The sequence below is a fragment of the Hydra vulgaris genome, chromosome 02 (genome assembly GCF_038396675.1).
Source record: "Hydra vulgaris chromosome 02, alternate assembly HydraT2T_AEP".
NCBI classification, from domain to species: domain Eukaryota; kingdom Metazoa; phylum Cnidaria; class Hydrozoa; order Anthoathecata; family Hydridae; genus Hydra; species Hydra vulgaris.
The window spans coordinates 3,554,657-3,618,176 of NC_088921.1; the positions used below are offsets into that span (position 1 = coordinate 3,554,657).

Here is a 63,520-nt window from a genome sequence, read left to right on the forward strand (position 1 = left end):
AAAATAATAGAAATATAAATTTATTTTTTTTCTAAATTTATAACACAATAGGTTTGACCATGGTTAGGCAGTACCTAAATAATTTATAAAAAAAAGTAAGTAAAAATTATTAAATTTATTTTAACCAGATTAAAACATATTGCATAAACGTAGTAGATAAACACAAAAATAGCAAAGTTATTGCTGGTTACATACATTATTGCATTCCTAATTAATACGTGATGAAGTTGTACCACTCTAAATACCTGAAGGAGTTATTTTGTGAAACCCATAGAAACAATTTTTGTTCTGAGTCAGGCGAAGAGCTACTTTGCGTTTTGTACTACATGCCCGACTAGACTGCGATATATCCAGTCTTGCAGAATCGACACCTGCTTTTTGAATCTCTGTTTTTATTGGGGTGAGATAAAGAGATACCAACAAGTCAGCATATTAGCAAGTCAACTCCTCCCATAAACTTGTTATACTCCTTTATAACTTCAGGACAGGAAACATTAACATGTGATTTATTTTTTCGATTCAATTTTTTAACACTTGATAATGAAATAAGAGTTGAGAATGTAGAAACAAGTTGAACACATTTTTTCAAGTTGGTGTCAAACCATCTTACCAAAACCAATCCTGAATTGATAACTGTGAAATAGTAACTGCTCCCATGCCCTTTTTTTTAGTTCTTTCTTTGTTGAGAGTGGACATTTTTTTAACGATGTTAGATCTAATTGCTGCTGTGGTTAAAATTCCATCAGCTTTTGGCTTGAAGCACAGATCCAAAAATGTAAACCATTTGTCAAAAAATAGTTTTTGGTTAATCTTTTTTGGAAGTATTTTGCAAAGCTTTCTTACAACATATTCCAAATTTTATTTCATATTTCTATTGGCTTCAGAATACAAAAAAAAATCATACATGATACCAGATGCGCCAACTCTAACAAAATTTTCGAACTGCGTTTTTACTGACTCGTTTGCAATATACTGACGTATAACACTAAATTTGGTTTTAGCAAGAATTATTTGTTCCTGTTTACTCTGTTTTTCCTTTCCTTGTTTAATAGAAATGCAATTTTTTCTCACATCATCAGAACTGGTTGCTCCTAAAACAGTTTATTGTTATTACAAGCAACATCATCTTTCTTTGTATTGTCATTGGCATGGAAAAAGTGGCGTAGTTGTTTATATCGATTTCTTGACATAGCATAGACTATTAGGGGCATATCTTGTTTCTTTTGCCCGATACATGTGGCATGCTAGTAATAGTATAACTGATATCATCAGGTGCATACCAAGAAACTTTTCTATTTTATCTTTGCTTGTGTTCATAAATTTTACATTTTTCTGAACACTATAAAGGTTTGTTTGTTTGTTCTACAAGTGCATTACTTACAGAATTATTCCAAAATAACATGAAAAAAAGTCAATGGAGTCATTTCATCAAAATATTTGGGTGGTTGACTAAAAACAGCCCCAGAAAACTCAAAATTTGATTGATGAAGTTCTTTTTTTCTCCCTCGAAAGATATGTTTCAGCTGCATACAATTATCAGTTTCACTTTCTTATCAATTTCAACATTATTATCTCAATCACTATCAGTATTTGCTACTTTATCGTCATTCATCCTTTCGAGTGAAAAATCAGGTTTTTCGTTGTCATCATTCTCCAAATCAGATAGGTCAGAATCAGAGCAAAAAGATAATTTACAATGGAGAGCTTCTTCAACATTATATCTAGTTTTTCTCCATCTGAAATATATACAGTATTGGACAAAACGAGTGCAACCAAATAATGCTAATTTAGTTTCTTTATATAAAAGTGCTGCATTTTTTCAATTTAGAGAAATAACTATGTAACTGTTTAAAGACAAAGTTCTTCAAGTTTTATTCATCACAAAGTTCATTATTTGTACATGGAAATTAATAAATTAATCAAAAGTATTAAAAAAAGTTGATTTCCTTCTGGACAAAACAAGTGCAACTCCACAAAATGTTGACCAAGCTGTATTTCGCTATCAATATTTCGTGGCGAATCCTTTGTTGTTGATCACAGCCTTGCATCTTCGAGGCATAGATTCGATCAGGTGATCAATGAAACTTTGTGGAATCGCTGCCCAGGCCTTTTGGATTTGTTCAAACAGTTGATCCTTATTACGAACACCTTCACGATTAATTGTGCGGTTGACGATCTCCCACAGGTTCTCGATAGGGGTGAGATCCGGAGATTGAGGCAGCCAATCCATAACCGATAGGTGGTTATCTTGAAACCACTGCTTGACTACTTTTGCAGTGTGTTTCGGATCGTTGTCTTGCTGAAAAACCCATTTTATTGGCATATTCCATTCAGCATGAGGTAACATAACATCTTTCAGGATATTTTTATACATGAAACGGTCCATTATTCCATCGTTTCAATGTATTAAACCTAGACCGTTAGCAGAAAAACACCCCCAGACCATTACATTGCCTCCACCATGCTTCACGGTCTTATGGCAGTAACGTAAATCGAGGCGTTTTCCGGCCGGTCGACGTACACGGCAAATGCCATTGCTCCCAATGATGTTGAACTTCGGTTCATCACTGAACAGGACAGTTTGCCATTTCTGCACATTCCAGTCAATATGAGATGTAACAAACAGGAGTCTTTTCTTCTGGTTTTTTAGTGAAATCAGCGGTTTCTTTGCAGGGCGTCGAGAAAACAATCCGGCTTCAACAGCACGTCGTCTGATTGTTTGGTCCGATACAGGCAGCTCTAATTGCTTTTGTATCTCGACTGATGATATCCAGGGATCCTTCTTGACGGATCTGACGATCATAGAATCCTCTCTAGAAGTGGTGGAACGCGGTCTTCACCTTTGTTATCTGCTACCAACTTCCCTGTAGAACTATATTTGGAACATAGTCTTGATTCTGTCCATTTTTTCACGCGATATTTATCACAAATACTTTTTTGTAACATTCCACTTACGTTATCGCCAATAATTTTCTTTCTTAGTTCCAATCCAAGACTGTCGGGAGCTATTTTTGCACTTGAAGTCATAAAGATAGTAAGAATAAATAATCACGCTTCTCAAGGCTTACCGTGTTACATTTACCTTGTGATGATACAATAATGCTCTGTGGAACAAAACGTCTTGGTTGGATGTGGACTGTATTGATGTAATGAAACACTTGTTGTATTTCACTTCTTGTATTGAATTTCTTTAATAAAATACTTTGATAAAACTCACTTCAATAAACTGTCTTGATAATACTGACTGATTGACTTCCATATACTGACTGAATTACATGTCGATTTACATGTCTCTTATATAGTAAAATGAACCTGTGTGAACCTGTTCTGGAAGATTCTAGATGCTTCTTTTCGATGCTTCTGGAAGCTTCTGGATGCGTCTGGATGCTTCTGAATGTTTCTGGATATTTCTGGATGCTACTGGACGCTTTCAGATGCTTCTTCTGGAAACTTCTGGATGCTTCTGCATGCTTCTGGAAACTTCTGGATACTTCCTTTAATTATTAAAAAACTTCCGTGACGTTGACACGGACCAGACTTAAGAAAATGAAACAAACCAAAAAAGTTGCACTTGTTTTGTCTGCTGCAAAATGGCACTTGTCAACGAAGTTCTGCCTGTGTGCTGTCACCTGTCAGCTGATTGCTCATGTTTTTTTTTTTTTTTTTTTTTTTTCTTTAATATTTTGCCGTGTAAAACTATTACAATAACCAATTATATTTTACATTTTTTACATAAGTAACGACAGGACTTCTAGAAGATCATGTGGATCTTGTCATGAAGCCCTTTACAATATATGGTTAATTTTTGATAAAAATACAATGTCTTAAGTGAAATAATAATAATAATACAACTTTATGCAAAAACATGTAAAAACCAAGATAAAATTTTAAAAAGCCAAGATTAAAAAATAAATAAAATATACAAAATAGAACAACAACGAATAAACAAACAAACAATGTCATGTCATGTCATGGCATGCTATAACTCCAGACTCCTGAACTGTTTGCTGTGGTAGTATAGTTCGTTTCGTTTTTAAGACATGTAAAATTAGGAACACTTTTTAGCATTGTTCGATGTTGGTTGCAAATGTTTTGTCCAATACTGTATATCTCGAGCAGCACAACTATTTTATTTATTATTTTTATTTATTAAATTTTCCGTTTTTGTTACAATTAAATTCCGTAATATAATACAAGATACTCTTATTCTTTCAAAAATAATCCAGTTATAAATATAAAAAAAAATCAAAGACAAAATAATAAGAGATAGTTATACAAAAATATATAAAAACGCGGGAAACTTGCAGAAGACCATTAAGTCTTATCATCAAGAACCGTTGTACTAGTTATGTTTTTACAATATTAAATTCCTATAATATTGTTAAAAGCAAAACTTAATTAACTAAGGTAAATAGTGTTAACACCAAAAACATTCAATGTAAAAAGACAAGAACAAATAAAACAAACAGTCAAAGAAACAAAAACAAAACAAAGCAGTTTAAAAGAAATCATTAATAAGATTTTTACACTTTGAAATACTCTTTTTTATTAGTTTTTGAAAGCAATTTATATTGTTTACATCTTGTAAATTACTATATTTTGCTAAGATTTTATTCCAGATATGCGGAGCACGATACGTAATTTTAAATTGTTCTTGTTCAGTTTTGCACAATGGTTCAATTAAGCCTGTTGTGCGTAAAGTATACTTAATGTTAGGTTTTATTTCATAAAGATCATTAAAAATTGAGGGCATTGTTGAAATTTACTTTTGTACATGAGACATAAAATTTTATAAACGTTTATCTCGTATAACATAAAGATGTTCATAATTTCGAACAGTGGTTTTGCATGTTTGTTTTTATTTTTAAAATTTATTATTCTTAAGGCATGTTTTTGTTTTCGATAGAGTGCTTCAAGCTTGCTTTTAGATGTACTACACCACGCAATATTCGCGTAATTCAAGTAACTTTGTGTAAAACTGAAATAGATTTGTTCTAGATGATGCTTATTAAGTAAATACCGTGACTGATATAGAACGCCAATACTTTTTGATATTTTGCTTCCAATATAGGCAATATGTTTATTCCAGGTAATATTTTCGTCAATGAGAACACCAAGAAATTTTGTGACTCTTTCGCGACTAACTCCTGTGTTTTCAATAACTAGTTTTGGAAAAGAAATAGGAATTTTTTTTTTTTTTTTTAAAGGGTAGATAATGAGAACTTTGATTTACTTGAATTAATAGAAAGTTTATTTGCATTGAACCATAGTGAAATTTTATCTAACTCGTTCATTTGTACAAAGAGTTGAGGTATATCTTTTCCTGAAATAAAAAAGTTACTGTCGTCAGCAAACATTATTGTTGATATATTTGTCGCTCTCCAGAGATCATTCACGTATATTAGGAAAAGTAGAGGCCCAAGAATAGATCCTTGGGGCACTCCACAAGAAATTAAAGATGAATTTGTTAGTTTTTTATTTCCGTTATATATGGACTGTGTACGTTTACTCAGGTAATCTGCTATCCACCTGCAGGGTACGCCTCTTATGCCGTACATTATAAGCTTTTTTATCATTATTTTATGATCCACTGTGTCAAAGGCCTTGGAGAGGTCAATAAACACGCCTAAAGTAAATTCTCCGTTTGCAAAAGAGTTTTTTATTTCATTAATTAAGTAGGGACTTCAGTCACGTGACTTTTTCCGTGTCGCAAGTTCATCATGTAAATAAACGCGATTTTTTCGGCAACTTTTTAGGCTAACTATCAAATTTCAAACCAAATTGCCCGTTGTATGCCCTTGGCAAATTTTAAATAAAAATGTTGTTCTGTGAAGGTTATTCTTTGAAGTTCCTTAAAAAAGATGCCAGAAAATTTTTCAAGTTGTTTTCTTCATAGTTATGTTAATTTACACATTTTGACAAGTAAATATGCTGACTTACATTGCTTTTTTGGCATTCTAGCACCTCAAAAAAGAATATTAAGCTTATTAAATAATAGTATTTGATATTAGTTTTTATATTCATTTGCTTTTTATATCTGGACTTATCAATTTAAAAAATACACTTTTCCATCAGTTTTTCGATCTTTTCCTATACGCCATTATGGTATTCCGTTTAACCTACATAGTTATCTACATGGATATTTAGAAAGCGCTTATTAATGTGACTGATATATAATTAGTTTTTTATGTCTAGCTGTTTGAAATGCAAAATAGAGATCTGTATTTCTGGTATCAAAATTTAGAAGACAAAAGCTTAGCCAATGTGTGCACAGTTTTTAAACAACACTTTTTTTCCAATTTCCAAATTGCTAAAAATGACTTTGTTTTCGAAAATAAAAAGAGTGATTCAAAAAGTTAGGTTGCTCACTAAAAAAAAGGAAGAAGAACTTTTGCTTTTAAATTTTATATCACCATTTTCTGAAACAAATGTTCTACCATTTTTACAATCAACGTCATCTGAAAGAGAAAAAAATCTTATTAAAGACCTACATCTCAAAATCAAAATTAAAAACTCTAAAACGCAAAGTTAAAGTAATCAACAATTTTAAAAAAGTTTCTGAAAACTACTGTAACCAGTTGAATGGTCTTGAAAGTGAAAATAAAAAACTTAAATTAGCTGTAAAAACCAGCAATGTAGAGAAATTGGAATTTTTAAAACAAGCCATATAGTGTAAAGCACTATATACAGCAACAAACAAAAAGCCTGTTGAGTCTAGAAAAAAGTTTACCGCATTGAAACTAAAGAATAAAACAAACAAAATTCGAAATTTAAACAAGAAGATTGTTTATCAAGATTTAAAGTTGAAAAAAACAAGAAGAAGAAATTGATGTATTAAAAGCAAAATTTGAAAAACAATCTCAAACTTTAAAAATGGAATTCAATAACCTTAATCAAACTTTTGCATTACTAATTTCTAGCTAAATGCTAGAAAATAGTAATGCAAAAGTTGAAATGTTGTGTCAACAAAAAGGAAATCTCAAAAAGAAATTAAGCCGTGTGAAAAATAATTTAAGTAAAACAAAGGAAACAATTTCCTTCTTGTCAATTGAAAATCTCACTTTTTTAAAGTCAGAAGTTAAAGAACTTAGTGAAAAAGTTGAATCATTAAACAAAGAAAACATTTATTTAAATGGTCTTTTAGAATTGTTGGAAGATGAGAATATTGTAACATTTGAAAGAGGACATTATTCAAATGATATTCGAGAAGTTATCATGGAGCTGTTATCATTAAATGTCAGTATGAACAAGGTCAATGATGTTATTAAAATTGTTTTAAAAAAACTTGCAAAAAAAGGAATTACAAAACTTCCCTCAGTAGGTACAAGATCTAGATTTATGTCAGAAGCTTTAATTCTTGCACAGCTTCAAGTATCAGAAGAGATGTTACATAATATTGAAAAAGACACAGGAAACTGTTTACATGGAGATGGAACAACCAAATACTACAGGCATTATCAAAACTTTCAGTTGACTACCAAAAGCGGTAGAATGCTATCATTTGGACTATCAGAAATGGCCTCTGGAGATGCTGCATCAATTTTGAGTTCTTTAACAGAAATGTTATATGATATTTGTGATATTCTTGACACAAAGGACAGCGAAAAAAACTTTGCAAAGTTAATTTGTTCATTTAAAACAACTATGTCAGATTTAGGTTCTGTCAATCCACTATTTAACAGTAAGTTCAAAGAAATGAGGGAGCTATTGTTACCAAAAGTTATAGAACATTGGGATAGTTTAAAAATTGAACAGAAAAATGAATTTAAAGATATGTCAAACTTTTTTTGCAAGTTACATCTTTTTGCAAACTTTGCAACTGAGACAGATAAAGTTCTAGATTCATTTGAATAAATTGCTCTGAGTGATACTCATGAAAACACTTTTGCATTTAAAACTTTTGAATCTGGGGTTGCAAGACTGATACGCACTGCATGTAAAGCATTCCACAAACGAGGTAGTGATGAAGCTGGTGTAGCTGGATATTTCAATTCTTTTCTCATTGGAAAAGGTGAAGATGAGTGTATGTTTGCTTCTTTTTTAGGCAATAGATTTAACATTTTGTTTTACAATGGGGCTGCAGTGTATTATCATTCTAAATCTATTAAAGAATTTTTGTGTCAATGGCCAATCATAATTTTCTACTGAAGGCAGTTAAGAAAGATATATCAAATATATTATTTTTAGCTAAATCTCGTGCACTAGGTATTTTTGATAAGCTTATTACTGGTCCTCTTTGGAGACTTATTGAAGAAAAGAAAAACATTCTTAGCATGAATAAGTATTTATTTCGTTTAAAAATGAAATTATCAGATCTTTGCAAAGATGCTTCTCCAATGCTCAATGCAACACCTGTATTTGACCCAAGAGATGTTGAAATACATAAAGATAAACTTTATGAAAAACTATTTGAGGATAAAGGCAATATAGAATATGATGTCTTGGTGCAACAGTCATTAGAAATAATTTCCCATGCATTTCTAATAATACTTGAAAGACAAGCAATTGATCAGCTTCCAGGTGGTAAATATTGGAACTCAGATGATCAAATTCAAAAGGCTGCTGAGAATGTACCAACGACTAACAAAGCTTCAGAAAGTGATTTTGCAATTCTGGATCTACTTATTCGAACTAAACCAAATGCCAAAATTCAAACAATTCAAGCATATACTATGTGGTACCGAAACAAAACCTTAGCATGGCTGGATGCAAAATCAGAAGAAAAGCGTAACATTTTAATTGAAACAGCTTCTCATAGTGTTGAAAAAATGAAATTAAAGTATAAAGAGCGACAAGTAGAGTTAATTTCAAAGAAAATGTCAATGTTGAGAATAAAAAAGCAACTCAAAGCAGATGCAGAAAAGAAAGCATCACTAAAAAAAGCAAATATAGTAAATGTGCTTATTCAATTGAAGTCACAAATTTGGCTAACAGTAGAAGAAGCAGAAGATAAATCTTCAAAAATTGATAATAATACTTTAAGGAAGCAAGTTATTAGAAGTCAATTAGATTTTTATCGTTATGTAATGGGGGCAAAATATTCATTGAAGCTATTTTTTAAAACTAAAGTTTCTGGAAATAAACGTATTGACTTAAATTCAAGTGAGCTGATGGAGAACTTGGTAACTATCATTCGCACATGCAACTTGCCTCCGCCAGAGCAAAGGAACAATACACTAAAAGAAAAAATCCAACGCAATGACTTGATTAAGAAACAAAAAGAAGAGTTGTTTAGAAAGGATTCTAGAATGTCACATATTGCAAGACAAAAAAAGGTCCAGTTTTTACCGACTTTATTAGATGATCCAGGTAGTTTAGTTGGGCGAGTTGTTCTTCATAAAATAAAAGAAGTTGATGAAGAAGAGTATTTTTGGTGCAAAGCAGATGTTGTTAGAATAGCGGAAGTTGGGAAAAAAATCAAGCAAACATTATATGATGTTATTTATGAATCAGAAGCTGGAAGTATTTACACATTTCCACTGTTATCTAACTTTGATAAAGGAGATATGATCTTGTTATAAAAGGTATAATCATTGAAATTTTTTTTCAGTATTTATTAGTTTAAAATCTTGTGATTGTTATTTCAGATCCTACTATTTAAATGTAAACAAAGATAAATCTATTATATTTTTTTAATGATAATCGAATTTATTATTAACATTTTACTTTCAGGACCATATGAACTCTATGAAATGCTTTAAAGATTGAAAAAGCTCTTGTTTTCAACTAAAGTTGTTTTTTATGGTTTCCACAGAGATTTTATTGCTTATGACCCACTTACATATTTTCTTCACTTTCATAAGTGTATATGAGTATGTTCACTCTAATAATAAAAAAATAATAGAAAAAACTCTTGTTTTTTACAGCTTTCGCAGAAATTGTGTTTTGTTTGTCCCAATTCCCCCAAATGGGGAAACGAGCCCTAGGATTCTTAGACATTTATAGAATTTTCATAAATTTTTATGAATTTGTTCACTCTTATAGGATGAAAAGATATTATTTTTAAACAAAAGTTAATTTTTATACTTTTTAATTAGAAATTGTTACTTTTGACCCAAATTGAAATGCCCCAATGGCATTGTGGGGAAAAAAAGCCCTTGGATTCTTAGATATTTTTAGGATTTTCATAAATTTATGAATTTGTTCACACTTACAGTTTGAAAAGGCTCTTGTTTTTAGTTAAAGTTGATATTTATGCTTTTTACAGAGTTTTTGTTGCTCTTGGCCCATTTACCCCCAAATGGGGGAAACGAGCCCTGGGATTCCAATATATTTTCTAGTTTTTCATAAATTTGTATTAATTAGTTGACTCTGACAATTAAAAAAGCTCTTTTTCCTTAACTAAAGTTAATTTTTATTACTTTTACGGTGATTTTATAGCTCTTGACCCATATGCCCCAAAAGGGAAAAACAACCCCTGCTCCAACTATATCACAAAAAAAATTTGTATAATTGAATACATTGATTCCTTTAATTAAAAAAAAAAAATAGAATGAGTATACTTAATTAATTCTGCTCAACTGTTAGTCTTTTCGTCGATGTCAATTGAAAAGTAAATAAAATTTTTAATTTCGGTGCCATAAATCCTTAAGAAAAACTTCTCAAATTTCGACCCGAAACAGGCATTATTGGACAGTACATAAATCGTCATAACTCGGGAACCAATTATCCAAATTTAAAAAATGAACTCATTTTGAAATCGTCTATATTTTTCACATATTTTGGTAATAATTATAGCTAAAGATAATAAAGATATTAAAATCATGTGAAGTGCCTAAATTAAGTGAAGTATTGCATGTTCAGTTGAAGTGCTTTTCTGGAATCCAAACTGTTTTGAATAGAATAAGTCATTACTTTTTAAAAAATGCATATAACCTATTGAACATAATTCGCTCAAAAATCTTAGAAAAAATGGAAAGTATAGATATTGGTCTATAGTTTCCAATATCCGTTTTATCGCCTGATTTATATATAGGTTTAACTTTTGCTGATTTAAGTATATCAGGAAAGATACCTTCATTCAGAGAACGTTTACAAATTTTAAATAAAGGCACTTTTAACTCATTAAAACAGTCAATGACAATGTTGCTGTTTATACCATTAATTCCAGATGACTTATTACGTATCAAACTTTTAAATTCTTTAAAGGTTAAATTCTCATTTTTAAAATTGATTTTTATTGCACTGAAGGTATTCCTTAAATGATTTATTTACATTTGGAATTTTTGCCGCAAGTTAGGTCCTATATTCACAAAAAAATTGTTAAATTTATTTGCTATATTGTTTTCATTGTCAATAGTTTTATTTTTAATATGTAAGATTTTCGGAAAAGATTCATTGATTTTCGGTTTTCCAATTATTTCATTTAGTACTTGCCAAGTTTTCCTAGAACTTAGTTGACACTTTTCAAGTTGCTTTTTATAATAGTTTGATTTAGAACTTAGAAGACCCAACGTTAGCCCAACGTATTTGTGATTGTTGGCCCACCGAAGTGCTTTGGTTAGCCGTAGGTTGGCATTGTATCGGCATATGATCGGCTATCCATCGTCCGTACGTTGGCAGCGTATATTCTCAGCGTTGTTGGCAAAACGTCGGTCTACTCTTGGTTTTAAATTGTTGGCGCAACGTTGGCTTAAACAAACTGCTACAGTTGGCAACATATAGGCCTAATGCATTTTAAACTACGTTGACCTTAGATTGGTGCACCGTTGGTGTAAGTTTGTAGGGGCGATGTTGGCCTAACAAAATGTTTAGGTTGGTGTTGTGTTGGCATATAATCGGCAATACGTTGGCCCATTCCAACTGTTGTGCGCGTCGGTTATGTCGTCGCAGTTTTTTCATTCTGTAAAATACTCATTTAATACTCATAATACTCATATTATACTCAAAATACTCATATATATAGTATATTTGTCAATAATTTTCGTAACGAAAACTTCCGTTATTTACCGAGTTTGGGGTGCGCCGTTTTAAAATTCGCCCTACTTATGGTGTCTGACATGGTTTACGATCTTTAGCCAATGACGTATAATAAATGACTAGATGTGTAACTCCGGTGTAGTATGAGATTTTTACTCCTACTTTTTTTTACTCCCTAGTAAAAATCTGGTACGAAATTTTAACCGCGGAGTAAAAAACGTGTATGAGATTTTTACTCTCAAGTTATTTTTAGCAAAATTACAAATAAACAAGACATGCACGACAGATTTGCTGATATATTTAGTTATTTAAAATATAAAACGTACCCAAAAGAAGTTTTAAATAAAGGTAATAAAGTCTTTATTTAAAACTTCTTTTGGATACAATTTTAGAAGACAAACAAAGCCATTTATAGTTCATAATAATGAGTTATATTATTTAAATAAAGCTGCAGAGGTATTATATTATTTCAAAATGTTTTAAATAATTTTGTCATTTTTATCCTGTTACAACTAGAACCTAGTTACCAGATAAACACGAAAATTTACAACTAGATAAACACTGAAAAACTTTGTAGTTTTTATTCTCATTATATTTATGGCTTATAGCTTTTTTTAGAGAAAAGTTATTTGGAGCAGAGATGAACAACAAAGCATAATAAAGCTTGTTCATTAAGGAAATGATGTCTCTGTTGAGTCTAAAGCTTTATATAGTCATACAGGTATTAATAACACTACCCATCACATTCAAAGTAGATTTTTTTGGTATGCAATGACAAAAGAAATTATAACTTATGTTTCCAAATTTGACCAATGTCAAAAGTCTAAAAACAGGAAACTTCAGTCAAAACCATTGCTACAAAATATTTTAATTCCAAAAGGTAAAATGACGCAAATAGGAATTGATTTAACACAACTGCCAGACGTTATTGGTTACAAATATCTTGTTGTATTTGTCGACTACTTCAGTAAATAGGTTGAAGCAGTAGCACTTACTGATAAAACTGCGAGAACTGTGGCTTTGAACTGTGGCTTTGAACTGTGGCTTTTTTTTAAACAGATATGCCGACATGGTTGTTTTAAAATTAAAATAAATGACCAGGGTCTTGAGTTTGTAAATAAATTTCTGAAGAACTGTACTCAAAAACAAAACAATTCAAAGAATTACAAGTGCATATCATCCTCAAGCAAATGGATTAGTAGAGCGACAGAATCAAACAATTAAACGTACATTAGTAATGGTGCTGGATGAGGATGCTCTGGAATGGCCATACATTATTGATAGTATTTTGTTTTCATTGAGAGTTAAAAAACACAAGTCTACTGGGTTTTGAACATTTTCATTGCTTTACCAAAGGGAAACAGTTCTCCCTATTGATTTAGATTGCAATTTAATTGATTTTAATGATAATAATGCTCTTAGCAATGATGATTCCTCCAACAAAAATATTTCAGAAACCTTTCGTGCAATGAATAAAATGAAGAATAAACTTTTTGATGAAGTTTATCAAAATATAGAAAAATTTCTAAAAAGGCAAAAACTTGATTATGACAGGAGAATTGCTCAAAATTATGAAACTAGCATAAATAAAAAAGTGTTGCTTAGAAATAGTTGACGCGATGATAGAAAAGGCGGGAAACTTGTAAAGCCTTGGGCTGGACCATACTTTGTAACTTCCATTTCCAGTACAAATAACTGTAACTTGAAAAATATAAAGGTTCAAATTTTAAAAACAAAGTACAACTTGACAAAGTTATGTTTATATAATGAAAAAATAACTAATGGTGAACTAGAAATCACATTCAATGAAATGAATATGCATATTTTTATTGATATGATTGGAATATATGCAACTATTGAAATGAGAACTTTTATTTCTGAAAAATTTGGAATTGGTATTACCAAAAATATATTAACTGCAGATTTTAGTCTACTTTCATGTCCAAAACAACTACACAATACCATAAACGATGGTAATTGCTTTTTTAGGGCAATATCTTACATCATTACAGGCAGTGTAAGCAGTTATGAAATTATAAGAGAAAAAGTTGTAAGTACTATTATAAGAGAAATTATAAGAGAAAAAGTTGTAAGTACTAATATTAATGATAAAATGACTTCATATATGAATCAATCGGTCACAACATATCTAAATGAAAGTGGTATGAGTGACAACGCAACATGGGCAACTGATGAAAAAATAATTGGGTGTGCCTCATTCATTGGTATTGATATAAAGGCATGTAACAAATATGGTGTGGAATTAAAATGGGTGATTACCCATATAGTTTAACACTCAGTTTAGTGAACATGCTATATTCCTTGACAATTCAACTGCAACTCACTTTAATGTTGTACTGTTGTAAAAAAAAAATTTTTTGCAGAGAAATCATCCTCTCCATAACTTTTAGAGATTTGCATAAATATTTTTTATTTACTTATTTTTAAATAAATGTTATTTACTATTAAAGGTTTGCTGACTGCATTATATATTTTGACATAGCCAAAGTTCCTTGAATATTTTAAATTTATTTGCTTTAATTTTTAAGACCAAACAAATAAATTATCATAATTTCTTTGTTAGTATTTTATTTTTTTTTTTTTTTTTTTTTTTTTTCTTTAAATTTTCACAACTACATATTAATTACAAATTTTTTACACTGCAATATTATAAAGAAACTGTACTTCCTAAACAAAAAAAAAATACATTTTACAAAATACCGTTAAATATAGGAAGCAATAATTAGGTATGCTATGACTTGATAAGAAGAGTTTTGTTGTTGTAGGGAACTCGTAGAAAACTGAGATTAGTCTTATCATCGAGAACCTTGAGGTATTGCGTAAAGCACACATATAAACAATGTCATTCTCATTAAAGAAATGTTTTACATGTTGTTATTGCAAACTTTTTTTTCTTTTCTTTTTAATTGAACTATGTTTTGTGTTAGTGTTGAGGTTTATAATAATAATACTAGCTTTATTTGTTAAACAAAAATTTACATTTTCCATATGTATTTGATTGCTGATTATTTTAATTTGAGCGTAAATTTTGATTAACCATCAGAACTAGAACATTTCTAGGTAATTATCCATATTAAGAACATGATTTTTGAGTTTCGACTTTAAAGAAGTTATATTGCCTCGGAGAGAAATCGAGGTATAAATCGGAATTAATTTGTTGAATAAATATGGGCCACGATAAGAAACAGAAAATTGAGAACTTTTTTTTTTTTTTCAGGGGTACAATAAAGTTACCAGTTGCTCTTGTGTTAAATTTGTTGATATTAGGTTGAAAGAAGTTTCCTGTGAATCGGTTTGGAACTAATCCTAGCTTGTACTTAAGCATGAACAAAATGTTAGCGTAGATATTAATTTGGTAAATGTTTAGTGCTTTCATTTCTTTTAATAGGGGTTTAGCGTGGGTCACCGAAATATTGGGTCATTCCGTGGGTCATTCCGAAATATGTAACATAATGTAATGTCCAATATTCCTAGCATTTGTGCCCATATTTATGGTAAGGTATGGGTTTTTTCGCACTATTTTCCATAACAATTTAAATATCGTTTTTTCAATGCTGTCTTGGGAAAAAAAACTCGTTTTAAAACATAAGTTAAAATTTAAAATTTAAAACAAATTTATTTATGTTCGATAAGTTTAAAACAAATTTATCACTATCGGGAATAGAATATAAATTTTACAGAACGTGCGTACTTAATCCGTTTTAATTAAAATAATAAAACAATTTTTACTTCCATTATGATTTTAATTCCTTATATTGAAATGTAGGATATAAATTATTTTTAAAAAATTGTATGCTACTATATGTAATATAAAATGTTAGTTAACAAAATTATTATTAGAAGTTTATATAATAAAGTTTTATAAACATAACGGTAAAAACATTTAAAGAGAGTAAAAATCTCATAAAGCTAGTAAAAATCTCATATCGGATTTTTACTAGGGAGTAAAAAAAAAGTAGGAGTAAAACTTTCATACTACACCGGGTTTTTTTATAAGCTGCGAGTTAAGCTGTTTACAATCGGCCATTTACATCAGGCAAAACGGTCAATATATCATACAATAAAAACAGTTATATCCATAATTTCTGTTAATTTGCTTTAGTATTCATTTTAATTAGATATTTCTTTTAGTAACTTCATCATAAAATGGTTAATTCTTGTGCTGCGTATAGATGTTCTAGCAAATATGTAAAAGGCGGCATCATAAACTTCCTATTAAAAATTCAGAAATGTGTAAATGATGGATTGTTGTTTTGAAACGTAAAAATTTTATCCCAACTAAATATACTTGTATATGTAGCGACCATTTTTTAGAATCAGACTATAATTATTGTATATCAGATAAAAATATTTCAAGTGTTGATCATCATTATAAACCAATTTTATATATTTGAATGCTGTACCATCAGTTTTTCTATTTTCTGCAAATACACTAATGCCAAAAAGGATATTAGATATCGAAAAAGTTGGTCAAAATATGAAAACGTTGAATGATTTGCCTGAAATTTCATGGCAAATATGTTTTGAAGTTACTAATTAAGAATTCGCTGAAAAAAAAAAGGAAAAAAAAATGGCGGATCCAATATGGCGGACATTAAAAAATTGTTTAAATTGTTCATAAATGGGTTTTAAGGGTTCTTTCAGGCCATAAATTAAGAATTTGCCCAAAAACAAAAATAGGTGTATCTAATGTGTCCATAAATGCTAAAAAATGGATCAAATGATGGAAGATGGTGTTAAATATAGAAAAAAAACATTCTGTTTCAGTTTCAATCATTTTGGTTCTTTTTAATCTTTATCTGTCTCTTTGGTGAAATCGTCATTATATTCAAAGTCTGTTTCCTCGGCATCGGCCTCAGAGTCTTCATAATCTTCTGCTACAGGAACCAAGAGGGCAACAGCCTCTGGCAACAAAGTCCTCAATTTTTTTGATGTTGATTTTTGTTGAGATGAAATGTAGGGGTCTGTGGTTGCCAACAATCTCCTAAACACGTCTTCCATAGTCTTAGCTCTTGAAAACTTTTGAGACAAACCCAAACCATATTGCTTTATTAACTTATTGGTTGATTCTTGAGCATCCTCGGACAGTTGACCAATGGGTAAAATGGCTGAAGAAATAATGTCTGGTGCGTGGATCAGCAATCTATGTACCGATGTTGGCATGTTGTACCAGGGATATTCTTTGATAAAGTGTCTTGCAGTTGCTAAGGCGTAACCTCGAAACTTTTCAACGTCAACTTCATGTCCACTCAAAATTATTTGAAAACGGGGGATTAATTCTTCGGAAACACCAATTATCAAGGATGACGTTTGAGTGTTTTTAAAGAAACGCCGAGCGGTGTTTCCGTCGTTCGTGCTGCCCAACCCTTGCTTTGGCATGTCGACTAAAATTCATAGTTTTTTGAAAGCTTTTTGGATGCTAGCTTTCATTGTTGCTTTTTCCTGCTTCTTTATGCGCTTGCCATTTTTTCGTATTTTTTTAGAGTTGGCAGTCCGTACTGTAGATAATCAGTTGTTACCGGTCTTTTCTTATCTTCTATAAAAAAATCTATAAATCTCAAATCTAGCCTTGTATGGAATACTGTTGCCGTATCTGGGGCGGATTTTCAAATGATGCCCTTTTTTATTAGACAAGGTGCAAAAACGCATTGTCAACATAGTTGGACATGCTCTTGCAGCCAACCTAAACCATTATCACATCGTTGTAATGTTGCTTCTCCTTCTCTATTCTACAGATACTATTACGAGCACTGCTCTAAAGAGCTAGCGTCTCTTGTGCCATTTACTAAAATTCATTTTCGTGTTACTCGTCATTAAATTAAGCCATATCCTTTTTCTGTGACTGTTTTTAAGTGCTTCAAAAACCATGCCATGTAATAGAATAAACAAAATGTTACATATTTTACAAAAGTAAAATATGTATCACGTGATACATATTTTACTGTTGTAAAATATGTATCACGTGATATACGCTTCATTTCTAGCTTTCCATCATTCATGGTATAAAACAGTGATGTGAACGCATTTCTGGAAATTTTTTAGAATTAGAGTAGTGACTATCAAGCTTAGCATTTTCTATATGATTTGTTATATTAGTTTCAGAAATACTAATGAATTTAATACCTATTAGAGTTTCAGTACACCATTTAAACATTTTACTGACAGTTAATATTTGGTTATTTTGCAGGCTAGTCCTTGTTACAAGTTGTTTTACAGTCCCACCAATGCCATTACATGGATTTTTACCATGAATTGTTGCAAAAAAATGCCGCTCTGCATGTATTCCGTGGTCTTGAAAATGATGACATAGATTGGGAAGAGTTTTATAGTTTTATCACAACTATGAAGCATGGAGCTGCGATTTTCAATGTCACATGCTGTTTTTGATAAAAGTTCTTTATATTTAATGTTACTGGGCACTGCATAAGTAATCAACTTTGAATTTTGGTGTACTTGAAAGACACAAACTGTATGCACACCAGATGCACTGTCTACTGTTACACACCATTTTGAACGAAGCTGACAAAACTTTAAAAATCCTATTTTCTCTCCTGTTTTTAGAAATTTTAAATGTAGCTCTTTTAGATTTACAAGTAATAATCGCTTTTAGATATGTTGTTTTTGACCAACGATTTTAACTGAAAAAAATTCTATCTTACCAGGGAAAATCCGAGAATTATAATATTAAGTCCGTCAAATTTCAAATGACGGATTTTGAAAATCCGTCAAACGGATAAAAATTCTAGATATTTGTCTTATTTCAAGTAATTTTTCTCCCCTAAGTTACTTTTAGACGCCTTTAGTTTACGCACTTTTTTTACCAATTGACTTTGATACAGAAAAGTATTCTGTTGTTTGTTGGATTGTCCAAATATTTGGTGTTAATGTTGATAGGTTTATTTTTTCATTTCTGATTTTTCAAATATTGTTTATTGAGCAACTAATAGAAATTTCATTTTTAAAAATTCCCAAATAATTTGAAACTAATGTGTGGCAAGAATTTGAAACCTCTTTTATCTTTTTTTTCATAACTGGGTCTGTCTCGAATAGGCACTGATTTTAACGGAGAATAACCCAACATCCTGAATGTTTTATTTGCAATTTCAGAACCAGTCGGAATGTATGATGTATTTGTTTTATCAATATTTTCATCAGTCTCATCTTTCCTACGACTTTTTTCTTACCCGTTTCTGACCCGGGCATAAATTCATTCTTGATTGACCAAAGAGAATTTTATCAAAAATATAAAACCTTGTATTAACATAAAACTTAATAAACATGCCCATCACATTTTTTTTGTTATTAACATAAAGCAATGACAAAAAAATAACAAAATAAATTTCAACTTTAAAAATATTTGCAGAAAAATTTTTTTTGTAAGATTTTCAAGTATTACTTACTAAATGCTTTAGTTTTATAAACTTTATATGGGTCACAACAATACCTTTGTGTAGTTTCATAATTTGCAAGGAACATCTTTTCATGATGAAATATATAGAACTATAGTCATTAAAAGTTATATGACATCTCCATGCAAGCCTTTTTTTTCTTCTTTTGTGAAACTTTGATTAACTCTTTCGCCAACCATTTGAGTAAACAAAGTTTTTAAAATATTACATTTTTTGTTAACTCATTTTAACTCATAGTTTTAAAATACTTGTTATTATTTTATCTAGATATAAAAATATATATGTTATTTCATTTGTCAAAATTAATAAAATGTATTTGCATCATACATATTCGATCACTTAAAATAAAGATTGCATCATCATAAAATGAAGTAATACTTGGTTACTATTTTTTTTAATCCCACTTTAATTAAATAATAATTGACTTTTAAGTTACTTTTGAAATTTTTTTTCAAAGAAAAACGTGAAGATGGCTAATAGTTATAATGTTTTTTTGATGTTCAAGGAAAAAAACTGGATTAATGAAATTTTTTATAGCATGAAGGGACAGATACAGTAAATCGATGCAATTTGTTTAATAAGAAACAAGCAAGAATGAGTTTTTTCATCAATGAAAATGAAAGGCTCATCAATGAAAGAGTGGCTCAAGCTTGGCAGATAAAGCAGGTCTAATATATTATAATTATTTTTTTAATGCTAATTCACTTCCCAAAGGCTAAAAGCGCCACTACAGACAAGGAGGCTACCTAATTGTGGTTATAACCCTCTCTCAACTATATAACTCTAAAACACAAACCTTGACAGCCAAGGCCGCTGTGCAGAGAAGTTGAGTGGGGTACTATGAGGGACGCGGTGGGATCGAACTCTGTAACTCTCGCTTATGACGCAAGTGCTCTACCACTACACCACGACCGCATTACATTTACAATGTGTTTTTAGACTTTATCTGAAAGTAAGAGGGTTATAATTCATCAATATAGAAATACCAACATTATTGCAGTAAACAAGTAAGTTTAGTATTTTTTTGCAGTAAATAAATAAGTTTTGTTGTCTAACAAAACTTACAGACTTTAACACGTTCGTTGCCAACTACGAGTATATTCGTAGTGCTTATTTTTTGTCAGTTATATTCAGAATAAAAAATAATATAGAATTATTTTTGATTAAAAATATTTTATTTATTGAAATTTTGATATCTAGCCTTGGCAATGAGAATGAAAGCCTTGGCAAAAATTAATCGTTGCAGACTTTATAGCTCAGTAAAGGAATAAAGCATAATTTAAAATATCGCAGCAGCAAACGTGTAAAGTCCAGAATTTAAATATTTAAGCCACAGCAAGCCTTAGGCTGTTACAGAAGAGAGATCAGATTAAAAATCAGCTGCTTGTTCTAAGCAATCAAAAAGTGGAAATTTTTTTTTTCAAGACAAGTGTATAAAGTTTAAATGTTAAATTTTCATTAAGATTAAAATTGTAGATAAGAAACAATAAAAAGATTTAAGGGTACCACAAGATACCTTGTGGTACCCTTAAAGTTACTTAAAATAAAGAAGAGTGTAGGGCTTCAAGAATAATTTTGTTACTGCAGTTAGTAAGAAAAAAATGAATAATCTCAAAACATTTATATGAAGAAACTTATAACAGAATGAAGACTAATCGTAGGATAGTTGGAGAGGTCAAAGTTTTCTCTAGAGTTTTAAAAAATTGGAACCACTTATTCAGCACTTTTTAAAAATTAAACAATATTATATATTATGCAATTAATAAGATTAAATGATAGACTTACTTTAGTTCTATAATTTGGTTTATAACTTCTATAATTTTGAATCATACAAGATTTAATAAGCTAAGAATAACAGAACTTAACATCAGACAGGACCTTTTTGCATTGGCTTCTTGTAATAATAAAAAGACATTTGTTCTTAAGAGAGATGTTTTTGTAAAAAAGATGATGTAAATAATTAATAAAGTACCTGCTTAAGATGGTGAAAAAAATATGGAGTAAAATGAGGTTTGACTTAAAGAGTAGGAATAAAATTATATGCTGTAGTATTTGCCAAAAGAGAAGATGATAATGATGATGATGATGATGATGATGATGATGATGATGGTAATGATGGTAATAGTCATTATGATGATCATGTTGATCATAATGATGTTTATATATGCATATATATACAAAAAGTTTCAAGCTGTCGAAAACAACAATATTGAAAATTTATTTGATTCTTTAACAGTATCTAGTCCATTAGTTATGGGAAATGTTACCAATACACCTAACACACCGTCAAGAATGTCAAATCGTGAATTTTTGCTTAAAAGCTTTGCTACCTTGAATAATGCTGTTCAACAAGTGGGAAAAGATATAAACAAATCAGTGTTGAATATGCTTCCAGATCAATTGACACCAACTCTAAATAAAAGAGTTCAAAAAAGTGAGAGAATAAAGCGACCAGCTAATTATAATATGACTTCCGCGGATGCCATAGCCTACGATGAAGCTAAACAAGCATCAAAAAAACAAAAATTAGATGAACAAGCTGCAAAGAAATTTACTAGAGAACAAAAAAAGATTTCCACTGCTACTCAAAAAGCGAAAAATGCACAGAAAGATAAGAAAAAAAAAAGTTGAGACAAAGTCAGTCGTCTAAAATACCAGGTAAAAATGGTATAAAGACAAAGAATCAGTTAACAGACCCTCATTTTCCTCAAGCTTCAAATAACATTTTAGTATCTGATGATCTTCTATGTTATTCTTGCCAAATTAATTGGACAAATAACTTAGATAACCAATGGCTTGCGTGTGAGCAGTGTTCAAATTGGTCATGCATTGAATGTGTCTTTGATTATCGTCCAACCATGGAATTTATTTGTAACGAATGTGTATAAAATAATATATATTCTTTTTTTATTAGACGATTTCATTTTTTTAATGGATTAAAATAATTATTTTAATGTTAGTATTATTTGTGTTTGTGTTTTTCTCTATTTTATACGCATCCGGAATTAGGGACATAAACACCTAATTCCGGATGAAAACAATATTTTTTAAAAATAAAATAAAAGATAGATTTATATTGCAAAAATAATATTTTTTATATTGTTTGATTTGTCTTGTTATGAAGTTTATTTATTTAAAAAAATTATTTCAAAATTCTTTATATTGAGCTATTTATGACAATCTAAGTCCTAAACCATCCGGAAATAGGGGTTTTTACGGTATTGTAAATTTTTGTCAGGTAAAATGATATAAATATATGCAATTAGTTCAATTTTTTTAAAAATTTCTCTATTTTATGCCTAATAATTTGTGGTACGTAACTTAAGGGATGTTTTTAAACGGGGGGTCGCAACTAAAAACAAATTAAAAATCTTTAAAACATGGAGATTGTAGTATTGCGCATTTATCAAATATCGAGTTACTTAAATTTTATAGCGTGTTTAACTAATTAATTAGCTTAGTTTGCATTTGCAACACTTTTGAGGAAAAAATTCTTAAATATGCTAAATTCTTATATATATTAAAAGGAAAAAGTTCTTACACATGAAAAATCATTGTTTTAAATTTTAATATATTGGTAAAAGATCTTCATCAAAAACTTGATTACTCTTAATAAAAATAACTCTATTCTCCTGGCCACCATTAAGGCAAAAACGAGGAAGGGAGGTCCTTTATTAGTGCAAAATATTTACGAGAATTAAATTCCGAGTAACAAAAAGAATTTTTAGTAAATGGTAGCAAATTACCATTTACTAAAAACTATTGAAACAAAGAGGCCATACAAATAATATAAAAATGGTCTGTGTTGAACAGACTTAACAAGACCCGGGTGCGGTCAGCTTGGTTTACAAACATAAAATTATGTCACATTAAAAACTATGAGCGTAGCGTAACCTTTAAAAGCCAATTTAAAACATTTTTGGTAGCCAAATGCGATAACACATTGTAAAAATAAATGTGATAGTATAGTAAAAAAAACTATTTTAAGAGTTTTTGGCTCATAAAATGGAGTTAAGACTTAATTGATTGCGGTTAAGCCGCAATAAATAACGATTAGAAGGCTATATGGCCCAGACGAAATATGCAACATAAATATCAAATTTGTATTTTACTCATTCACAAAAAATGGAGTTCAGATAAATCAGCTCTTATGTTCAGATATGTTTACAGCACACATTAATAAATAAACTCAAACTTTAAATTGGGGAAAACAGTCACTATAAATTAAGTAACAGACCGATCCAAACCCGTATTACGGGTTGCTTTCTGCTAGTTACAATAAATACTTCATTTTTTGCAATAAAATGCAATATTGAGAAAATGTAAGGTTTTCTCAGATATTAAGTTTATCTCAAGAAAATAAATGCTATAAAAATAAAGTCATTCTACAACAAATGTAAAGGCCAAATAATTAAATAATATTTTTTTTCTTAAAAGTGTTTTATTTTTGAGAAGAAACAAAGTTAATAAAATAATTCTTATTGTGTTATAAAACTCTAATCCCCTACCGTGACTACGCGCCAGAAAATAAGAATTTAGTAGTTTATAAGTATTAATAACTTTTATTTTTAACGGTTCCATATCTAAAATAATCTTTTTTTTTTCGTAACTTATTTCGTCACTATATAAACATTTTACATGCAAATAACTTTAATACATTTATAAATACAAATATATTTATATGTATACATGTATAAATAAGATAAAAATTAAGATAATGGCAGGAGCAAGTAGGAGACTGCAGTCTTGTCATCAAGCCTCTTTCATTCGCAACTTTACAATCAGTTACAATAAGTATAAGTACCAGGTGGGCAAAACGACGGCTAAAAACGTCGGATAAACATCATAGTTGGCGTTGGATTGACATTGGCTAACATTGGATATTGTTTTCGTACCGAAATTCATCGAATTTTCAAGCTTTTGCTTTTATAGTGTAATTGAAAAAGGACAACTCTTCTTTTATATTTTGTTTTAAGTGCGTTTTTTTTCGCACAGATTAAAACCACACAATGTTGCAAGGTTAGCTAACCCATTTTTGCGTTTAACAAAAACTTCAGGTGAAACATGAAATTGTAAATCAATACTTGAATCAATTACATCTAAAAATGAAAACAAATCATATATTGTCGAAATGTAATCTATTTTTTAACAACGTTGAAAATGTAAAAAAAGTAAAATTTATGTATAAATTTAAAAACAAATAATGTTTTTTAACAAACATAAATTTTAGGTTTATAACTAACCACTTCTCGAATAATTTTGTTCATTATGAAAAAAAATGTTTGTATGCGTTGATCTTTAAGGTTATTGTCGGAGTGCTGACTTTGAAAATTTTTTCATAAGTTTGCTTTCTGCTTCTTGATATTCTTTTTCTGTAAGACACTTGTTTGTTGTCGGATCAAAGAAACATGCTAGCAAACTTTGCAGATTTTGTTTCGTAGACATTTTTTCAACAAAGTATACATTGCTAGCTAGCGTCTCTTGTGCCATCTACTAAAATTCATTCTCGTGTTACTCGTCATTCAATTAAGTGTCATCCTTTTTCTGTGACTGTTCCTAAGTGCTCCAAAAACGGTTATTCGTCTAGTTTTTTTCCTCGAACATCAGCTCTTTGGAATTCGCTTCCTTCATCATGCTTTCCTGATTCGTATAATTTGCAATCTTTTAAATCGTCCGTCAATCGTTATCTTGCTCTACAATCTTCATCTTTTCTCTCACAGTAACTTCCAACTTTAATCAGTGGCTGCTTGCAGCCTTGTTGGAAGCGAAGATGTTTAAAAAAAAAAAAAAAAAAAAAAAAAAAAAAACCTTCATGAATTTGAGAAGACTAGCTCCTAACATGTTCTCTCTTTCCACCGTAGGCGATGGTTGAAAGAGAAAACATTTAGCTTAAGATTTATAATCAAGAAAGTTCATTAACGTATTTTGGAGAAATTTTGCCGAAGAAAGTGTTGGAAAATTTTTAGTAGAGAGAAGTTTAGTTGCTTCTAAAAATGGAGCAAGATTATAATGTAAAATGTCTTGGAACTTCCAGTCGTCTGATAACAAAGTTAGTTTCTTGAGTTTATTAATCTATTTTTCTGTTAACTCATCGATAGTGCCAGGATCTATGGTAATTTTATTATAAACATATTTCGCTTTTATTACCTTACTAATCATCAAAAACGTTGAGTTCCAACGTACCTAAAAATCTGACGATAAATTTTTTAATTCCAGTCCCTGCTTTTTAATCTCACTAAAAACAAATGATTGTAAAACAGAAGTTCGTTTAACAAGTGCTATCGTTTTTCTTAACTTGAATAATATGCTGGAGGAAAAAATAAATAACTGATCAACAGTTTCATCGATTGACGCCTCCTCCTCCTCGCTACATTTTTCATCATCTGAGCTAACGTCTTCTTTGCCATAAGTGCATGCAATTTCTTCTTGATCGTCAGAAGAAATATATCCATTAGATTTAATATCGCTTTCATTATAATTATTTTAATATATAAGATCTTCATCTACATCTGCTGTGCTATCTAATAAGTTATGTGATAGCTTAGTCCACAATTTGATTCCATGATTCAAAACAAGATTTAATTAAATTATGAAAAATACATAAAAGTCGTAAAGCAATAGATCCCATCGCCTTTTTAATATCTTCAGCGTTGTCAGCTGTAATTGAAATAATTTTAGATTCAATTTCAAGTTTATTAATTTCTTTTTGTACAAATGCTGTGAGTCTATAACTTTATTGACCTCCGTAATACCTAAGAAAGCAAACTACTTTTGAATTATATTTAAACTTTTTTGTTAGATAATGCGCTGTTATGCAAAGCCATTACAATCCAACTCAATTTTTACACAAATCTGTTGCTATTGCTATGTTGATAACTGATTTAAGCTTAGCATTAAGATCATTCTTGTATTGATAGTACCGCTTTCTCAATCAATTGTCTTTCGATGAGGCGGCTTGTAATGCGGAGCAAAAGTGATTAAAAGTTGCATACCAGATTTATGAAAATCATTGAAAGGGTGGCTATCTTGAATAATGCAATTTATTGTGGCTTCATCTATTTCATCTCTGTTCTTGGTTCCGAGGAATCGATCTTGAGCAATTTTTTTTTCTTTTTGAGAATCGTAAAGGTACTCTGGTTTTTTATGAACATGAAAAATATGTTTTTGCAGATTTGGCTCAGGCCCATGTATGTGGATACAAGCCTTCCATTTTCTGGACACTTCAAGCAAGTATACTTATTAGCTTCGGAAACAAATGAAAATAGTGACTTAATGGGAAATGCCTTCATTTTACAGACTGGTTTTATAAATTGATCATCGCCAGTATCAGAGTTCGAACATATAGTATAAAAAACCTTGTTAGAATATATTTCACGTACTAACTAAATTTTAAGACCGATTTCAAACACATAACTGTACAAGAGTATTTTTACCGGTTATAATTTTTTAATATTATTATTACTACTCTCTCGGTTTTCATTAGCTAGACATGTTCGTATTTTATTATACAAAATATGTTTGCGAATATACCTGAATATGTAATACTGCCGCCAGGTTGACCTCTAGATTCTTCAATTTCTATGTTTCTCTGAGATAAAGACAAACGTTTTTGACGATGTATGTTGATAAAGGCTTGCGTTCCAAATAAAGATCTTTTAGATAATCTTCTGTCTTTATATTTTTTTCCAGCCATATCTGTCAAAATACAAATTAAGCGGTACTGGTGCTTTGATCTTGTTTACATTATTTAAAGAAATTCAATAATGAAATGAAAATAGAAGAAAAAAATATATATACCACATATTTTCACTAGAATAATATACTTTTATATATATATAAATGGAAATAGGAAAAATATTAAAGTTTACTACCTAAAAGTATAAAAATGTCGCGGCTATCTGATTTCTGACATTTAACAGTAGTTAGTAGAAGTAAAACTCTAATTTTTTGAGCTTTTTTAACAGTTTTGCTAACAAAAAAAAAAAGAATTACTCAATACTGCTCTTTTTTTTTTAATTTGGTTTCCTCTTTTATTATTTTGTAACTAATAATGTAATTTATTGCTAGAAAAAACTCTCAATATCATGATTTTACTTTAAGTTTTTAAAAACATTGTTGTGTATTCCGCTGAGAAACTCTTGTATCTGTTCAGGATATTTTATTTTTATGATTTTTATTTGATGATATGTCAGAACATAGTTTCTGTTTCTCAGAATGTTCAATTTCTTTCCAAAAAAATATAGCTTAACACTTAAGATAAAGCCAAAATATTTGTTACGATTGTATTACTAAATACTTATATATATTATATATATATATATATATATATATATATATATATATATATATATATATATATATATATATATATAAAGTTATCATAACACTCGTATTAATTTATTTTTTATGTAAAAATAACTATTTACGTCATGTTTCTGTTCTGTGTTATATTTCAGTGAACGTGATAAAGGTGTTAACTACCGTAATAAAACAACTACTGTGATAAAAAAGCAATTAAATATACCATTAGTTCCGTATTATCGGCACACCCAGCACCGGGTGTGCAATTTTATTATGGGGCCCCTTATGTTTGGCTGCCCTACAGACATTAATTTATATTTATAGAATTTTGAAATATAAAAAATATTCTTGACTTAAAAAATGTTATTTCCCAAAATATACAAAGTGTTTGATTTTTTGTTATAAATCTTATTTTAGATCAACAGCAAAACGTAGCAATATACACTTTCTCTTGCTTTTTAAAATAAAATCTTATTTAGAGCGTGTGTAACTCGCAGAAGGTATCGTAAAAATATTTTGAGTTTTAACATTTCACTTCCAACCGCAGATTGTCGTGCGTTATTTACTGAATGAAAATATATAGACATTTTTTATTTTTTTAATGAAACTATTTTTACTTATACTATATTATTATTAACTTTTATATTTGTAACTAAATATAAAACTACAAATATAAACAAAATAATGTCAGCAAAAGATGTCCATAAAATAATGATATTTTTTAAACGAAATCAATCTCAAAACACGTCATGTTTAATAAAGACTCTTCCCGCCTTGTAGGGACTATCTTATTCGTGTAACCAATCTATTAAGATCACAATATTTTTAGTGTTATTAATTTTTTAAACGATAATAAATTTTATTTAACATCTATCTAATTTAAACTAATAAGAATAGAAGAATTAAATCATCATCACTTACGTAAAGAAAATTATTATCGTGAGAGTTTACAAATGTATCATATACCGTTTTAAACATTCTATACTATAATTCCTATGGGAATCAAATTCTTTGGTTCACCTTTTAAATATACTTTTAACAACGATAAATATATATATATATATATATATATCGCATATATATATATATATATATATATATATATATATATATATATATATATATATATATATATATATATATATATATATATATATATATATATCGCAATAACAAAATTTTTGCTTTTAAATACTTTAGACATTTATAAATTAACTAAACCAATTTAAGTACTTTAATTATTGGAGTAAATAACTAAAATTAGTAAAAATCATAAATTAGTTTCATTTTTTAATTTATAATCAATAATAAATACAATTTATAACATGTAAATAAATGATAAAGTAAATGAGCTTTCGTTTTATTTAAAAAAAACGCACTATACGAATGATAACAAAAACTAAGAAAATTTTTATAAGAATTAAGAACGGAGTTTGAAGAAAAAATGTTTGTAAATTATAAGTTAAGTATAACACTTTACATATATTAAAACTAAAATAATAATCAAATAATTAAACAACTTGTTTGCTGTTTTTCTTTATTATTCAAACAGATTGCGATATTATTTTTTGTTCTCATTGTATTTGGATGGTTGATACCTAAAATTTCAGTTTGTATTTTATCAACAGAATAATAAATTTCTAAAGCTTCGTTATATTTTCCCATTTTGTACAAACAGTTTGCGATATTATTTTTTGTTGACATTGTATGTGGATGGTTGATACCTAAAATTTCAGTTCGTATTTTATCAACAGAATAATAAATTTCTAAAGCTTCGTTATATTTTCCCATAGCGTACAAACAGCTTGCGATATTATTTTTTGTTGACATTGTATCTGGATGGTTGATACCTAAAATTTCAGTTTGTATTTTATCAACAGAATAATAAATTTCTAAAGCTTCGTTATATTTTCCCATATTTTTCAAACAGATTGCGATATTATTTTTTGTTGACATTGTAACTGGATGGTTGATACCTAAAATTTCAGTTCGTATTTTATCAACATAATAATAAATTTCTAAAGCTTCGTTATATTTTCCCATTTTGTACAAACAGTTTGCGATATTATTTTTTGTTGACATTGTATCTGGATGGTTGATACCTAAAATTTCAGTTCGTATTTTATCAACAGAATAATAAATTTCTAAAGCTTCGTTATATTTTCCCATAGCGTACAAACAGCTTGCGATATTATTTTTTGTTGACATTGTATCTGGATGGTTGATACCTAAAATTTCAGTTTGTATTTTATCAACAGAATAATAAATTTCTAAAGCTTCGTTATATTTTCTCATATTTTTCAAACAGATTGCGATATTATTTTTTGTTGACATTGTAACTGGATGGTTGATACCTAAAATTTCAGTTTGTATTTTATCAACAGAATAATAAATTTCTAAAGCTTCGTTATATTTTCCCATTTTGTACAAACAGTTTGCGATATTATTTTTTGTTGACATTGTATGTGGATGGTTGATACCTAAAATTTCAGTTCGTATTTTATCAACAGAATAATAAATTTCTAAAGCTTCGTTATATTTTCCCATAGCGTACAAACAGCTTGCGATATTATTTTTTGTTGACATTGTATCTGGATGGTTGATACCTAAAATTTCAGTTTGTATTTTATCAACAGAATAATAAATTTCTAAAGCTTCGTTATATTTTCCCATATTTTTCAAACAGATTGCGATATTATTTTTTGTTGACATTGTAACTGGATGGTTGATACCTAAAATTTCAGTTCGTATTTTATCAACATAATAATAAATTTCTAAAGCTTCGTTATATTTTCCCATATCGTCCAAACAGCTTGCGATATTATTTTTTGTTAACATTGTATCTGGATGGTTGATACCTAAAATTTCAGTTTGTATTTTATCAACAGAATAATGAATTTCTAAAGCTTCGTTATATTTTCCCATAGCGTACAAACAGTTTGCGATATTATTTTTTGTTAACATTGTATCTGGATGGTTGATACCTAAAATTTCAGTTTGTATTTTATCAACAGAATAATAAATTTCTAAAGCTTCGTTATATTTTCCCATTTTGTACAAACAGTTTGCGATATTATTTTTTGTTGACATTGTAACTGGATGGTTGATACCTAAAATTTCAGTTCGTATTTTATCAACATAATAATAAATTTCTAAAGCTTCGTTATATTTTCCCATAGCGTACAAACAGTCTGCGATATTATTTTTTGTTGACATTGTATCTGGATGGTTGATACCTAAAATTTCAGTTTGTATTTTATCAACAGAATAATGAATTTCTAAAGCTTCGTTATATTTTCCCATAGCGTACAAACAGTTTGCGATATTATTTTTTGTTAACATTGTATCTGGATGGTTGATACCTAAAATTTCAGTTTGTATTTTATCAACAGAATAATAAATTTCTAAAGCTTCGTTATATTTTCCCATAGCGTACAAACAGTTTGCGATATTATGTTTTGTTCTCATTGTATCTGGATGGTTGATACCTAAAATTTCAGTTTGTATTTTATCAACAGAATAATAAATTTCTGAAGCTTCGTTATATTTTCCCATATTGTACAAACAGTTTGCGATATTATTTTTTGTTAACATTGTATCTGGATGGTTGATACCTAAAATTTCAGTTTGTATTTTATCAACAGAATAATGAATTTCTAAAGCTTCGTTATATTTTCCCATAGCGTTCAAACAGGTTGCGATATTATGTTTTGTATCAAGCGTAAATTCATTATTTTCACCATAAGTTTCTGTATTAAAACTTTGAATACTTTTTAATACTTCGATTGCTTCTTCAAATAAACCTTTACATACTAATAATTTATATATAGATGTCGTCATATTATGGAATGTTTTTGAAATTTTTATTCTATTAGTGCGAAACATACAGATAAAATGGAAAACAAAATAGTTTCCGTAATCCATGTGATCTTTTACTTCATTCAGTTCAAATATAAATAATTTTTCAATTAAACTAAGATACGTATTTGTAGTTGAATTTCTATTTTGAAAACATCTACACGTCAGCTGTGTCAGTTCGTGCATTGAATATTTTTTATCATCAAAGTTTAGTAAAGAATAACTCATTAGTAACCCAACGGCTTCATCTATTACATATTCTTCGTTTATTTCCATTTGTTTTGAAATTTGAATTATAAACTGTTTACTTATGTTTTGATAGTCGCAATGAGATAAACAGTGTAATATTTTAAATGGAAAAGGTTTACTTTTTTCTAATTTTATTAAAACTAAGTTAATTGCTTTTATTGCAGACTTTGGTTCTTCTTCGGTTGGAAAGTTATTGTCTAATATTTCTGGTTTCGATCTATATCGATCTACGTATTTTTCTATCGAAATTCTATGAATATTTATATATTTTATTGCCTGAGTAATAGCGAACGGATGATAACCAAGTTCTTTAGTTAGGTTTCTTATATTTTCATCGGCATTTTCTTTAATATTATTTTTTACATAAGCGAATGCTTCTTCTGAAGTAAAAACATCAACTAGCATTTTGTTTACGTTGTTTGACCACGCTCTCCATTGGGAGGTAATCAACGTAAATGAATTCGGTTTTCTTGAAATATACATGGTCAGGTTTTTAACACTTTCATCGTCGACATTGTCAAAAATATACAATGTTTTTTCATTTTTATAATGGTTGTGAATTTTTTCAACAATCACTTCTATATTTAAATAATCACCTCTCGAGTCATGAATTTCGAATCCTAATATTTGACATTGGTTTCTCATTGAGGTTTGTAACTTTCCAAATGCTGCGTCTATCCAAACAAAGTTTTTGTAGAAGTTATAATAAATTTCGCAATACTTTCTTGCAATTTGAGTCTTCCCAACACCGGACATTCCATATAATATTAAAGTTGACTTGTTTGCTTCATGTAAAAAACGTCGAATTTCACGAAGTAGTTTTTCGCGTGAAAATAAATTTTCTGAAAACGGTTGAACTTCTAAAAATAAACGCATGGTTAGTTTATAAAAACTTATTCTCTCAATTAAAATAAATTTAATATCATTTATTTTAGTTAAAATTTTTTCAAACGTGAAGCGTTATTTATTAGCGTATTAAGTCCAGTTTTAAAAAGTTTTAATATAAAAAAATTTAAAATTATACTACTTTTAAAAACGTTTTTGAATAAAGTATCTTGTTACAGTATTTTATATATATTAAGAGAACGTTTTTGTGAACAAAACTTTGTAAACTTAACAATTTGAATAACATCAAGTAATTACTCTAGAGAATTCAACCAAAAGAACGATGTTTTTTTTTAATTCAAATTTTACTAAATTTAAGTTTTAACTGAGTTTTGGAGTTTCAAATTCATAAAAAAACCCACATTTTTTAAAGCTTGTTCTCTACCGTAATGCAAATGTTTGTACTTTCATAAAATTTCTATTTTTATTTTGTTTGCTTGTTTATTTCATTTTCGAGTTCTAAAATTTTGTACAAATTAGTTAATTAATAAATGTAATATTTATTTTTGAATTAAATTAAGAAAAAATAACCAAAGTAGTGGTAGATTTAATTATCAGGTTAAAAGATTGCTTGCGCAGATTATGATAAATAACCTAAAAGCTATAGTCAATATTTCTATAAAACTGCAGGTATAATACCCAAAAAAGGTTTCTCGATTTACTTTCTGATCATTGTTTATAATCATTTGGAAAATGAAGTACAGATAGCTGATGCATTAGAATGATATCTATTAGTTTCTTCTTTGAGACTCTAAATAAAGAACTTCGCAAATCAAAGTTGAATTATATATCCAACATATCTAGATAAATTTTTTTTGATGAACCTATTTCTTATAGTCATAAGTGTTCACATACCCAACAAGCATTTTCCGTTTTTTCAATGTTAAAATTAGGTCAATATTTTGAAGCCATTTTTTGTAAAGTTCTACGTATTTTTCACGTCAAACCTCAGATGTTGATTAATTAACCTGATTTCAACCCAGGGCCGTGCACAGGATTTAGGGGCCCCGAGTATCCTTCAAATTGGTCCCCCCTTCTTTTCAAAAAAAAAAAAGAAAAAAAAAGCCTGCTCAAATATTTTGATTATACTGCTGGTATATAAGTATAACTAAGTAGTTCAGCTTTTGTGTCTTACAATGTTATTTTTCTTGCTTATTTTTAACAAACTCTTTAATCACATCATGAAGTCAATATTTTGAACTAATTGAAACCTATTACTTAAAATAGCAAGATCATTGGTTCGTTCTTGCGCAAAAAGATCTTGAAGAGCTTTAATTTATTGAATTAAAGAAACGCAGTCCAATCTCTACATTTTTTGAAAAGTCACCCCAGCCTTATTTCAGAAATTTCGTTTAAAAAGCCAAATGAGACAAGCGGTTTCTCTCCAAAGTTTGCCGAATGAATTTGTTTCATATGAAGCAATTCTCAAGTCAGTTCATTTTCAGTCTCGTCACATGAATATTTATGCAAAAAAATGGGAGCAGGCACTCTTGATTTCTGGTTCAAACAGTTTTTAATATTCCCACAAAAAAAAAGAATTTACCAAAAACTTCTTGAATGGCTACGAGCAGTGAGTCCACCAATCACAGAATCAAAAATGTGATATAAAACTAATCGTCAAAATGTTGCCTCCTCTCCTCATTCTGTCTCTGTTGATTCCGTAACAGGTTTATCAATTCAATTAGCTCCCCGACAAAACCTTTGCGCTTTACTCTTTGTTGAACATTTGAAGAAGCTCATTTATTTATAACCACATAATCACTGTTGCTCGAGTAAATTGCTTGGGGCCGGGGCACCAAGCAATTTGAAAACATTGATAAAAAAAAATTGTCGTTAATTTTATCACTAGTTTTACACTCTAAAAACAATTCGTTAGAACAACGGATTGCTTTTTTCTGTTAAATTAACGAAGTAATTCGTAACCAAAAATCACAAAACCAACGGGGTAAAATTAACTATTAACGGATTCTTCAAATTTCGTTAATTCATCGGATCAAATATTCAAACCCGTTGAAAAACAACTAAACTTTTTATTAAAAAGGGTTTCCATAAAAAATTATAAAGTGCTGCTTCTTTAGATTATATTTTTAAACCTTGTTTGTTTGTTTTAGATTTGTCAATATATTTGTTCTTTATTTATAAACGATATAGTTTTTAAGGGTTATCATTATTTAGGTTAGTTGCAGCTATGTTTACATAGAGCTAGATTTAGATATTAATTTTAGACACGTGGCATGCAATATCACACTATAAGTTTCATCAGTTGTAAAATAAATCAGTTGTAAAATGTCTACTTAAATTTTTTTTGTGGGTACTTATTTATGCTAGTTAGAGCAAAGTTTATATATTGATTATTATAATTTGTATATTTAAGTTTTATAATTTGCTATTTTAGACACGTTTTTTTTTTTTTTTTTTTTTTTGAAATTATTTATTTTGCCGTTTAAAAATGTTTACATTGCAAATACATTTATATAAACTATTGGCTGGAGCGAGAAGAAGGCGTATTCAGCCTTATCGCCGAGCCCCATTTAAAAAAAATAATAGCAATAAATTCTACATTACCGTAACGTAAAAAAAAATATAAAATAACAAATAGAAATGAAAACCGAAAAAAACTAATATGATTAGAAATAAAAAAAAGATATATATTTTAAAAAAAGTGTTGAAAACAAATGCTAAAATGTTTAACAAATATATTAATAAAAAATAAAAAAGTCAAAAAAATAAAATTACTTGAGGATAAGAGACAACAAGAAATGAAATTTCATAATTAATATAATCACTAGATAAATTATTAACATATATATATTTTTTTTATTTTAAATATTTTGTATTAATTTATATTAATCACTGATACAATCAAATCTATTTTTTATGTGATTATTTTTAGTTTAAAATAAACATTTAAAGTTGGATATATCCATGAATAATAATAATCGTTTTGATTCGTCCTTAAATTGCTCTAATGTAGTCTGTTTATTGTTAACAATATCTGGAAACTTTTTCCACAGATTAGGTCCGCGGTATTTAATTGAATTGGAAGGAATAGTTAATTTTAATTTATAATGTGGAGCAATAAAAATGTTATCTGAAAACTTTGTTGGGTATTTATGGTTAATTTTATTAAAATAAGATTGAAATATTTTTGGAGATAATCCATTTTGTTGTTATGAACATAAATAATAAAACTTGGTGTAAATTAAGTTTATAGAAGTGGTTCACAAGGAACACTTCCGTCGGCTACAAATACGATTCTGCACGCATGCTTTTGTTTGTTGTAGAATTTCTTTAGCTTTGTATGGTTAGTACTGCCCCACACAACATTACAATAAGACAAATAACTATGGATAAAGGCAATACAATTTTTTCACGGATGATATATTTAGAAAAGGTTTAGCCCTAAACATCATTGCAATATTTTTTGAGATTTTTTTTTCAATACTATTTATATGTGAATACTACTGTAAATTTTCATCCAATTTTACTCCAAAAAAAAATTATGAATGATTCTCTTTTAATAAAAGTGTTATTAATTATAAGATCTGGTAATTTAAGAGGAATATTTTCAGATTTACTTACTTTATGAAAAAGTATATATTTTGTTTTATCCGCATTTAGTGAAAGTTTATTACTTTCAAACCGCTTACAAACTTTACATAGCTGTTCGTTAACTATTTTAAAAAGTAATTTAACATCTCTGTGAGAAAAAAAAAAGATTAGGATCATCAGCAAACAAAATTAGGGCTAAAAGATTCGTTGATAAGTATAAGTTGTTTATGTACAACAGGAATAAAAGGGGTCCTACGATAGAACCCTGAGGAACCTCGCAAGTTATGGAGTATGGAATATTATTTGTTTGATCATAGTATAAAAATTGCCTTCTGTTTGTCAGATAATCTTTGAACTTAAGTAAGTTTTTATTTTTCACTCCGTAGTTTTCGAGTTTTTTTATTAGAATATAGTGATTTACGGTATCAAAAGCTTTGGACAGATCAATGAAAACTCCTTATGTAAAACAGTCATTATCTAAGGCGCTAGATGTTTATTTGGAAATTTCAACTACTGCGTGTTCAGTAGAATGTTTTTTTTTAAAGTCAAATTGTTTGCAATACAACATATCATTCTTAGTTAGATGATTATTAAGTCTGTGATACATTATTCTCTCAAGCAATTTTGAGAAACATTGTAATATTGATATAGGCCTGTAATTTAAAATATTTGACTTATCTCCAGATTTAAAAATTGGTGTAATACGGGCAATTTTTAACTTATCAGGAACAATATCTGACTTTAATGAGAGATTGAAAATGTAAAATAAAGAAGGTTCAATGACGTCAAATACTGATTTTACAATACCGACACTAATTTTATCAAAACCTTCACTTTTTTTTACTTTTGACTCATTTTTTGACTCTTTTGAATCAACTCACTCAGTTTTAAATCAGTTTCATCCGTAAATTTATCATAAGTTTTTAAGTATGAATCGAATGGAATGGAATTATTAAGAGTTTTAGAGGCCAAATTTGGGCCAATATTAACAAAGTAGTTGTTTAGTTCTTTAGCTATAATTGATTTTTCATAAACTAACTTTCCATTAATTAAAAGATTTTTGGCAGCGTGCTTTTGTTGAAATTATTTTTTAATCCTTAATTACATTCCACATATTTTTTGTTTTTTTCAAATATATTTTTATAATTTTTTTTTGAGGGTTTTAGTAATTTTTTAGACATCCAGGGAGTCTGGAGCGACTTATTATTTATACTTTTTTTTATTTCTGGAAAAGCTATTTCATATTGTTTGCAAAATTGATTAAGAAACAATTTATATGCATTATTAGCATCATTTGATTGCAGTACTAGATCCCAATCGACGCAATTTTGTAAACAGTTTTTAAATTTTTTTAAGGAGTTTTATTGATCTGATGCCGAATTAAGGTGGATTTTGTGGAAATAATGTTTATTAAAAGGTTGTTTGTAGCTAAAAGCTTAGGAAAATGATCCGAAATATCGGTCTGTATTACACCTGTGTAAAGAGGGTTATTTTGAAAGTTGTTAGTTATGATGTTATCAAGAAGAATAGAAGACCTATTTGTTATTCTTGTAGATTTGTTTATTGTTGGGATAAGGTTATTTTGTAGAAGAGTGTTTATAAAATTCTTAGCATTAATATTTGAGGCCTAGTTAATCAGGTTGATGTTAAAATCTTCGACCATATAAATATGTTTTTTTTATTTATAATTTTGTTTAGAAATGTTTTAAGATGAGTTTTAAATTTTTTTAAGTTTCCAGATGGCGGTCTATAAGTAGTATTTATAATTGTGTTTCTTCCTGCATTATTCACTAATTCAATGCACTAAGACTCACCATCTGTTTCATTGATGCAGAGATCGTTACGTAAGACAAAATTTATTGAATTGTGGATATAAATACAAACGCCCCCACCTGCATTTACTTCACGTGCTTTATGAATTGATGTGTAATTAATTAGTTCAAACTCATAATTTGTTTCACCGCATTTACACCAAGTTTTCTGTCAGACAAATAATTTTAAAATCGTGTTTAATTGTATCCAATAATATATTTAAATTTTCAAAGTTTTTATTTAAACTTCGAATATTGATATTTTAAATTGAAAAAGTGTTTTTAGTTTTTCTTAGATATTGTGATGATTCAGAAACTGAATAGTATTGACTTTCTAGTGTTTTGTGACTAAAATAATTTAAATCAATGCCGTTATCATAAATTATTTTTTTGTTATTTGAAGATTTAAATATGTTTAAAAAAATTAAACAGTTTTTAATAAAACAGTTTAAATTAAATATGCATATTAATAATGAAAATAAAATTGCGTTAATTAATGACAAATATTATAAAACTTATTGCTTTTTTTTTGCATCTCAATTGCGAATTATCAATTGATCGTAAGATAAATTGGCAAGTATCGTAAGATAAATTGGCAATTTATCGTAAGATCAATTGGCAAGATGAGAAGGCAAACTTACCAGCCGCTCTTTCGATTTTCATTTTTTTCCTTAAATCTTTACGGAATTGTGTCGTTTCGAAACAGAAGTCTTCGCTTATATAAACATTTTCCCCTGTTAGCTTACTCGACTTCCTCAAAATTTCGACTTTATCTTTATAATCTAAAGGTTTTATTACTATTGTTCTTGGCTTTTTAAATTCTTTGCTGCCAGTTCTATGGGCCCGTTCAATTTGACATTATTAACAGATCATATATCTTCAAAAACTTTTTTACCTTTATTTCGCTTTCCTCCCAGCTTTCACCTTCATATTCATCAATTCCATCTACTCTTAAATTATTACGTCTCGACCGATCTTCTATCTCCCTTAATTTTTTTTGTATGAGTATACTTTCTGAATTGTTTTCTTTACTGCAAACTTTTGCTTTCATAACTTTTTCATCAATTAGTTGTTCTTGAAAATTCAAACTAAGTTTTAAATCGTCGATGTCTTTTTCTACTTTTTCTAATCTGTCGTTAAATATTTTTAAGTTTCCACTAATAATACAAATAAAAACTTTTTCTTGTTGCTTTAACATCAGTTCAAAATCTTTTTTGTAATCTTCAAACAGTTTTGTTATTTCTAATAATGTAACTGCCATATTATATAAAAAATTATTTATTTTCTTTAGAAAAATAAACATAAACAAATTTAGCTTTAACAAAGTCGTTTGAAAAAAAAAAACGTCCGCTCGCGATGATAATAAAACGGTAAATGGTAATAAAACAGTAAATGACACGTGCCATGCTATATCACACTGTAAGTTTAAATTAGTTTTTACTATTTTTTTTTTATTTGCAATTTTTTTATGTTAGTTACAAATAAGTTTATATATTTCTTGTTTATATTTGTATCCTCGCTGTCGGAAAGTTACGTGGTTGAGCAAAATAACAATAGCGCAAGTTGTTACCATCTTGGATGGGGGAAAACAAATGATTAATTGAGATAATAAAGCAGGAGAATTCGTACAAAAAAGTGGTTTAAAGAGTTTAAAAAAAGAAATATCGGTTTGTAAATACTTTGAAAGATTAGAATTTAACGCCGCAGAAAGGTATATAAATAAACTTTCAATACTTGGAATCAACCGGTTTATATACAAGTTCCTTGCAAATACTTGGAAAGATGATCAAACTGAATGTCATGAGTTCAATACCATGATGTTTATAACTATTTAATAAAAAGTTCTCGAATATATTCTCTTGAGGCTATAGATAACTAAAAAGCATTAGATGTTTATAAATATTTTGTCTTTGGCTAGATGTAGGAAGTTTTTCACGCGACATTAAGCTCTGGTTTTTTTGTTTTGAAAACACAAGTTGTCTGACTTGTGTGTTTAAAACAAGAGAACCATCTTAGTCACCAGAGTTGGCTCAAAACAACAAAACCAACTTACAAAACATATATATATATATATATATATATATATATATATATATATATATATATATATATATATATATATATATATATATATATTATTATTATATATATATTACTAGTCGTTTCGCTCGGTTGAGAGAATTTTTTATTTTATAATCAACTGTAGGGTGTAAAACAGCAAAAATTATTTAAAATCTTTTTCTTTTAATACGAGGTGGCCCTAGGTAAACCCATTTTTATTGTATGTATAGCTCAGGTCTGGATTAATAAAGTGGCCAACGGGTATAAACATTGTATAATTATTCTAATTATCTTTTGTTATTCAATACAATTTTTGACATTTGTTTTAATTTCAATAAACGCGCACATGCCTCTAACTCAAAATCAAACAACCACATTTCGCAAAGCTCTGTGTATTCTAAGCCTGTATATATACAGGCTCAGAATAGACAGAACTTTGCGCAATGTGATATGTGTGGTAAATTGTGTGTTTTATTTGCACAATCAAAACAAAAGAATTTTTAAATGCTATATTATGTTATAATATGTATGATAACGGATTGCACCTCATTGATTTTTAGGCTTCACCTTCATCTTAAAGGTGATCAGTTTACTTTGCTTATAACTGTGACACTAGGGTGTTTCATTTCCGACAAATTTTCGAAAATGATTACGTTACATGCATAACGGGGTAAATAATGTGCCAAAAAAAAGTCTGAAAAATTTTCAAAATTTTAAAATGTCATCTTGAGGTCGCCATCTTGAAAAAACAGCGTTTTTTACACTTTTTTCAACTTTAAACTTGAAAAACTTAAAAAATAATTAAATTTATGTTACGTTACTGGGTGTATATATTAAAGGTTATTATATGAACATTTGGTGAAATTTTCAGAAAAATTGGTAAATGTCTAGAGGTCGCCGTATTAAAATATAAAGCTAAAAAACTTGTTATTTTTTTAAATCTTAAAAAAAATTTAACTGGGCTATTTTTAGGCTTCAGCTTTTCTAAGAATAATAATTAATAAAGAAGATATTAGTAACATACAAAATACTATAAAGTATTAATTAGTTTTGATTTCGAATCGGATGGATTTTGCTTTCTGTGTTGTTCGACAACTTGCAAAATAAATTGTCGTTGTTCTTCATTTTGTGCACACTCGCGGAAATCACTAATAAGTTTTTTTCCTCTTTCGGCGCAATCATTTGTTACCTCTAATTGTTTAACAAAATCGTCTGCAGTTCAATAATCTTGGAAGAATTTCCACTCTTGTGGATTCATCTGGAGCCATTCCTGGTTGTTTATTAGTCCTAATAAATCAAAAAGAAGCCACGACCGTGGTCCAATTAAAAAATAAATAGCTGTTGAAGAACTTAATGTCGGAAATTTTGGTTTCCCAATTAAAAATGTTTTTGGTCTTGGGGTAGAAAAATGTTTCTTTGCCATTATTGTTCTGGTAAATTCTGACAATTTTTCATTAAATAAAGATAAAATAACAAGCTCTTCTGTTAAATACCAAAGGTGACGGTTAATCGACGAAATCACAGCGGTTGCGATATCTGAATCTTCTTCTTGATACCAGTTCATTCCAAAAAAAAATTTGAAGTCATCAACTGGAGCAAATACGGAAATCCTCGAGCGGAGAAATTGCATCGAATAAAAAAGACTAATAAACTTAGCCATGCGGTGGATCATAATTTGCTCATTATTGGACATAATAAATTTATTAGATAAGAGTTCCATTTTTAAAATATATATGGAATATGACATAAATCTGGCATTGTGAATTGCACCAGGTTTGTGAATTTTGAATATTCTTTCCATTGATAGTTTCCCCCCAAGATAGATAATAGTTAATTCAATTAACTCAAGATAATCTTCTCGCGGAAATATTTTCTCTTCGAGGCATTGGTAAGCCCATTTCAGAACTAAACTTGCTTGATTAAATATTTCTGATTTAATATCAGTAGGCCATTTAAAAAAATTCAGGTTTGAGTAATCAATATCAATTCTAGAAAATTCGGCTCGGAAACGTTGAAAAATAGGTTCATCTGGACTTTTGCTACCTCCTCTTAATGCGGTAAATGCATGCTTAATGTGTAGCTCATTATGATGATGGCGACATGCGAGCCATAGAAGAGGTCTCTTTAACTCAATTTCAATTAAAGTTGCTGCTCCTTTTTTATTACCTGTGTTGCTTGCTGTTGTATCAAAGCATATACCAACAATGTTTTCCAAAATGTTCCAATCTTGCGCAAGTTTCACGACCTCGTCACATTGAGTTTTACCTGTCGAATCTTTAATCAAAGGTACACCAATAAGTTTCGGCCTGCAAATAAAACTTAAGTTAGTTTCTTTGAATACAAAAATAAAAAATATACATAGGGTTTATATAAATAAATAAATAAGTACCCGTTAAGAGATCCGCTAATAAGAACTGCTACATGTTCTTCATTATGAGCTATGTCTAAATGAAAAAGCTTCGAATCCCAGTGCAAAATGGCCTTTTTAGGTTTTTTTATCTCCCAGTCAGCTTTAATTGACAGAACAATATTCTTTCGCGCATTTTGTCTTTGACGATGCACAGTTGATACTGACATAGAAATTTCATTAAGTTTGCCTCCGCTTTTGCAGATGATAGTGGATTGAAATAGAAGTTGTTGGCGAACTGATAAACAACATCGATCAGCCACAGATGCCGTTACTTCTGAGAGCTTCTTTGATGATATCTCTAGTGAATTTGTTAAAGGCACCTTTCTTTTCTTTAGTGGTAAAGGAGTAAACTCTGTATCTTTTTGATCTTCTTCGTCAGCACTTTCAACTATTTCACTGACATCAAAGGCACTCGATTTTTGATCTTCGGTTGAACTTCTCCGAAAATCTATGCTTAGTCTATCTTCTCGACGTTCTAAAAATTTTGAAACACCTAGATCAATGCTACCTGTCATATGATACTTTCTGCTACTCTTTTGATCTTCATAAAATGCCCAATCTTCTTTCCATTTTGGTCTTCGTGATACTAATAACTGTTCATATGCATTTACTGCTGAAATGTCGCAAAGTTTCTCAAGTTCATTACAAAATGTGACAATTTTTTCTTTTCCAGCTTTAACATCTCGACTTGCGTGATCAATTTTTTTTATTTTCACCATTTCCACAAACAATTTGGTAAGCAATGAAAGACAAGAGTTATCTGAACGAACTGGTACTCCAGCTTTTTCCCAAACTTCCTTAAGCTCACCAAGAACAAGTTTAAAAATATCTCTTGCAGAAGTGTCGCCTTTTGAATAAAAATGTAAATGAGAGTATCTACCCAAAACATATTTTTTTGTTGGTAGACGACTGAAACTTGATAATTTATTGGATTCAGGGTAACCAATTAACCAATCTTGATTATTTTTTCTTAGGTTCATCGTTAAAATAAAATATTCGCTTTTCCAACTAGTTTTAAAATTGTTTTAATATTTCAATTTTGCTAATTGAAATAAGAACGAATTTTTTAAAATAAATTTATGAAATTTATATACATACGTCCAGATGTTTATTTTGCAAACTATTTAATCACGCAACAACTTTTAGTGGTCAATTATGCTCAAAACATAAATTATGCATTTTATTTAAGGTGAAAGCATTTAAGCAATTATTCAGCTAAAAAATTTGTTGAAAAAATAAAACTTTATAATTCGGCGACCTCTAGACATTTACCAATTTTTCTGAAAATTTCACCAAATTTTCATATAAATAACCTTTAATATATACACCCAGTAACGTAACATAAATTTAATTATTTTTAAAGTTTTTCAAGTTTACAGTTGAAAAAAGTGTAAAAAACGCTGTTTTTTCAAGATGGCGACCTCTAGATGACATTTTAAAATTTTGAAAATTTTTCAGACTTTTTTTTGGCACATTATTTACCCCGTTATGCATGTAACGTAATCATTTTCGAAAATTTGTCGGAAATGAAACACCCTACTGTGACACACAGTAAAAAAATCTTTTGAGAACTCCTTCGTGCGGAATTTATCCCTAAGAAAGTCATAGTTGCGATTGTGCAAATAAAACATACAAAACATTAATAGCTGTTCAAAAGTAACTGTTTTGTACAATTCATTACTATCATAAAAGTAATACTTTTTAAAAATAAATTTCTTAGTAATTGAAAAATAAAATAAATATATTTCCAAAAAAGTAAATTTAATTTAAAAAAATATTATAGTTATTTAACTATTATGCTTTAATTTTTTCCCTAAATAATATAAAATTCTGTACTCAAATAGAGTACTGAATGTTCTAAAAGAACAGAGAAAATAATAATTTGGTAAAAACACTTATCAAGATATCTTCTACGGTCTGTTTCCTTTCAACAGGTTTAGCAGCTTCTTGATGAACAGCTAATGGGGAAACCGACTGTTGAGATGTTTAGATAAATGTTTTTACTTATCTAAGTATTAGGATCTGAAAGACAATTATAAGATCTTGAGCTTTATAAATATAAAAATCCGAACCTTATAAAGTATAAGTAAACGAAATATAGAGAAGTATAGTATATTAAAAAATAAATTACTAAAACCCTAGTTGTATAACAACTTTCATAATACTAGAAGTATCTGAGTTTATATCGAATTAAAGAATTCTTTTTTTTAAGGTTGAGTTTTAAAACGTGAAAGGTATTTAGATCAAAGTTCCGCAAAACAGTATTATTTCATAAATGGGGTCCACTTTAAGCATTGAATAATTGAATAATATTTATTTGACTAAATGGCTCAAAATGGCAAAAAGTAATGTTTCTAATATCGTATTTGTTGTAATGTTTCAGGTATTATAAAAAAATGATAGGGGAAAGTTTTTTTTTCTGTATATATATATATACAACACACCATGAAAATCTAGGACTTAATGCTGAAAAAATATCCCATCAAAATCCTTTTAACTAATGATTGTGTATGTTATAAGGTTCTCATAACCACAAAAATTGAATTTTAATTTGAATATTTCGTACAGAAAGTTAAACTTGACCGTTATTTAATGATAGATACACCTCTTAAAAATGCATTTTACAAGTTTTTAATTATCAAATTGATAATTAATCACACTAAATTTTGTATAGGTAGTTATAAAAAGCTTATCAAGAATTTCAATTGATTTTTTTGAGCTTAGAGAATCCACTCAGCACATCCCTATTATATACAAACTTATTGTTTAGGTCAATGCAAAAAATATATTTTTTTCGTGCGCCAAAATTTTTTTTTCCATCATGCTTAATTTTGCTAAATACCATAAACACTGCAGAAAATCTGTTTGTTTAATTTATATAAAAAAAGCAGACAGGCACCCTGAAAATTTGAGAACCTAACGCTGATGGAAAATTCCCCCAAAATTCTTTGAAGTGGTGATACTGTATACCATAAAGTATCCATAATAAAATTTCAAAAATTTGTATTAAAATCCAATAGAGTTATTAACGTTTTTCTACAACTGATATTTATCTAAAGTTATAACAACTTACAACTTCTCCAAAAAAAAGTTATTTCACTCAAAAAAGTCTAAATATTAAATAGAAATACACAGAATTTCTGAATTATTTTATTATTCTTTTTTCTTATTAACAAACATTTTCGCAAAAAAAACAAACACTTCTCAATAAAGCATTCTAACAACCCAACGCACAGTGGGCCAGAATGCACTTTTACTGGACAAAATTCATAACTAATTTAATATTAGAGCTATATTCACTAAAATTAGTATGAGTACTAATATGATGTCTGCGCTTTTTATGAAGGTAATATTTTTTTATTTCGTTGCTATGGATACCTTTATTTTGCTTAGCAACAACCTACTTTTGTTATCTGCAGATATTTTATAAGTGCTATATTCACTAAATTTGGCATGAGTACCAATATGAGATCACACTTCTTACAAAAGTGATAATTTTTTAAATTTAGTTGTTATGGATACTTATATTGCTTAGTTACCGGATACTTTCCTTAGTTACAAAGTGGTAAATTGATATTTGAATATCTTATCGGATTTTTGACCCACCTATATTGAATAAAAATTGAGTATTTAGGTAAATAATGTTTTAGGAATAATAAAAGCAAAAAATAGTGCAAGAAAACGTTATCAATTTTAAATTACATCAAAAAATTATAAAACAATAATATCGTTTGAAGATTGTTTAAGTAATTGTAAAACATCTGAAGGAAATGCTTTATAATTTGTTTGGTGTAATGTTGATTTACGCAATGATGAAATAACAGGATCACTGGAAACTAGGAGTCTATTGATAAGATCAGTATTTGTTGCTTTTCTGGATGTTTTTCGGCTGAAATTTTCGCGATAAGATTTAAAGTCTTTATTTCTAGCCTCTTGAGCTTCCTCTGACATAAGTCCGATGGGTAATGTAAGGCTTTTAATTATGTCATGTCCATGTATCAATACTTTGTGAACTGATTGAGCCATGTAATACCATGGATAAAGGGACACATATAGTGTAAAAGTGTCAAAACAATAATCCTTGAACTTTAAGCAGTCTATTTCATATCCTGAAGAGAGCATTACCAAGATAATGTAAAATCTGAATATAAGGTTTTGGTCAATACCCAGAATTTCAGCTGTTTGTTCATATGCTGCAAAAGCACGCCTTGAGGTATTGCCATCATTACTTGTTCCAGAACCACCACTTTTAGGGAAATCAACAACAAGTCCCATTTTGTTCATAAAATCAGTCTGAATCTTTTGTTTAGCTACAGATGCCTTTTCTTTGTGTTCTTTAGATCTTGCTTGCCACTTTCTTGTTTCTTTTTTATATGCAATGTGCAATAACATCTCAAAAAATCGAATCCATGCATGAAGACTGGAAAGACCATATTTGAACTCTCTGTTAGTACATCTATATTAAGGATATCAAGACTATTCATATTTTTTGGAGAGACACCACACACTGAACAGCATTGGTATGAGTTATTTTTTTCAGATAATATTGTTTGAACCTTTCCATCAATCATTGTAAGTTCAATAATACAATTCACTTCAATAGAAGATCCGCAAACCTCTAATAAAATCATACCCAAGCTTTCTATCTCACTTTTAATGTACTGATCTTCTTCAATCACAGATTCCTTGGATTCCATTTTGTATGCAAATCTTATGGGTCTACAATAGGCTGTGGAGGACGACTTTTGATTTCTCCAAATAGGCACCTTTTCGTTGCTGTTGTTAAATCCAGTCAAATCCAATGGGACAAGACAAGTAATAAATAATGATTCTTCACGCTTTAAATCTCTGTTAATGTCGGGTTCTGATAAAACTTGTTTATAAATGCTTTGGCCAGTAGCACCATCAAAACCAGCCTTACACGTTAGTGTCATTGTTTTTATTGCTTTGTCGTTCAATATCAAGTGCCTTAGCACAGGTTCCTGAACTGCACAGATTCTTTGCAAAGTATGAGTCATTAAATCTTTTAAAGGAACTGAAGCTGAATAGTCCTCCACTGTTATGTTTGCAGGATAACATTTCAATTTTGCATCTCTGACATCATTGTAAGCGGGGTAGATGTTATATTCTTTCTCCAAGGCTCCGCTTCTAATCAATTGATAGGAAGCTTTTGTCAGACTTGCATCAATTATTAAAGCCAGTGCTTCGTCTGCTGAATATTTAGTTGCTTTATCTGTATTTGATATATTTAAAACATTCTTGGCAGCAATAACAACAGATTCATCTCTAAATTTTTTATTAGCAGCAAAAAATAATTCATTGGATGAATGAGATTCAATTAAACAAGATACACGCCGTTTTTTAGTTTTATTAGAACTATTATCAAATGCAACTGGTTTTCGACCACGTCTACTTGCAGTTGGTTCATTGTCTTTTTTTCTGACAATTAAATATTCATTAAGCCAGTTCACAAACTTCTTTTCAAAATTTTTCACAGTATAGTTTGCAGATTTCCACTTTTTTTTATACAAGTAAACAAATCGTTGAACAGCATGCCTAAAATCAACGTCTTTAAAATCAGCAAATATTGGCTGAATAAATTTTAATATATCTTCAGTAATATTTTGTTTTGAAATACTAAGATTGTTTTTTTGGAGAAAATTATGAATGTCTAAGTTTAACAAAACCATATCTAAATAATTATTGTAACAAGTATTTTGTATTTAAAAGTAAAATGTTATAATATATATGCCGCCTGGACTACTAATACTTGTTAGTAATTAAGTTACTACAAGTGTTAGTAATTAAAATTAAAAGTAATTAAATTACTGTCAGTGTTAGTAATTAAATTACTAACAACTACCGAAAATGTTATGCTATGTTATGCAAAGTAAGGTATCCATAGTAACCAAAAAAAGTTAACCTCATAAGAATTCTGAATCTCATTTTAATACATACCCCCAATATTGTGTATTTAGCGCAAGTAAAATACTGTTAAAACAACGTTAATGTAAAAATGAGTTGTTGCTATGCAAAATTTAGTACCATAGCAACCAAGTTAAAACATACATAAAATCTGAACGGGGATTTAAGGGGACGAGCAATCAATTAAAACTCGATTGAAGCATCATATAGCTCAAATATATATAAGACAACACATGGCAAATTGTGGTATTTATTAGTTATTGTGCGGCAAAAAATAAGTTTCTTAAAAAATTTTTTTTTTTAATCTGTGATTTTCAAAGTATAACTGAGATAACATGCTATGACAAATTTATTTCACACATTGGTTTTTCTTATCTCTAAATACTCTAGAATAACATGTACTAATTTTTTGTTTCAAAAACGTAGATGTAATTGAAATATAACACAACGTTGATGTCACCGTTAATTACTTACTTATAATTTTTTTATTTTATCTCAATATTCAAATGCTTAGAGTCCTGGTAACTAAGGGATTTAATATAAATAAATTATCAATAGATTTCTCCTAATATATGAAGATACTAAAATTAAATAGGTTTTCAAGATTAGACAACTAAAATTTTTCCCATTTTGTCCACCTACTGGCCCACTGTGCAACGTTTGTCAGAATATTCTTATCTGAATTTTTTACATCTTGCTGCAGTTCCGCGCAGTTGGTTCATACTTTTTTACTATTATACATTTATATATATATACAACAACACAGTTTAAGAACTGATGAGAGTAATTGGGATGAGAAGCATCTCTTTTGTATCTTTTCCAATTAATTTGGAAAAAGAATATAAATCTTTTGTGGCTTTTTACTATACAGTCCCAGGGTAATTTTTTTCACCTTGATAAATTGTTGAACATGATGAAAAACAGCATAATCCTTTGGAGTGATAGAAATTTGAAGCTTCAGAAAACTGGGTTTGAAACCTTTGATTTTCAAAACATAATCAAATGAAAGAGAACGAAAAACAACGAGCTTTGATAGCAATAACCAAGGCGTTGAGAGAACAATTGATTTGGAAAAAGTAAGATTTTTCCACACCAACTGGCTATCTTCTGAGTTATCCTTACTAGGCTAATCTAGTTGAGAGCAAATCCAATTTTCCTCATTCCGGTATTTGAAAGCCCCATGTTCTCTTGGATTGAAATCATATTTTGAACACTCAAAGGACCAAAAAAAAGTTACTGGGAAGCTGATGACCCTAAAAATTACATTATAAGTTAAAATTATCTTATTTACATTTTAATCCGAACTGTTTCTCTTGGTGATGCATCTTTGCCTGAAACCACAGTTTATGAAATCTGCTCGGCAACTATTGGATCTGCCAACACAAGTTCTCTGAGGTTTACATGACGATTTCTTTGTTTACAATGATAAGGATGTCCACGAGTAAACACAGATAAGCATTTGTGCTTATCTGTGCTTGTTTGTGATTAAAAAGTAAATCATATCTGGGGCTTGGATCAGATTTATTTTTTGAACTAAACCCAGCTATTTTATTTTCTAAACATCAAATTACGTAATTACAGCCATAAAGTTTTTTGCAATAAAAATTTATTATTTTTAAATTTAATAAATGTTTATAAAAACATTTTATTGTTTTTCTTATGTTTATGTACTATCTCCATAAATAATGGTTTGGAGCAAATCAATCTGTAAAATTATTCAAACGGTTTGCATGTTTCTGACTGCGGTAATAGTAAATTTACGTTAAGTTTTTTCAGTGCTTTCCAAAAATATACTTTAATAGTTTATATAACTGCTAATAAATAAGAAATATAGTTGAGTTAAGGATTTTTTATTAAGATATGATATGGATTTGTGTAAGACTCCGTTATAATTATATTTTTTTGAGCAAATATTGTCAATGTATGGTTTCCATTTATTGTTCTTGTCGAGAAACCACTCCTAAATGCTTTGTTACAACATCTCTTTTTATTTCAATTTCATCAATAAAAAATTTAGCTGAATTTTGGGGTAAATAGCGTATTTAAGAGACCAAACGGATATAGATCCATTTGCTTTTATTAATGTCAAGAGTTTAAATCTATAAAAGTTAATATTATTAATATCTTCCATGTAAAACAAAATTGATCCCTAAAATAAAGTAGGTAGACAGCTGCACGCTTTTAGAGTTGTTTAAAATCTAAATTTGATTAAAAATGAATTTCCAAGCTCCAAAATACTGCTACATTTACTGATATATCCACATAAATGTTTGTATTAATATTACTACTAACTTTTTTTAAGTGATTTGTAAAGTTTTATGAATGTACTACTACTACTACTACTACTACTACTACTACTACTACTACTACTACTACTACTACTACTACTACTACTACTACTACTACTACTACTACTACTACTACTACTACTACTACTACTACTACTACTACTACTACTACTACTACTACTACTACTACTCTACTACTACTACTACTACTACTACTACTACTACTACTACTACTACTACTACTACTACTACTACTACTACTACTACTACTACTACTACTACTACTACTACTACTACTACTACTACTACTACTACTACTACTACTACTACTACTACTACTACTACTACTACTACTACTACTACTACTACTACTACTACTACTACTACTACTACTACTACTACTGCTGCTGCTACTACTACTACTATCACTAAGTATCATTGAAAGAAAGAATTTAAAAATGGGTATTTATATAAAAATTACCTTTAAATAAGCTAATTTTATCTTCTTGATATGGTTCCATTTAAATTTGTACAGTCGTCATTCTAAAAGGTTATAATAAAGTATTAATGAGTATTTTAAAATTAAATAAAAAAAACAACAACTCATAAATAATTAAAATTGTATATATATATATCAAATCTGAACATTACATAGTATTAAACAAAATGATAGTTCCTCCGTTTTTAAACTTCACAAACAATAACAAGTAAAAAAAACTTTACATCTTTATTTAATATATAATATATAATATATTATGTATCAATATTATACATATTATGTATTTATATAATATATATTATACATATTATGTTCATAAAATTTCTATATATATATACATAAAATTCTCAACATTTGAAATTATTTGAAATAAACGTTCTCAACTTTGAAAAATGAAACTATATGAAGTATTTAATAACTGAAAACAAACCTTTGTTTATTTAGATGTTTTTATTTGTCGAAAATACAAAGTATGTTTGATTTTTCATTAAACAATAATGAACATTTTTACTATTAAAGGTAAAAAACTCATTATATGAAATATGACACTTCAATTAAAAGTTATGTAAGTCATTTCACCTACTCACGTGAAAATAGTTTACTATATTGGGGCTTTGAATTTTTTATTGACTTAATCTAAAAGAATACAATACAAATTGTTTATACATATTGTTTTTCTTTTAATTAACCAACTAGTGATTACAATATATGCTTTGAATCACGTGAAGTCAAAAATAGAGAATAAGAGAGTGAGAAAAAACTTCTGCAAAATCCTTTGTGGTTTAAATACACTAAATCCCAGTCTTAAACAAAAAAGAAACCTAACTGGCTGCTGCATTGGTGATTTAATATAAAACTGGGCTAGGGACTTTATTGTTATTAGTTAGTACGCTTTCCACTTTAAATAACTTTACTTTAATTCTTTGATAAAATTTTAAACGTTTTTTTAGTAAGTTAAATACCTGTTAATTTTATGATGTTTTTACTCTTTTTATAGCTTTCTATTCACACTGACGAGTCCGCATTATTTTTTGTGGAGGCCAAAACTTCCCAGCGCTTTTTGAAGCAATTCTTTTGATCGTACAGCCCTGAAATTTTACAAATAATCTTTTGCCTACTAACAATAGCTATATTTGTTACATTTGATTCAATAAGTATTTTAGATTTACGATGCCCCACCTCCCCGTTGGTTAGATCTGGAACTCCGAAAAAAATACCGGAAACCGAGAGGGCATCAAAAAGTGTTAAGTATCAATATAAATTTAATTAAAAATTTTACAAATATTCCACTTGCTAATTTCAGACAAATAAAAATGCGTCCAAAAAAGAACAAATACATCAACCGAGAAGAAGACCCAACCAACATTTAAATTAATAATAAAAAAAAATATGCTCCAAATATTTTTGTTAATTATTATATACAGAATTCAAAATAAATTTTTATTGAATATTAATCATAATCAATAAGTGTAATAATTCAATTTCATCAAGACTAAAAAGTAGAAAATAAAATAAATTTTTTTTTTTAAAAATAGCTTTCTATTCAATCGACTAAAAAGTAGAAAATAACTTTTTTCTGTTTCTGGTACTCGTGGAAATCATGTACTTAGTAATAATCACTTTTGTAAAGCCAATACTGGAAGACATTGAAGGCAATTTATGTACGTATGTAAACAAATAAACTCATCGAAGTAAAGGAATAGAAAGTTTGGCGCCTTTAGCTTTATGTACATTTAAAACGAATTTGATTTTGAAATCATCTGACTTAAAAGGCGTCAATTAACACACATTTTACAATGTTATCCTTTAGATCTAATAAATATATATAAATACAATCTGACTTGGGCAAGTAGAAGACAAAATGTCTTGTCATCAAGCCCCTTCGTGAAATAGAGAAATATTTAATTTGACAAGTTCTAATATTATACAAAAGAGTGAATCTAAAAAGTTTAAAAAGAAATAAAAAAACTTAAAAGTAAAAAAGTTTAAAAAAAAGTTGTAAAGTTAATAATTTAATCGTTTAAAGTTTAAAATCTAAAAATCGTTATTTAAACGTACCGTAATATAAATTAAATATAAAAATGACGTATTGTATAACGTAAATATAAAAGATTACAAATCGATATATTCAATTTACAAATCGATATATACGTATACATATTCAATTCAAAATGGAATGTGGTAATTACTTATTGAATGTCTTGTTTTGTATTTATGATAAATTAGAGAAAATTTTTAATAAAGTTTTGCATATGTAAGGTAAATATATATAACTTCTCGGTGTTGGCAATTTTTTGGATCTAACACCTATTGTTCATCAAATATATTGAACACAGCACCCGGTCTTCGCCATTTTTTTAACCAATGTAAATTTTTTATAACATAAATTTAGTAAGCAAAATTTTGTAATTTTTTTTTCATAAATTATCAATCGCTTAGTCCTAACCATAGAAAGTTGAGCTTTACGATGCTTTAAGTATAAATGAGTTTTTTTTTTTTTTTATCTTTTGGCTTGTTTACATTTGTCATCATTTACAAAAACAAATAAACAAGGCTTCTGAAATAAGATCATAATGGTCATTATCATCAGAATCTTTTACCAGTTTAAAACTTTTTTACATGAGAACATAAACAAGAATAAAAATTGCAATAAATCATTTTTCGAATTAAAAATATAAATTTTAAGAGGATACCAAATGTTATATGTAATTAAAAAGTAGGATCTTATTGTTAGAACCTATAAACGCGCAAATATCATATAAATTAAATATATAAATACATACAAAAATTAAATACAGTAAACAGGGCCATCCCGAAGAGAGGGGTGGGTTTTAGGGGCTGGGGTGAGGGGGTGAGGTGACGTATCTGTTTTTTGCCGACTAAAGCTTAAAAAAAAATTTTCGACTAACTTATCTGAAAAAAAAAAAAAGAGTCCTCGTTGGCCAACATTTTTGTTCTCGTTGATCGACAATTTTGCAGACTCCAGTGTCTAATTTGCCGATTAAAGAACTAAAGTAATTTGTAGGGGGGCTAGACACCCCCTACGCCCCCTCCTCAGGACAGCTCTGAAAGTAAATACAGTTAACACAGACATCTATTTACAATAAGAATGAGAAAAATGCAATAAAAGATTTACAATTAAAATATCAAAAAAGTATTAGATATATCAAAATTAGATTTAACAATTTTATTTCTGAGATGTGGTTCATGAACTATGATGCAAAATCTGTTGAACTTTGATCTGCAAACTTTTCATAAAAAAAAACTGTTATTTCCAAGTGTATATTTGTTAACTGGGTTTAGAGAAAAAAGATCTTTAAAGATTGGTAAAGTTTACTTGTTTTTACACATGTATATAAAGCATAAAACGTTATAAATATTGAGTTCGTAAATACTAAGTATTTTCGTCTCCATTAATAATGGTTTGGAAATAGTAAAACTATCTGCAAAATAAATCAAGCGAATCGCATGCTTTTAACGGCAGTAGAGGCATTTAGCACATTAGTTTTTTCAGTGCTTCACCATGCTATATTTGCATAATTTATATGGCTGTGAATAAATGAGTGATAAATTTAGGTTGAGATTTTTTTGTTTAGATTTAATCTGGAATTATTAATCACTCCATTAACTTTAGATGTTTTTGAACATATCATTTAAACCACAATTTGAATATAATCAAAATGTGGTTTCCATGTAATGTTCTTGTTGAGAACCACTCCTAAAAATTTTGTAACAAAATCTTTTTTTATTTCAATTTCATCGATAAATTTTTGTGTGCAAATTTTGGGGTAAATAGCGTTTTTTACAGGCCATAAATGTTCTTCATGAAAATCTTATATCTAAAGTGGCTCTCTTTCCTGAAAACTTAATTTAAAATCCTGTCTTTACAAAAAGTCTTCTCTTTTCAACCCATTAGAATAAGCAGCCATTCTCGAATCTAATCTCACTTCTGTACCAGATTGGGACTCGTAGTGCCTTATGAATTGTTACTGTAAAAAAACTCTTCTTAGATTATTATTCGCTACTGACCTCTCATAAAAATCATTAATACAATAAATTGAAAAGTTAGAACTTGCTAAATTTGCTTTTACTTACCGTCCGTTCTCCACCTTTTGATTCTATTAACGTTCATTCTCTGTCTCTACCTCTACAAATTTTTTATTCTTCTCTTTATAAAATACTGGTATATAGTTTTTGAAATTCCTTCATTAGAAGGAAATTCAATAAACTGCATCTTGCGTTTAACAAATATTTAATATTTTTAAAATCCAAAGAGTTAAATTTTTTTTGTTGCTTTTTTTAGTTTTAATTGAGAGCAAAACCTATTTTCAGTTTTTTTTTTTTTATGTTTTTAAAATATTCCATTTTTGTTAAACATTTTTTATTACCATGTTTTCAGCTAAACCCTAAAACTTTTTAATACATGGGATATGTCAAGGATTTCGAGTTTATATTCATTGTTCAGAGCTATAATTTATTATCCAGAGCTCTGGTGTTTCGAAAATCTCTGGCTCCCCTCACAACAAATATGATTTTTTTTTAATTTTCGTTAATATTACATTTTTCCATCTCTAAACGGATTTATCCTCTATAAGGTATTTTTTATTTTGTTTTATTTTTCAAATTTTGAATTTTTGTTTTAGTGCCCCAAGAAGACCAAACGGTCTTGCCACAGAGCACGGAGGAGCATTTAACTAGGGCGTTCACACCTGCTTCTCTTACCAATAACGCAAAAATATGCCCGGAGCTCGCTTCGAACTCTTGATTTTTTGCTTTAGAAGCTGGAGATTTTATTAACCACTTACTTTAACCACTACGGCACGATTATTACTTAGTTATAATACCTTTTGCTTTGTTATTATCATCGTTTTTTTTTATCTTTATCGTTCTATATAATAATTTTATGGTCATTTCCTATTTTCTACAAGTGACAAACCTTGAGTTTACTTGGGTATACCATTTTTACATTGATTGCAGCAAAAGGGTGGTCCCGCATTTCAGTTTTATTTCAGAAGCTCTGAAATAGTATCTAGTAAAAGGCATTTTTGGGGATAGATTTACATTACATAATATTTTATGAACAACGATGTTTTGAAACAACATGAATTTTAAACATTATATGCACAAATTTCTCAAAATACATAAGGGTACATTTTTTATTTACTCTAAAAGAAAACTATTGAAACTTGAGAATTTATTATTTAGATATATTAAAATCCGAAATACACGTTTTACGAGTGATTTTATGTATAAAAAAATAATTTTGATTTAATTTCAGTTTAATAGGAATATTAGTATGGTTGAGAATCCAAACTAATGTTTTGTTAGCAACCAAACTAACGCTGGGTTAGTTACTAAACTAACGTTCAGTTAGTAACAACGAAACACTTTTTAAGTAGTCACGGCATGAAATTGTTTTTCTAATGTGTTATTAAAATAACGCATTTTTTATTTGTATTTTCATTAAGAAAATACAAATAAAAACTCAGGATTGGTGTAGTTTTTTTTATATTACTTTCAAAATAAAAACGTAAGCATACACTATTTACAATTACTTAAAAAAAAACATTGAAATTAAATAACTTTAACTAAAAAAAAATAAACTTTAATAAAGATTTTGGTTTAAATTTGTTAAAAATGTTAGCTTGGTTCAGAAACCAAATTAAAATTCTGTTAGTAACCAAACTAATGTTCGTTTAGTAATCAAAATAACGTTCGATCATTAACCAAACTAACCCAGTGGGCACAAGTACGTTTTCCAAATGTTTAGTAAACGTTTAATAGTCGCTTGAACAACGATTGTTTAAATATGGAGTATTTATTAGTATTAATCTATTAGTATTATTAGTATTATTAATTTATTAGTATTATTAGTCATAATAACAAATTGCATTTTATGACTACGGCACAGATTGTGTATTTTCGAGTTTCTCTACGAATCTACGAACTTATGCGACTGTAAAGAAACTTTATCAAAGTAAAATATACATTTATAAATTCTATTACAGCTCTTACTAATATCATACATAAATACAATATATACATATATATATATATGTATATATATATATATATATATATATATATATATATATATATATATATATATATATATATATATATTTATATATATATATATATATATATATATATATATATATATGTATATATAGTTATACATAAAGTTTGTTTCAAAACTTGAGTGTCTTTGAGCGCTAAAATCCAAGAAACAGTTTTTTTTAAAACATTTTGTTCACACACATGCAAACTTTTTGAAAAATTATATAAATGTTTGTGTGTATATAAATAAATAATTAAATAAATATATATATATATATATATATATATATATATATATATATATATATATATATATATATATATATATATATATATATATATATATATATATATATATATATATATATATATATATATATATATATATATATATATATATATATATACATTAGGGGTGTTCAGAGAAAAAAAATTTAGAATTTGAAAAACCAAACGGTCTAGATTTAAAGCAAATAGGTTTAAACTTACTCACAAAAAATTTCAGCACCATTTAACCACTCTTTCCTTGCCCTTAAATCACACGTTTGGAAAAAAAAGGACACAAAAATGACCAAAAACAAATTACTTTAAGTCTTGAGGGCAAGTGTCAGGCAAACATAAATCAATTATTTTTATTAGCACAAGAGAGTGAGTTAATTATTTTCTTTTTATGAATATGCATTAGACCTAGTGGTATGCTGAAAATTGTTTATTACTTAATCACATGTTGTAAATTTATGTAGAATTTCAAAAGCGGGTTTTACACCTGTTGATGGAAATAAAAGAACTACTAAAAAGATCCAATAATCCTGAGGAAGTAACTTTGGTGCAATCAGCACAATTAGACGAATTTTATGCCTTTGATAAGACCTTAAGTGAAAAGGCTGTTTGACTTGTAATGTGGTTAGTAATAATATTGAACATATAATTATTTTATTAGTTATTGATTGCAGCTTAAGTTGTTTATATGATGTTTCAATGGTACTTTTAATGCATTACTAATTGAAAAATTACTTTTAATAAATTATAGTTTCTAGATTAATGAGTAATTGGGTGATGAGCCAGCCGTGTGTCAAAGGAAAAATAAAGTATAAAATCACTTTCCAAGAAACGGCAGTCTTTCCTGTTCTTATAGGTATAATGATGTTTTGTTTGCATATAAAGAAGTTTGTTATCACTTAAATTTCCAAAGTAACTATTATGTGTATTTTTTAATTTTACACTGTTTTTGAATGTGACTGTTTGCTTTGTACACAATTTTAAAAAGTTTTCTTGTTTTATGTTTCAGTTACAGAGTTTACTCTTTTTTTAAAAATAATAGTTTATCTTTTGATGGGTATAAGCACTTCATATATGTTTTCAGCTGCTGTTCAAAACACTTTTAAAGAGACTAACGAAAATCAAATAAGAAATGCAATGGAGAGGTGTCTAAAATATGCTCCGTATAGACCAGTTGGGACTAAATGTCAAACTGTCTGAACAACATCATCATCTTACTCTAACAAATTGATGTAGCAAATTGCCCTCAAGACACTTAAAGTAGAAGCTAAGACATCATCATCACTTTCCCTGTCTTCATCAGGCTCTTTATCATATCCAGCTTGTCTTTTAAATGTGGATGGTTCTGGATGTTCATTCTGGCTGTGACTAACTGAAGTACTCTAAAAAATTATAATAACTAGTTGTACTTTTTAAACTTACAAAATCTAACAGCTTACTATTATACAGTCATGACCAGATATATTGAAACTATCATTGCTTTATATTTTGTTTATATAACGACATTTTTTATTCATCCTTGTTAAATTTTTAATAAACAATTACCCTAAATTTTTTGATTGGTGGTAGAGTCGGCCAATCAAGAAGATCACTAACCTCTGGGGTGGTTGTGGCTTCATATCCATTGCAAGCCTCATAACTGTCTAAAACAACAAATTTCAGGTAGACTAAAGTCCCATGCAGTTTTTTATCTAAAATGTTTTTTTTTATGTTAAAAATTTTTTTTGTATCTTAAATTTATTTTTACCTTAAATATTTTTACTTATCTAAAATTAGAAATCTTTCGTTGATAAAACCACAACAGTAAATAAGTTTACTTTTAAGAAAAATTTTAAAATACTATAATATACACTAAATATAAATAATATAAATGTTAAAATAATAACTATAACAAATACTATGATAACTGTATAATATATACTTTAAGAAAAACAAACCATTCCACAATATTATTTTCTTAACTTGAAACTTCTTTCACTGTTCATTTGGCTTAGTACCCTTCTTTATCTGATGTTGAACATTGCCTCTTGATGGCCAAAACATATATTTGTGGTCTTCAGAAATCCAGTTAACAGGTACAGTACCATCTAATTCGTCACCATTTTCTAACCATACTAACCGAGAATATTTATTAACATATTTCTGACTCATTCTAAAAAAACTTTATTTATTTTTCTGTTGAGATAAAAACTAAATTAGTTAAAAAATACATAAAAGCAAAATGTTTTGGCACAACTAAGTTGCGCCAAAACATTTTTAGGAAGGGAAAAAATACCACTATTGCATCAAGAAGGCATCTATTACATGGATATTTATAAAGGAATAAATTATATGGTAGTTGTAAAAAGCCTCGACATATTGTTAATTTACCTACTAGAGAAAGAGAATAATTTTATTTTACATATTTTATTTTGTTTCACATTATATTTGTAAATTGCTATTCAAATAATTCTTTGACAACAAAATGTTTTGATAAATAAAAACTTTTAGTGAAAGATAAGAAAGCATGCTATTAAAAAAAAAACACAAAGCAACAGCGCAGCTATTATATCAAGTAGCAATCTATCAAGAAATTAAAGAAATAAAATTTTAGTAAATTTTACTAAAAAAAAGTTTTCTCGCACAACTCTATAATCTGATTAGTAAAACAAGATTGATTAAACAACCCTAAACTTTAGAAATCATAAACAAAAACTCTGTATAAAAAAATTTATAAATAGAGTAAACTAGTAATATTTAAAAAACATTATAACTGTTCTTATCATTCTAATTAAAAAACCAAGTTATGCCAGTTCCAAAACAACACTTGGTGAATATTTAACTTTAGTAGTAGTAGTAGTAGTAGTAGTAGTAGTAGTAGTAGTAGTAGTAGTAGTAGTAGTAGTAGTAGTAGTAGTAGTAGTAGTAGTAGATGCTGTAGCCGCCCGAAGACGACGAGTGTGTGTATTAATAACACACTTAGACAGCCGTGTCAGTATTAATTTTATTTAAAAGGAGCCAATTGCCTAATTGTGCTTTAAAACTGTTTACTGATTTTGCATTAACTACATCTTTAGGTAGTTTATTCCATGGTTTTGTTATTCTGTTAGTAAAGAATGAGTGTCTTAAGTTGCACTTTGTTTTTTCGCGTTCAAACCTGACACCGTTTCCTCTAGATAATTGAAAATCATTAGGCTTGAAACCGTTTAAAAAGTCCACATTTTCAATTTTATTTAATAACTTATAAGTCTGGATCAAATCTCCACGAAGTCTGCGTTCACATAATGGGCTGAGGCCAAGAATCTCCAGTCTTTCCTCGTATTTCATTTTTGCCAGAGTCGGATTGAGTCTTGTAGCCCTGTGTTGAACTTTCTCGAGCAGTTCTATTTCTCCTTTAAGCTGAGGGGACCACACTGGAACCGCGAATTCAATTATTGGGCGAACAAACGTCACGTATAAGACTTTAAGAGTCTACACATCCAGTTTCACAAATGTGTTTTTAATCATTCCCAGCATTTTATTTGCCTTCGAGCTGCAAGATATAATTTGCTGTGTCCATTTCATGTTTGCTGAGAATAATACGCCTAGATCTTTTTGAATAGTAGTTTGTCCTAGGACAACATTATCCATAGAATAATCGTGTTTTGGATTGTTACTTCCATAATGTATTATTTCGCATTTTTCTTTATTGAATTTCACTAACCATTCTTTAGACCAGTCCCAAGCACTGTTTATATCTCGTTGAAGACTGTTTATTTTCTCTATTGAGTTCACATCGATCATTATTTTGGTGTCATCTGCATAGAGCTTGGCTACATTTTGTATTCTATCCGGCAGGTCATTTATGAACAAAACAAACAATATCGGGCCAATTACCGATCCCTGCGGAACTCCGCTGTAGATATTGCGCCAGCTCGAAACAATATCACCGTTGACTACGCGTTGCTTTCTATCTTTTAAAAATTCCTCTAACCACTTTAGCAGTTTTCCTGTAATTCCATACGCTTTTAATTTTAAAACGAGTCTTTTGTGCGGCACTGTGTCGAAAGCTTTCGCAAAGTCTAAATAAACCACATCTACCGGACGATTCATTGCGATATTTTCTGTTAAATAATCCACAGTTTCCATGAGATTTGTCGTGCATGATCTAGATTTAACAAATCCATGTTGACACTTCGATAAAAATTTATTGTTCGTAAAATGTGCCAAAAGTGAGTCTTTTATTATGCTCTCCAGAGTTTTACACGGCACAGAATTCAGTGATACTGGTCGATAATTATTCGCTTCTAGCTTACTGCCTTTGTTCTTAAAGATTGGGGTAACGTTCGCAAATTTCCATTGCTTAGGTAGTTCGCTCTTATCAATCGAAGACATAAATATCAATGTGATTGGCATTGCTAGTCCTTCAGCGCAATTTTTTAAAATGATATTACTCAATTGATCAACTCCACATGATTTCTCAATGGATAATTTGCCTAATCTTGTTACTACGTCACTGTAATTAATTGCACTCTCGTCAAAATCTAAATATTTAACCCCACATCTCGATATGAATTCTGGTAATACTTGGTCGCCCTCTTTAGTGAAAGAGTTTTGAAAATTTTCGTTTAAAATGTCAACAATCTCACTAGTCGTGTTTGTAACATTTCCTTTGACGTTTTTTATCGCTTTAATTGAGCTCTTTACATTTTGTTGATCGTTCACATATTTAAATAGTATCTTCTTGTTTCTAATCGATTTGTAGACCAGTTCGCGTTCGTATTTTTTTCTGGGTTTTCTCGTTTCAATTTTAACTGTTTTACACAATGCTTTGTATTCGTTTACTATATTTTTGTTTTTCCAATTTGTGCAACAGTTTAAATGTCTCATTCGTCTTTTGTTCTTCACAAGTTCTTTTAGTTCATTGTCAATCTAAAAAATTCTTTTACGGGTCCTGTTTTTCGAGCTGTGACACGGCATATATTTTTGACAAGCTTCGTTAACATAAAAAATGAGCGTGTCGTACATCTCCTGGACATTAATTGCATCAAAAATGTTTACCCAGTCTGTATTTGTAAAAAATTTGTTCATTCCTGCGAAGTCAGCTTTTTTTAAAATATATTTCCGATTGCTAGCTACAGTTTTTGTCTCATGGTGATTGAGTGCATATTTAAACCAAATTACAAGATGTCCTTTGCTTATATTCCCTAATACCGCATTTGTCTCAACTTGAAATAATCTTTGTTCGTTTACTGTGAACAGTAAATCCAATGTATTCTCGTACATTGATTTGTTTAGTTGAAAAGTAGGTATCGCGACGTGCTGAATTAGAAATTCGTCGTTTATTATTTCCGAGAAATGATGTACTATCGAGTGTTCACTGGAATTTATTGCATGAACTGCTCCATCTGACCATTCAATTTTCGGAAAATTAATGTCACCCATTATTAGAAGATCTTTAAAACCCCGTTTGTCCACATATTCTCTTGCAGTTCTGAAAACATTTCTGAACAGTTCCATATCTACCACATCGTTTGGTCGGTATATGCATCCTATCAAATATTTGTCGTTCCCGAAAACTAGTACAGTCCAGATTTGTTCTAAGTCAGTCGTCAATAGCCATTTTTCATTTACTTCATAAGACGTTATTTCGCTATTCACGGAAATACAAACTCCTCCGCCCACGCGTCCATCTTTTCTGTCGCTGCGATATAAGCAAAAATTTTCCACACACGTAATTGAAGTTTCACTAAACCATGTTTCCGTTACTCCGATTATGTTTGGTTCATTCAGGTGACACAATACTTTAAATTCCTCAAACTTGTTGTTTAGTGAAGTGGCGTTCAAATATATACAGGATAAATACGATCAATTTTCGCTTTTTTTCGCTTTCATTTTTTTTTCTCTATAGTTGTTTTTTAAATCGCACAATCTCGTTTCCACGAATCGCATATCGAAAGGGCGAGTTGGCGTCAAGCTTCGAATTTAAGTCGTTTCGTTTCTTCCTCAACTCAAAGTCCTGTAGTTTCTCGGCC

At 28.9% G+C, this 63,520-nt stretch overlaps 2 protein-coding genes across 2 annotated transcripts; one reads left to right on the top strand and one right to left on the bottom strand.

The window, feature by feature from the left end:
• The first annotated feature begins 6,978 nt into the window (after positions 1-6,978).
• Positions 6,979-9,850, top strand: LOC136076335 (uncharacterized). Its single transcript, XM_065789798.1, has 2 exons — positions 6,979-9,524; positions 9,673-9,850. The coding sequence occupies exon 1, from the start codon at positions 8,124-8,126 to the stop codon at positions 9,519-9,521; it is 1,398 nt and encodes a 465-aa protein (XP_065645870.1). The 5' UTR covers positions 6,979-8,123; the 3' UTR covers positions 9,522-9,524; positions 9,673-9,850.
• Positions 9,851-29,084: 19,234 nt separating this feature from the next.
• On the bottom strand, positions 29,085-51,235 carry LOC136076655 (uncharacterized). The gene is made up of 2 exons (XM_065789971.1): positions 51,171-51,235; positions 29,085-32,617 (listed from the first exon to the last, which is right to left on the bottom strand). The coding sequence occupies exons 1-2, from the start codon at positions 51,208-51,210 to the stop codon at positions 29,154-29,156; spliced, it is 3,504 nt and encodes a 1,167-aa protein (XP_065646043.1). The 5' UTR covers positions 51,211-51,235; the 3' UTR covers positions 29,085-29,153.
• Positions 51,236-63,520: the final 12,285 nt, after the last annotated feature.

What these genes read in the sequence shown, in the direction of transcription:
- LOC136076335 (XM_065789798.1), top strand. Translation starts at nt 8,124, where the DNA reads ATGGCCAATCATAATTTTCTACTGAAGGCAGTTAAGAAAGATATATCA.
- LOC136076655 (XM_065789971.1), bottom strand. Translation starts at nt 51,210, where the DNA reads ATGGAACCATATCAAGAAGATAAAATTAGCTTATTTAAAG. An exon ending in TAAAATTAGCTTATTTAAAG is followed by an intron (nt 32,618 to 51,170) that starts GTAATTTTTATA and finishes GTTTATTTTTAG; the next exon opens with AAGTTCAACCGTTTTCAGAA.